The 70995-nt window shown below is 33.1% G+C and overlaps 8 protein-coding genes and 1 pseudogene across 10 annotated transcripts; 1 reads left to right on the top strand and 8 right to left on the bottom strand.

The window, feature by feature from the left end:
• Positions 1-1104: 1104 nt before the first annotated feature.
• On the bottom strand, positions 1105-2367 carry LOC117908121 (probable F-box protein At4g22030). The gene has a single exon (XM_034821791.1). It carries the CDS (start codon positions 2365-2367, stop codon positions 1105-1107), a length of 1263 nt encoding a protein of 420 aa, XP_034677682.1.
• An 11464-nt stretch (positions 2368-13831) lies between these two features.
• On the bottom strand, positions 13832-15097 carry LOC117908119 (probable F-box protein At4g22030). Its single transcript, XM_034821790.1, has one exon. It carries the CDS (start codon positions 15095-15097, stop codon positions 13832-13834), a length of 1266 nt encoding a protein of 421 aa, XP_034677681.1.
• Positions 15098-18426: 3329 nt separating this feature from the next.
• Positions 18427-22394, bottom strand: LOC117908384 (annotated as a pseudogene).
• Positions 22395-26493: 4099 nt separating this feature from the next.
• LOC117909328 (glycine-rich protein 5-like) lies at positions 26494-27136 on the bottom strand. The gene is made up of 2 exons (XM_034823327.1): positions 26915-27136; positions 26494-26768 (listed from the first exon to the last, which is right to left on the bottom strand). The coding sequence occupies exons 1-2, from the start codon at positions 27111-27113 to the stop codon at positions 26659-26661; spliced, it is 309 nt and encodes a 102-aa protein (XP_034679218.1). The 5' UTR covers positions 27114-27136; the 3' UTR covers positions 26494-26658.
• A 3264-nt stretch (positions 27137-30400) lies between these two features.
• On the bottom strand, positions 30401-30942 carry LOC117908118 (glycine-rich protein 23-like). The gene has a single exon (XM_034821789.1). It carries the CDS (start codon positions 30878-30880, stop codon positions 30401-30403), a length of 480 nt encoding a protein of 159 aa, XP_034677680.1. The 5' UTR covers positions 30881-30942.
• A 12981-nt stretch (positions 30943-43923) lies between these two features.
• Positions 43924-44661, bottom strand: LOC117909323 (glycine-rich protein 5-like). The gene has a single exon (XM_034823319.1). The coding sequence runs from the start codon at positions 44605-44607 to the stop codon at positions 44089-44091; it is 519 nt and encodes a 172-aa protein (XP_034679210.1). The 5' UTR covers positions 44608-44661; the 3' UTR covers positions 43924-44088.
• Positions 44662-49672: 5011 nt separating this feature from the next.
• LOC117908117 (glycine-rich protein 5-like) lies at positions 49673-50143 on the bottom strand. Its single transcript, XM_034821788.1, has one exon. The coding sequence runs from the start codon at positions 50141-50143 to the stop codon at positions 49673-49675; it is 471 nt and encodes a 156-aa protein (XP_034677679.1).
• A 3375-nt stretch (positions 50144-53518) lies between these two features.
• On the top strand, positions 53519-54316 carry LOC117909055. The gene is made up of 2 exons (XM_034822961.1): positions 53519-53854; positions 53950-54316. Exons 1-2 carry the CDS (start codon positions 53595-53597, stop codon positions 54083-54085), a joined length of 396 nt encoding a protein of 131 aa, XP_034678852.1. The 5' UTR covers positions 53519-53594; the 3' UTR covers positions 54086-54316.
• Positions 54253-67922, bottom strand: LOC117909054. Of its 3 annotated transcripts, none has more exons than XM_034822958.1 (14): positions 67686-67922; positions 67430-67500; positions 65287-65487; positions 64850-64947; positions 64217-64404; positions 63911-64092; positions 59706-60050; positions 59545-59609; positions 58112-58202; positions 57820-57976; positions 56959-57043; positions 56794-56863; positions 55658-55798; positions 54253-54715 (listed from the first exon to the last, which is right to left on the bottom strand). In XM_034822958.1, the coding sequence occupies exons 1-14, from the start codon at positions 67792-67794 to the stop codon at positions 54392-54394; spliced, it is 2127 nt and encodes a 708-aa protein (XP_034678849.1). In that variant the 5' UTR covers positions 67795-67922; the 3' UTR covers positions 54253-54391. The 3 variants fall into 3 exon arrangements, with proteins under 3 accessions (XP_034678849.1, XP_034678851.1, XP_034678850.1); XM_034822960.1 differs by having other exon boundaries at positions 58112-58160; XM_034822959.1 differs by having other exon boundaries at positions 67436-67500.
• Between the last annotated feature and the right edge of the window lie 3073 nt (positions 67923-70995).

Genomic DNA, 70995 nt, shown 5'->3' with positions numbered 1-70995 from the left:
TCCACATTGTAAAACATAATTCTCTCTTAAGGAGAGAAAAAAAAAAAATATTATCAATCAACCAAGATATCGTCACTAAATCTTTTATTGACAAATTTTAAACTATTAACAATAATTTTATTCACGTTTAAAAGCCTAAATTTTTGTAGTGATCAATTTTAAGTCATTTTTCGAGCTCTTTAGTGTTTAAAAGTACTTTCAACCAATTGTAATCTTAAGAAGCATAGTTGATGAGTTTGCAAAGCTAAATTTTATCATACACATTTTTATCAAATTTTATTTTTTAAAAAGCATTATTAAAAAAAATAATTGATCAAAATAGATGAAATAATTTTCAAATTTGTGAATCTAATTTTTCTCATGTTTTTACTTAAAAAACAACATATTTTGGATATAAATATACTTTATCATTCCAAATATTTACATAAAGATTTTTTTTTTTTTTAAAAAAAGTTTATTTTGAATGATTTTTATCAAAATAAAACCAAAAAAGATAAAGGATTAAATATCAAAATTTGAGTTTTCAATAATCCTTTTAATATTAAAGCCGAAGTGGCCTTTTAATCTTGAAAACGAAGGGTCCTTTCATTTATGTTACATTGTTTCCTCCTTTATTTCCACCAAATGGGATGCTTCCCTTTATCTTATAATGTTTCCTCCTTTATCCCCACCAAATGGTTGGTAACAATTAAATCAATTTCTCAAATATGTTGGCGTATTAGTGTGGACCGTACATCATCTCAATGTTCCTCTAGCGTGTGGACCTACCTTATCTTGCCCACCGTTCAAAATTAAGTTCAGCTACAGTATGATTCTAATTCAATAATATGTGTATAGTATAATGATCATGGCACGTTCTTGACTGGGAAAGCATATCATCTACACAGAAACTGATACTCTTCCGCTAATCATAGGGAACAATATTAATTATCACGTTTTTGTTGAAACATAATATTTGGTTAAAAAATTCTTTGCTATGAGTTGGATACAAACTGATCTACAGAGAACCCATTTATGAATTCTGATCAGTATTTTTTGTTAATTAATATACTGACAGTATACAAAAATTAATAAGACTATAACCTAGGTACAGAAGAATCAAAATCAGAAGAGCTTGCTTGCAAATTCATTGGAAGGGGAAGGAGGATGAGTGGTGGCTAGGTTTTGAAGCCCAGGAAGGCTCCTTCCAAGCTGAAGAGCCACTTTCACTTCAAATAATTCTCCATTTTCCCTTTCCCCTACTTCTTTCTCCTTCAAAGTTGATTCTATGGTCTCTTCCATGAGTTGAAAGTACCCGGCAGTGCTTCTATACATCTCAAACACCATACCCATCTGCCCACCATGCTCCAGTGTGTTTACCACTGTGGCCAGAGCTCCAAACACCACACCCAACACCACAGCCCACGACCAATTCCAAGGTGAGGATCCCACCATCGCCGATCCCATGGCGGCGATGCCAGTGAAAAGAGGGCCACATATGGCTAGAATTTTGTTTACTTTCAATACTAGTTTGCTTAGCCTCACATACTCTGCAGCATCCTTCCTCTTCAGCACCCCAACAACCTCCCTCATCTCCTCCTCAAGCTTCTCACTCCACCCATTTCTCTCCACCCCCCCACTCACCTTCTCATGTTGAGACCCCACTTCTCTTGGCCACCACACTGCAGGCTCCACAGTTTTTGGGAACTTCTCGAGCATCGTCCCTAGCAAGGGAAGGGGATAGGCCTTGTCCAGCGCCAGCACCTTCTCCATTGCAGCGTTCACATCATTCAAACTGGGGCTTCCAACTGCAACAACAGTCTTGATTTGCTGGTGAAGGTTCTTAAACAGTCTAGCTGCATTCCTTTGCTCTTCTGCAAGCTGAGATGGCTGAATCTTGTTCATCACCATCAAAATCCCAGTAGCTGCTGTGTAGAGTATGGTGGAAGAGAGCTTCAAGGCCAAAAGTGTTGCACCCCCACCACTCAGAGATGCAAGTCCAGCCATTGTTGCAGCTGTGACTGTCATCCCATTTACAGAGTTGAGGAGAAGACGGTTCCAATTATCGCGCTGCACGCCAATATTTTTGTGCATTTCTGATCTGTCCGCAACAGCTTCCATTATAGCGTAAAGCTCCTCAACCACCTTTGAGTTGCAGTTTGCTTCATCATTTCTCATATTAGTCCTAATAAGAGGCTTCATTTCTCCAGAATTTATGGTTTGGAAGCAATTTTTCCTGCTCGGTTCATGAACCAAGTTTCCAGAAGGAAGTTTCAAAACTGAAAGATGGCTTGCCCGGGATTTTGAGGCAGCTGCTCTGATGTCTCTGGGAATATCTGAAGCAGAAAAAGAAGAAAAAAGAAGAGATGATGATTGAATGGTTGCCATAATCACTGGCTGTGTGATGTTGCCTCGGTGGTACTGGTTATGGTGCTGTGAGTACAGGATTTCGAGGCTTTGAAGGACTAATTACGGGTTGAAGAGTAGAGAGACAGGTGATGGAGATACACATATATAAGGTAAATTCAAGTATGAAATGAACGAGCGTGTAACCATTTTCCTACGCTTTGAATGAAGTTCATGGCTTTGACTGAATTATTGTCCTTTCCATGATCATCATCCTGCTTTGATGTCATGAATTTGACTTGGAATCAGTAAATCACCAATAAGGAAACAAAATGACTTATAAATTGAAGGGAAATTATGTTTTGTAACCACGTGTTAAACGTTTGGTTGATATAACTTATATAATCGAAGAAAATGATATAAGATATCAAATTATCAAAATGTTAATTGATCTTTCGCATAAGCTTTTTTAGTCTTTATTACACCACTATTTATGCAACCATAATAATTCTATTTTAACCATTTAGATTTTTTTATTGTTTTTAAATTTCTTTTATAATAATTGAAAATCAACATTATTTTCTATTTTGAATTATAAATAAAAAAAATTACGTTCAAAATCTATTTTAAAAAATACTTTATAAAAAAAATGATAATATGATTTATATTTTTTATATTTTTTTAAAAAAACTTTTAATTAAAAAATGAAAAACTATTTTTAAAAATAAAAATTGAAAATCTCATTTAATACTATTTTTTATATGAAAATAATAAAAAGAAATAAATTTCATTCATTGATTACCCATTAAATTTTATCTGAAAATTTTTTATCTTTGTTTATAATAAGAGTAAAAAAATTCAATATTTAAAAAAAAAATTTAGAAATGAGTAATACTTAATTAGAAATAGAAAAAAAAAACATAAAAATAAAAAAAAAAAAATTTTGAAATTTACTCTCACTATATACCTATGTAGAGGTTAAGGACATTTTAGAAATTAATGAAAGATAATATCTTTCAACTTAAATTTTATATTTTATTTGAGTCTTGAACTTAAATGTGCATGATATATGAATCTTTGGTCAATTTTTGGGTTCAACGAACTCAAAACACAATTCTCTCAAAATTGAAAGGATTAGGGCGTTGGGACGCGTTCATCTCAACAAGAGAAGGGGTTTTCTAGGAGAAATGGTTACCCTCAAGGACTAAGGAGTAGGTAACGACTGACGCACCTGATGGCCAAAGAAAACACAAGACCTGACCTACTGTTCAATGTAAACAATGTATATGCAATATTCAAAAGTTTTTTTCTATTGTCTTTTTCTATACGCGTGAATAGGGGTGTAATTTGACTGGGTTCAAGCCAACCCAACCCTAACTTCATCCCAAGAAGAGTGGAGGCAAGACTATTAATTTCCATCTTGTGTTTTCTTTGTATATGGTCAATATGGACTCAGCCCTCTGGAAAAACAATGTCACAATGCCTGACTGTTTTATTTCATTTAACCTTTTTATTTATATATATTTCGAACTCTTTGTTAGGGAATTGGGTTCCTTAGATCTCGTCAGGGATCTAGGATACTCCCTTTGGTTTGAAGCTGATCTCCACGGCTCAAAGTCAATTTGAAAATTTAATTTGGATAAAAGTGATCAATTGATTCTTGTGGGAGAGGTCCCTAATGTTAAGGAGCTTGGCTCTTTGTTAGGTTGTAAAATGGGGAAGCTTTCAATTGCTTATTTAGGCTTATCTTTTGGTACTCAATTTGATATGGTGGAGGAGAGGCTTCATAAAAGGTTAGCCTTTTTTAAAAGATAATATCACTCAAAGGATGGTAGCTAGGTTTACTTTGTTTAAAAGTACTCTACACTAATTACCTATTTATTTTATATCTCTTCTTATCATTTCTAAAGTGGTGGCTTTAAGATTGAAAAAATTCAATGAGACTTCTTGTGGGGAGAGGAACTCTTGAGAAAAAAACCTCACCTACTCAATTGATATTCTAGTTGTAAAGAGAAGAAATTGGGAGGGTCACGAATAAGGTTTTTCTCCTCAACTAATGAAGCCTTACTTGGAAAAATGGTGTTGGAGATTTACTTTGGAGAAGGAGTTACTTAGGAGAGGGATTATAGTAGGAAAGTTCGGGGAAGAACTTGGAGGATGGTCCTCTCTTATTGGAAAAGAGGGGCATGGTGTCGCCTTGTGGAAGGTGATAAGAAGAGGTTGAGAAGCTTTTAAGGCTAGAACAATATTTTTTGTTGGTAGTGAAAGAAGAATAAAATTTTGGCATAATGTTTGGTGGGGGTGGGGGTATTCTTCCAACTAAAAATTAGGTGGCAAATTCATGAAAGGTCATAAGTGGGTAGGTTGTTTGAAGCCCAGGTTTCATAAGACAGTTTTAAGACTAGGAGTTATGTAGCATTGAAAAGTTATTTAGAAGGCTTTAAATGCTTAGAAAGTGCAGTGAAGATGAAATTAAGCTGATTTGAAAGGCTAGCAAGAGTGGAAACTTCTTGGTGAAATCATTATATTCCTCCTTAGAGTTTGATAGAGGAGTGTCTTTTCCCTTGAAAGTATTGTAGGGCTCTTGGGTACCTTTAAAACCAGGTTTTACATGGAAGGTTGTATGAGAAAGGTTCTTAACCCTAGATCAGTACAAGAAAAGAAGATGGTTGTGGGCTAATCATTGTTAATTGCTGTTTATATATGAGTTCAAAAGAGTTAGTTAAACTACATATAGTAATTCATTGTAGAAAGACAAGAGATCTTTAACATTTTTTGTTTTCTTTGTCTTTGCTTGGGTCTTCCAATATTTTTCCGTGAAAGATTTGTTAAAAAGGATGACACAAGTTTTATAAGAAAAAAAATAGAAGGAAATTTTGGAGGACAACCCCTTTTTACTTGTTCTAAGATTCTTTGGCAAGAAAAAGAACTGAAGGTAAGAAAACCCTTCTAAGGAAGGTAAAAGACCACGAAGAAAATTTCATCCAATTCAATAAAAATGAGGATACGTATAAATCCTCACTAGCTTCTTGATCTTTCTAACTAGTGAAAACATATATCAATGCTTAAGGTGGGAATCCATCATCCCATAAAACAATGAACAAGAAGAAAAATCATACTATAAGAGCTTTCTCAAAAGGTTGATGAAAGAATTTGTACCTTCACCTTTAAGTCCTAGAATAATGCCCAAAAAATAACCTTATTTTCTTCTTCTTTTTTCTCTCTACCACTTTTCACTAACATCCTAAAGTCCTAATGTTATTTATATTTGAGCTTAGAGAATACCCAATAAAAATAACCCAATACATAGGCCTATGAAACTTTTCATGGGTTGGATAAACTTAGCCCAACAACTTTCCTCTCTAGTATATGAGGAAGAAATGTCAATCTACAACTCCATCACATAGAGTTCAAACACACCATATCAACGCACAAGTGAAACATCTACTTAGGAACAACCTTTGTCAACATGTCTGAGGCATTCTTGTTTGTGTGAATCTTATTCAACTTACAAATCAATTTAGTATTTTGCCCAACAATAAGAATCTAGTCAACATATGATAATAACATCACAAAACTATCAACAAAATATTTCTTAAAGTAGATGCAAAGACGTGATTTGGTTCTTAGAAAACCGTGACTCCTCATAAATGAGCTAAACTTTTTGGATCACTATCTTGGAGCTTATTTCAACCCATAAAGCCTTTTCTTCAATTTGGATACCAAGTGTTCTTTCCCCTTTACTGTGAAACCCTCTAGTTTTTCCATGTGGATTTCTTCCTCAAAATTACCATGAAGAAAAATTTGTTTTCACATATATATGCTCAAGCTCAAGGTCCATCTTATCTTGCATAGCTCTCAACCCGTTGCTACTATCCACAGAAGACTTAGTTTCTTGAAAACTCTATGGCTCCCTCTCATAAGTAACTAACAGATACTCAAATGAGGGATATTTGGTAAAACGATAATGCTCTCTAGTCAACCTTGTAGCCTAAGGTACCAAAACCTCCTGATGAAGTGACTACTCCTCCTACTCTTCTTGGTCAACTAGCTCATGTTCAAAAGTGGTACTTATACCACTATCTCTTAGTAACTCTTCAATTTCCTCCTATTCATTTTTTAGTTACTTTAATATAAGAGAGGAATAAGTGTCAACTCAATGAAGTTATCACTTGTACAAATTAGAGTACTACTTAGCTTTGTCAAAATCTCATAAGGTTTGATCCTCTTAGAAGACCACATTTCTACTTTTCACCAATTTCTTCTTGGTTGAATTCCACAACCTAAATCCAAACTCTTCATTACCATTCCCAACAAAGACATATGAGACCACCTTATCATCAAGTTTGATCTATATTCCTTGGGAATATGCACAAAAGTTTTATACTTCAAAATCCTCAAGTGGGAATAGTAAACAACTTTTCTTGTCCACGCCTTCTCTAAAACCTCAAAGTTCAATAGACCTAATGGGGATCTATTTATCAAGTAGTAGGTAGGATGAGAAATTTCACCTTAAAAAACTATAAACAACTTTGCAATCTTCAACATATACTTAACCCTCTAAATGATGGTGTCATTCATCTTTTCAATCACACCATTATGCCAGTAGAGTGTTAAGGATTGTTTTCTCATGCCTTATACCATACTTAATGCAGTAAATTTCAAACTCCCTTGATGTGCACTCACCTCCATTATCATATTGAAGACACTTTAAATTATTTCCAATCTCTCTCTTAACCATAGCATTAACATGTAGAAAATACTGAAAGACTATATCCTTTCACCCGAGCAAATAAATGTATATCTTCCTAGTAACATCATCAATAAAAGTAACAAAGTATATGTTTCGTCTAAGAGTTTTCACATCAATTGGGTCAAACATTAGAGTACACTAACTCCAACTTCTCTAACTTCTTAGATCTACTACTGAAGGAAACTCTATGTCGTTTTCCTACCAAACAATGATCACAAGAAGACAAAGATTCATTTTGGCTAAGGGAATTAAGCACTTCCTTGTTAAAGTTACAATCCTTTCTCACTTATATGACTTAACTTTTTATGCCACAACTTTAAGAAAGTACTCTCTATAGCATATAACTCATTATTTACAAACTTTCTCTTGGGTTTTATACAAAGTGCAACATGCTTTTCCTTTTGCAACAACCAATGAGCTCTTGGTAAGCTTCCATTTGCTTTTGCCAAACTAACTTTCATAATCTTGTTTATCTAAATCAAAACCTGACATTAGATAAATCCATAAATTCAAAACATTCCTTACATTTTTCAATGTCAACTTACAACTCACATTGATTTCAAAGCAAACATCATTTATCCCTACAATCTTTGAGTGACTAAAATCTCTCATCTTAACTATGCCAAAGTTTCCAACTCTGTAATAAACAGACAAGTCCAGGTGAGGAGTAGCACGGTAGGAGGCTACAGTGTCTACAATTTACTCAACTCTTTGTTTATCTACATGCAAGCACTCATATGAGAGCATAAAAAAATCATCACTATTGGATATAAAGTGAAAATAAATCTCACATATGGATATATAAAACCTAGAGAGGAAGGGGGAGAGGTGAATAGGTGTTTTTTAAAACAATTAGAGATGGTATCTCACAAATGCCCACAATTCCCTTGTTTTTCATTTATGAATTGATATTTTAACCTAACGAATAAACACACAAATCACAAGCAACAATGAATGCACCAATACTCCTAAACAAATTACTCAATGCAAGTCACATGCAAATGAGACAACAATCTCCAAACATGATATATAAGACATTGCATCAACATAAAAACTTTTTTTCACATGCCCTTTGTCATCAATCAACAAAAACTAAAATACATCTTGTTCTTTCAAAGATTAAATAGTTATATTTCAGCCCATGCTCCAATTAAGTTAATTAACATAATGCAATGAAAAATACCATAAGCTTATGAAATATTAATCAAAAGATAAGATAAAAAGCAGTGACAATGACACCAATTTTTTTAACATGGAAAACCTTTGAAAAGATAATAATAATAAATAAATTAAAAACAAAAACAAAAACACCATGGGCCTTGAGCAATCAAATAACCCACTATGAAAATAAAATTAGTTGAGTACAAGGTTTTACCTAGCCAAGTCTTTCATCCTCTCCCGAACCACTTGCTTAGAACCTTCAAGCTTCAACTACCATTTTTCTTCTTCAAGAAAACACTTGGAACCCACTCTAAGCTTTAATCTTGGTCTCTTCTTAAGTCTACATAAGAAGAATCTTGATCAGTTTTACCTCAATAAGTTGAATATGAGAGCAATATAAGAGCTAAGATGAAGAACATAGTGAATCAACCAATTTGGAATAAAGAATTTTCACTTAAAAACTAATTTTCAATTCAAACCCATTAATTTTCTCAAAAACAAACACTCCCCAATATAGTAAGAGAAACATGAAACTCAAAACCTAAGGTTTTCACTCTCACAACAACCCTCACCACATATGGAATGAGAGCTTAAATATCAGGGTTTTGAAACCCATCCTATAGTTAAGAGTGATTTGGAAAAAGATGAAGGAATGTAGACATGATTGAAGTTTGATCAATCAGACAAGAATAAAAATGACCTAGGTATAGAAGATATTGTTACCCTCAAGTTCAATCGATCAAAAATTAATCCAAATGACTTAAAACATTATGTTTTACACTCCTTCAACAACAGTCAAATTTTCAATAAAATGATAAGAGTTTAAAAATAAGGTTGATCATTGTTTGCCATCATTCAACATCTCAAAAGCACTTATCATCTCCTTTAACCATCTTCAAACACGAACAACTTGGAAAAGGCAAGTGTCCAATGGAGAATTTTAAGAATATGAGTTCAGAGACATAATGGGAATTTTGACCCAAAATTGTCAATACACAAAATACGTTTATATAAAGGTTATAATATTCTTTTATTTTATTTTATTTTATGATTCTACCTATTCAATTCTTTTTTCCATATGCGATGATTCCTTTTCATATGCTCCTTTTTTCTACAATGGGAACATTTGATTTTATCATTGGATTGGGACCTTCCTTCAGACTTGTAATAGTCTTTCTGTCTTTTATTCCTACTTCTTCCTCTACTTTCTATGACGAGGATATGTGCATTTTCTGTGTGATAAGTCTTCCTTCTTGACTTTTCATTGTACAAATTTCCCTTTACAAACTCCATAAAGAATGCACCATTCATAACAAAGTTACAAATAGTCACAACAAAAGTTTCCCAACTTTCTAACAGTGAACATAGCAACAATGAGGCTTGCAACTAATTTAACATACTCTGAAAAGCATTCAAGTGATTTATCATTAAAGCTCTTTAATCCTTGTAGTTTTTTGTTCAAACACTGACTTTAATTTCTTCCAAAGATCATAAGCATTTGTTTCATTTGCCACATGATGGTGTGAGGATGTATCAATCAATTGCCTAATGAAAGCAATTGTCTTTTTGTTCATCTTCTACCATTCTAAGTAAAAAAATATCCTTGGGCCTAACTCCTTAACCCTCAAGAGCATTTGACAAATCTTTGATGTTGAGAAAATCTTCCATCATAGTCTAATTTGAATTGTTAAGTTTTATCATGGGGGTTGCATTCCCTTCTATTTCCATCCCTTTATATTGCTACAACTAGGTTGTGAAATCACTTGTCAGGAATTTAAAGGGAATTATAGTGTATTCACCCACAAGTTAAAAAAATCCTCCACAATAATAACAACATTTCAACAATAATAACAACCTAACAAAAAATAATAATAATAATATAAAAATATTCAACCAAAATAACACCAAATATAATGTGGAAAAACCCTCCTAAGGGAGGTAAAAAATCACGAAGAAGATTTCCACTTCAATAAAAATAGGGATATAAATAAATCATCACTAGTTTCTTCACCTTGATAACTAGTAGAACCATACATCAATGCTTGAAGTGGATTTCATCACTTCATAAAACAATGAACAAAAGAAAAATTATACCACAAAAATTTTCTCGAAAGGTTGATGAAAGAACATGTACCTTCACCCTTAAGCCCTAAAAGAGTGGCTAAAAAATAACCAAAAACAAAAAGAAGTGTTTGAATTATGATTTTAATCGAGTATCTAAGTTTTTTTTGTACCTCTATAGTGCTTTTAAAATGCTTTCAATTAAATCTAATTGTAAGAAGCATAACAAATGAGCTTGCAAAGCTAAATTTTATTAGACTCCTTTTTACTTGCTCAATCTTTGATTACATAGTACTTATATATGACTTACCTTCAATTCTTTTTACAAAATTATTTAGGTTGCCTTTGGTTTAGGAAAAAATTAAGAAAAAGAAAATATAAAATAAAAATAAAAATAAATAAATGATAAAAATAAATAAATTATATTAAATTTAAAGCCAATAAATTATTTTTTTTATATTACCCCAAACTCATTTCACTTATTTTAACTTTCCAATATAAAGATAAAAGAATTTGAAAAAATATATAAAAAAATTAATTAATTTAATTATATGTCATTTTTTAAAATATTTTTCATACTATAATTTTATTATGAGAAAATCATGTTTTTTTAATATTTTTTTCTCCGTGCTCTTGAGGAACTACGTATAAACTTACGATATGTTTCGTTCTATCCTTTGTTTGTCAATGACAGAGTACGATGAACGGAAGCTTTCATGTCTGGAAGATGAATGCCATGGCAAGTGCAGTAGCAGCATAAGCGCAAGGTTTTCGATCGGGTGTTGATTATTTGCTTTGAGAGCATTTTGAATACGAATACATACTTGAAGCTTCACGTGTTCATTCATTCATCACAGTGAATAAAAAAAAGTAGCCATCTTTATCATGCGTAGGTTGAGAAGGAAGGATCCTCGGAATTCCATAATCCCTCCTTTTATCTTACATTGTTTTCCAGGAACAGCAGTCAGATTTTACGGCCACATGGCTGGCCTCCATTTTTAACTTCCTTGTTCTGCTCCATTTGACTTGGCTTTTTCTCTTGTTCGTGCAAAATATCAAAAGCTTCCGTGGAATTTTCCCAAAATTCAACATCTCGATCATCTCGTACGTGGATCATAAAATGCTAGTGTTTTAAATGTGATACTGTGTTGAAACGCCCACGTACCGACCTCTTTGTCCAACTTGGACCATATGCACATTCAGAAACCATCAAATGATCAATTTCTAATCCACATATTCTTCTCTCATTCAAAGCCTATCTATGCATTCTCCAGTACTGAAAGCTCCATGCACATTTGATTATGTTGCACGTTGTTCACACCCTTCTGTCACATGGGTCATGGAGGTTGACCTCACTACGTTGGATACTATCAATCCATTTATTTTGGAGAACTTTTTTATGCTTTAAACAAATACAGAATTAATTATAATGCTATTCATTTATGAAAAGATCACATGGGATATGTCTCAAATCAGCTGCAGCTTTGTGTTGCTTTCATTGTTTTTATGACCCATCATGCATCTTGAATCTTTTTCAGATATGCACTGAGCTGATTCCTTTGAAAATGAAGGCTCAACAAATCGTTCCAAGTCAATTTGAGTTGAGTTGATGTTCAAATATCAATTAAATTATGATAAAGTTTCGACACCGGCCAGAAAATAATCGATGGTCAACAAATCGATTTCTTAAATGTATTGGCACATTTGTGAATAGGCATTGGTGGAATTTAGGGGCCATGGTATGTAATTCTTCTACGAGCTCATCACACTTTTTCTTTTTAAATTCTATATTTGATTTGGAGAAGATAAAAGAGAGTCAACCGTACAGCATCTGGACATTCCTCAAGCGTGTGGACCTACACAATCTTGCCGACCGTACAAAATTAAGTTCAGCCACAATTTGATTGTAATTAAATAATATGTGTACAGTATAATAATCATGGCGCTTGCTTGACTAGGAAAATATACCATGTATGTAAGTATGTTTTGTATATCGACAATTTCAGCGCAAAATTCTCGTTGTGTTTTGTAACTTTTACTCCTCAAATCCTCCCTTGAACACTTATCTGTATGTACTTGAAGATGATAAGTGCTTTTAAAGTATTGGATAATGATAAACATTGATCAATTATGTTGTAAACTTTTATCATTTTATTGAAAAATGAAGTTTTAAGGAGTACAAAACATGATATTTAAATATTTTCGATCAATTTTCAATTGATCGAATTTAATTAAGGATAATAGTCTCTGTTGTATCTTGTTCTTTTATTCCTCTCTAATCGATCAAATTTCAATTTATCTGCACTCTTTCATTTTTTTTCAAATCCTTTTTAACTATTAGATGACTTTCAAAACCTTAATACTTAAACCCTCTTTCTAAAAGTGATGAGGACAACTTTGAGAATAAAAACTCTATTTTTGAGCTTCTTACCAAATTAAATAGTGTTTGCCTTGAGAGAAAATCACGTGGGTTGAAGTTCAAAATCAATTTTTGAGTGAAATTTTTTTGTTTTAAATGGGTTGATTCATTGTGTTATTCATATCTAACATATTTGGGGTAAAAACCAAGTTTCTTCTAATGTAAACTTAAGAAGAGGTCAAGATCCAAGTTTGGAGTGGATTCCAAGTATTTTCCAGAAAAAAAAAAAAAAAAAAGGGTAGTGGTTGAAGCTTTAAGGTTTTAGGCAAGTAGTCAAAGAGATGATGGAAGGCTTGGGTTAGGTAAATCTTTATACTTAACTAATTTTTCTTCATAGTGGATTATTTGATTGCTTAAAGTTTGTGATTTTTTATCTCCTTAGAAGTTTTCCACATTAAAAAAAAATTAGTGTAATTGTCTCTTTATTCTATCTTTTTATTTATTTATTAATATTTCATTAGTTGATGATATATTTATATTAAGTTATGTTGTTTATTTAATTGGAGCATGAGCTGAAATTTGGCTATTGGAGCTTTGAAAGAATAAGATATATCTTTCTTATTGTTAATTGATGTTGAGGGACATGTGAAAATGAGTGGTTATGTTGATGCAATTGTTTTATATATCATGTTTGAGGAGTGTTGTTTCATTTGCATGTGATTTGCATTGAATAATTTGTTTGAAAAAGTGTCGGTACTTGTGAGTTGCTTGTTCATACTTAGATAAAAAAATAAAAAAATAATAAAAATTCATTGGAGAAAAGTAGGAGAATTGTGAGTATTTGTAAGACACATTTTCTAAATGTTGCAAGAACACTTATTCCCATCATCTAGGTGTTATCCACAGGTAAGATTTATCTTTAATGTACACAGAAATTGATGCCCTTCCGCTAAACAAACGGACTATTAAACACAATTCTAGACAAAGTGAATAACATTAATTATCAGGTTTTTGTTGAAACATAATATTAGCTTAAAATTCTATGCTATGAGTTGGATACAAACTGATCTACCGAGAACCCATTTATGAACTCTGATAAAATATAAAAAAAAAAAAGTTGTTGATTAATAAACTGACAGTATTAAAAAATTAAAGGTACAGAAGAATCAAAATCAGAAGAGCTTGCTTGCAAATTCAGTGGCAGAGGAAGGGGAAGGAGTGGTGGCTAGGTTTTGAAGCCCATGAAGGCTCCTTCCAAGCTGAAGAGCCACTTTCACTTCAAATAATTCTCCATTTTCTCTTTCCCCTACTTCTTTCTCCTTCAAAGTTGATTCTATGGTCTCTTCCATGAGCTGAAAGGACCCGGCAGTGCTTCTATACATCTCAAACACCATACCCACCTGCCCACCATGCTCCAATGTGTTTACCACTGTGGCCAGAGCTCCAAACACCACACCCAACACCACAGCCCACGACCCATTCCAGGGCGATCCCACCAACGCCGATCCAATGGCTGCGATGCCAGTGAAAAGAGGGCCACAAATGGCTAGAATTTTGTTCACTTTCAATACTAGTTTGCTTAGCCTCACATATTCTGCAGCATCCTTCCTCTTCAGCACCCCAACAACCTCCCTCATCTCCTCCTCAAGCTTCTCACTCCACCCATTTCTCTCCATCCCCCCACCAACCTTCTCATGTGGAGACCTCTGTTCTCTCGGCCACCACACTGCAGGCTCCACAGTCTTTGGGAACTTCTCGAGCATCGTCCCTAGCAAGGGAAGGGGATAGGCCTTGTCCAGCGCCAACACCCTCTCCATTGCAGCGTTCACATTATTCAAACAGGGGCTTCCAACCGCAACAACAGTCTTGATTTGCTGGTGAAGGTGCTTAAACAGTCTAGCTGCATTCCTTTGCTCTTCTGCCAGCTGAGACGGCTGAATCTTGTTCATCACCATCAAAATCCCAGTAGCTGCTGTGTAGAGTAGAGTAGAGGAGAGCTTCAAGGCCAAGTGTGGTGCACCCCGACCACTCACAGATGCAAGTCCAGCCATTATTGCAGCTGTGACTGTCATCCCGTTTACAGAGTTGAGGAGAAGACGGTTCCAATTATCACGCTGCACACCAATATTTTTGTGCATTTCTGATCTGTCCGCAACAGCTTCCATTATAGCGTAAAGCTCCTCAACCACCTTTGAGTTACAGTGTGCTTCATCATTTCTCATATTAGTACTAACAAGAGGCTTCATTTCTACAGAATTGATGGTTCGTAAGCCATTTTCTCTGTTCAGTTCCTGAACCAAGTTTCCACTAGGAAGCTTCAGAATTGAAAGATGGCTTGCCTGGGGCTTTGAGGCAGCTGCTCTAATGTTTCTGGGAAAAGCTGAACCAAAAGATGAAGAAGAAGAAGAAGAAAGAGATGATGCTTGAATGGTTGCCATGGTCACTGGTGATGGTGTGAGTATAGGTTTTCGAGGTTTTGAAGGATTGATTATGGGTTGAAGAGTAGGGAGACAGGTGATGGAGATATATATAAAGAAAATTTAAGTATGAAATGAAGGAGCGTGTAACCATTTTCCTACTCTTTGAATGAAGTTCCACGGCTTTGACTGAACTTTTTCCTTTCCATAATCATCTTCTGCTTTGATGTCATGAATTTGACTTGGAATCCGTAAACCACTAATAAGGAAACTAAATGGCATAAACCTGATTAGCAGGTTAGGTTGGGACTCATTTTTCTCAACAAGTAGGGTTTTTGCTAAGAGAAATTTTTACCCTAATGATTAAGGAGTAGATACGCACCTGATGACCAAAGAAAACAAGGACCAGTGAACCATGTATACGCAAGACACAGTCCTTTTTCTATATATAAGCCTGAATAGGGGTGCGCCTTGGGCAGCTTCAACTCAACCCAATCTGAACCGAAGCTGGTTTTAGGTCGGTTTCGTCGGTCTCATTCACAATTTGAGTTGGACTCAGGAAATAAAAAGGTAACATGAATCGAAGTCGGATTGGATTTAGGTTGGGACGTCAGGCAAAACGTATGAAATCCAATTGAGTATTTAATAATTTTAATTAAATAACTATACTATATGTATATAATATCATATATAATTAAATTTTATAGTATATTATTTAAATTAGTGATATTTAAACTTTAATTAACTTCTAATCTTCACAAGCGAATACCCTTTTTCATTTTGTTGATAACCTTCAAATGATAAAGGACCTCTAACTTCTAAATAAGGAATGCAATGAATGTGAACCTAGAACCCATCTAGGAACACTAGGACATACTTTTTCATTACCATACTTTCTATCCTCACAGGACCCATAAGTACATGTGTAGTAAAACTAGTGACCTAAAAGGGGAGATTTCATCTAGCTTCTTATGTGACATTTTAATGTTTCCTTAAGACGCCACAAATTTGGTGTTGGGCTCACTAAATTTAGAGGCTTCTCTAATTAACTTATTTTTGTCAAACCTAATGAAATCGCTATAGTTGATGTGTCATAACCTCTTGTGCCACAATTCAATATACACGCCAAAGACTAATTAGTGTTAGGATTGATTAATGCATATATAACAGTTGTCAATAGTCCAAAATCCTAATAGGATACACTTTCTTTTCTTATCAAAACTTCACGCCTATCTTAGAACACTTAACCGATTGTTACATATTTAACTAATACTAATCAAATTTGCTTTTAGTCTTTCAACATTAAAACATCCTTATGCAAATGAAAACTAGGTAAGATAATGGATCTCTTATCTTTCACACAACCCATACTCCCATCTTCAAAGGTAGCATTAGCCCCATTGAAATACTCAAAGATGGTGAAGAATGGTTTATCTCATGTCATGTACTAAAAGCACCCACTATCAAAATATCAATCATTAAGAACTCTAATTGTAAGTGTAATGAAAGCTACCCTCCAGGTAAGATCATTCTTTCTAACTTGGACTCAACCCTTGGGGCAATGCTACATCGAATCTTCCTAGATTTAGAGTGAGACTTCCTACTTTTTAAATAATTAAGATTCGATTCCTAAGAGAGTTGGATACACTAACGAAAATATTCACATAATCTTGGAATATGTCAAATAGCTTGTTATAGCACTCACAATCATTGCTTCTAAACCTATGGCATAAGACACATGTAAGAGAGGTCTTTGAAGGAGTCTTCTCATTGGCTTAACAAAAGTATTCTTATCACTACTAGGATGATAGATTTATTGATATAGCCAATACCTTTCTTACCAGTAGTTGATTTCCTCTTAGAAAGTTGATCATCTAGCTTTCTAGTACTAGGGTGAATAGGTAATTCTCAAAAATTTATGCCCAAATGGTATATAGATATCTTGGATTATTAGTACACAAATCAATTCTCATATAACTAATCTAAAAGGCATAATTGAATCTCATTAGTCAATTTGAGATAGGCCTAGAGTTATTAATTTAAGATATTCCATTTGGGCATAAACTTTTAAGGATTACTTATTCACCCTACATGGATTGCCTCAAACCTTTATCAATACAAAATCCATGGATCTTACAATTTGTGACAAAAATTCACTAAATTTGAATAATCATACACAATTTTAATTGATTCAATGCTTCTTCCTACAAGTCTTATACCAACCAATACATAGACATATTCTTCATGTTTATGAGGCAACACACTTTTGTGCTCCTTAATGGATCCACAAAACCATATTGAAGCTCAATAGCTCAAATACTTGATCTCTATCTTCTTCTTTGCAAGGGCTTTCAAAATTTTCTCATCAAAACCTTGATTTTGAGAGTTTAGCATCAATGATGAATTAATGACAAAATATTCTCTTTCTCTTAGTGTGTCCCTTTAATAGGGTTATGAAAAATAGTTTTCTTTTTATAAATACAAAAACCCGATTAGAATAAAATGAAGAGTCTAATAAAGTTGAAAAAAAACCTATAAGAAAACAATATTTTAAATTCCTTAAGTCTTTTAGACATTTTTATACATATATAATATTAATTTCACTATTATTTAACCAAAATTCAAAACTATATATGCACCTTAGTTTCAATTTTTGTCTTCAACTTAAAAATGTAGTATAACACTCCATGATAATGAAGTAGCTTCAAATCAATAATTTTTTAAACAAAAATTACCAATTTAAACTAATACACTAACAGTCTATATTAAAAATATACATCAAGTTTAAAAGATTTTGCAAATTAAGAACAGTATAAGCAGAAATTTTAAAAGGGCAAGCATGAAAAAAATGGTTGAGAAAGAAACGAGACAGATATAACTTGGTTTTAGGAATGACTTGGATTTTTGTCTTAACATTTTCCTATGATCTTATTTTCATTCAGGTGGTTTAATTCAAGTGAAAATTAATCTCATTTTTATCCACATGATTTAATTCGAGTAAATATTATACCAAGTAGACAAATGAATCAAGTCCCCAAGATATGATTCATATTTGTGAATTAAATTTCACAAAACCAAGCTATCTGCATAATATTTTTAACTGGACCAGGCCAAAAACAACTGGAGATAGTATATAAATGTGGTGATTTCAGGGCAAGATCACAATAAGATAGCATTCACAGTAAAGAAATCAACCGCAAAAAGAATAGAAATATCTATGCTAACAAGGTTCTCCCATTTCAACTATGACATCCCGCAATAGGAAAACTCAGTAAAGGGTGAGTCTGAGAAATGAAAACCTGCAAAACTTCTCCTTCCTTTTATTTTGATTGGATGAGTGGAGTCTGTCTTCATATGTCAAGAAGCAGACAGCAAGGGTCCTCCATGACTTCTTTGATGCGGTGCAAGAAGAACACTGCCTCTCTTCCATCAATTAGCCGATGGTCGTATGTCAAAGCAATGTACATCATTGGCGTTGCAACTATGTTGCCTCCAACGACCATGGGACATTTCACTATAGAGTGCATACCCAGGATTGCCGACTGTCAAAGATGTTAGAATGTGTGAGGTTTTCTGTTTAATTACCAAAGGAATCTACTGATAGGGATAACCAGAGGGTTTTATGACAATTTATCATCAGGGCATGAAGGAAAAAGTATGTTTTCTAGATTATTAAAAGAGAATCACCAAAATTTCAACTTAATGCATCAGTAAAGCCTTGAACCTGAGGGGGATTGATGATGGGAGTACTCAAAAGGCTTCCATACACACCATCATTGGATATTGTGAATCAACCTCCGGCCATCTCATCAATTGATATGGTTCCATCATTTGCCTTCTTGGCCAGTGTGTTGATCTCCTTCTCTATCTCAGCAAAATTCATCCTACCAGCATCACGAATAACTGGAACTACGAGGCCCTGTTGGGAAATAGGATTATGAGGGGACAAAAAAAATCTCAGGGCCACATGCATGAGCAAGGACCTCAGTGTGATAAGCCACAGGTCGGCGCTGACAAAGCTTTGGAGTTCCAACAGCTATGCTGATATCTATATAATCTCTATATATGATATCATCCCCGTCAATGACCGCATTGATGATAGGCTGATTCTGAAGCCCACTTACACCAGCCTGCAATATAATACAAAAACATATATATCCTTAAATTAAACTACAAACACTGGGCAAATTTCAACATTTAGGACATGCTGTTTACCTTAACAAACCCTGACATAAATCCTAACTTCACGCCATGCTTTTCAAAAAATGCATCTTTATAATCAGAACAAAGCTTCATCAAATTGGTCCTGCGATAAGCAGCAAGCACAGCAAAAAACAGACAAAAATCACCAGAAGTGCTTGATAGCATGCTAAAATGTGTCAGGCAATTTCAATATATGTTGATATAGAATCACGTCAAGTCATGACGCAAATTTGTTTAGTACAACCTGTAAGCAAACCAGAGACCATTCTCAGCTCAGTTTTATTTGGCTCTTCAAGCACTCTGGTCCTAGATTGTTAACATGTGAACTAGGTCTATCCAATTTCGGTTGATGACTTGGGTAAACCAGTTGAAGCTCAAAACAAACCCTAACATATTTTATACAGTCAGATAAGTTACAAAATAAGATCAACCTTACACTGATATGCATTTATAAAGCATCCACATTTCACTTAATAGTGTAGGTCATTAACATTGCATGCAAATAAAGAAAAAATGAAATTTTTCAATAAGTTGGGCCAAGTCCCAGTGAAACAAGATGCAAACTAAATTCACTTGGCCTTAACTTTGACTGATTACTTCTATGGTTCAGTCCAGACTTCTTCATGCTTCAGTTAGGTTTTGGACTAAAAACTAAGAGATAGGGACCAGCTTTGGTCAGTACAATTCAGAGTGGAGTTTAACCAAAAACAATTCCAAGCGGAGTTCAACTTTATCTGAGCAAATTGACATGGACTCCTAATATTATAAATTGGTTGAATAAATAACATACATATCAACTTCATTGAATGTTGTCAACAGTGCAAAAGTGTTTTGAGAATCTTTCAAATGCATTGCAACCCGTTTCCAAAGCCTTGTCATGGGAACCTGTAATCAAAATAGGTTCTAAAAATATTGAATCTAGATGACGAAGACTTCTTTACTAAAACATTTGTTTAGCCATGAAAGACATAACATTAAGGAATTTCAGTTTGTGTTTGAGCAAAAATGACAAGACTTACGCATCTTTCCCTTTCCTTAGGAGGAAGCATGGGTTCTGAGGCAGACTGTTTAGGAGGTGGTGATGAGGGTACTTTCAGCTTCCCCATAACAGGAGCTATTTCAGCTTTGGATTTTTTATTCTCATTTTTAATTTCAGCAGCAGGAGGTGGCTTGGGAGCAGCTTCATCCAATTTCTTCTTGGATGAAGCAACATGGGTTACACTCTCACCAGATTTTGAAATGACAGCAATCTTAGTACCTGGTTCTACAACATCTCCTTCCTTTGCAACAAACTACCAACAATTAAATACCAAAGCCAAAGTTAAAAATCAGCATTCTAATCTTTTATAAAGGTAAAAAAATACATAAATAAATAAATAAAATGGTAATGAACTTAAAAGTAAAGGGTATATAGCAGAAATCCAAATCTATAGATATTTTACCTTCTGGATTACACCCACCTTGAGACTAGCAACATCAATTGTTACCTGATGAAAAATAAGAAATTCAAGAACCAAAGGTAATAATTTCCCTACACAACCTAGAAACCTCCAATTACAACACTTAAATACCACTTCAGAATTTGCACCTTATCTGTCTCAATTTGAGCAATAGGCTCATCAACTTGCACACTGTCACCAGCATCTGCTCCCATGACATCAGAAGTGCATAATCACTCATTCAACATTATAAAGAATGAATAACCTTATTAACGAAACAATTGGGATAGGTACTGGGAAAAACATACTCTTCAAGAATTTTGCCAGAATGCCGTCGCTAATAGATTCACCCATAAAAGGGACAACAGCATCAACCAAATCACCTTCATTGCATGTATATAGAAGAAATAAAAGCACACAGATTTTAGACTAAATACAACTCAATTGATACATGTGTGTGTCTGCATGTGCATGACTAAGTATGATGATGCTGAGAGGCAAATGGAACATATTCGGGTTTATGCATTAGCTTGAAGAACATTTGAATTTTTGACACCATCTTTTCAGACAGGGTAATCCAGATCTTAATTGCTCCAAGACTAGATCAAGCCAGTCATTATCCATGTATTTTGATAACCAAATCAACATCATGGCATTTTACTTTACACTTAAGTGGGCAGCATAGTTTCCAAATGCCAGTGCGATATCCCAAGAAATCATGTGCACACTACCCTAGATGGATGCACTATACGCATCTCTATGATGGATGTCAAATATAGTACTGTGTTATTTAAGTCGATCACATGTATGTTCCTCCAAAAATTTTTGTTTGGACACAAGATGTGAAGAGAGCTTCACTGAAAGAAAACTACAGCTAACAAATTTGATGCCACCTCAACTCAATCATATTAAGAACAATTACATTTAAGTACTTTCTGCCTACATATAACACGGACACACGTAATTTAATAGGAATTCACCAAGAGAGACATGCAAATATCAAACCATTGTCTGAAGAAAAATGCCTGCTCTGCATTTGCATGGTAGCCTCTGGATGAAGGAAGGCAGCAACTTCCCTGCATAAAAAAATAAAATAAAATAAAAAATAAACAAAAAAAAAAAAGAGAAAAGTGCTAAGAAGTAGCAGGTCAGGAATACCAATAGCCCCATTTTTAATGAATTTCTGCCTTATTTAGCCTTCTTCATTTTACATTGCTTTTAATGAACTGGGATGGATTGATATCTCTATTTAACCTGTGTTTGAAGTAAGGAATGGACCATTCCACAGAGGGAAAATCATGGTGCAAATTAATTCTATAATCTATCCCATCTGTTCCTACCATACAAATCAGGGATCACCACAATCTGGGATTGTAGCAGGTTTGGTTTTTTAAACATCTTCCACTAGTCGAATGCTAGTTCTTAGTAGCTTTTAGCATTGCTATTCCTAATTGTGGTGCTCAAGAAACCACTAAGCATGAGGCCCACTAAACTGATGAGTATGATGATAAGTTGGCGTCACTGACCTTATTGGCCTTAGATTAACTGAGCAGCCTGTAACAAAGAGAAACTCTTTAAGGAATTAATCACCAGGATAATGAATACTGCCACATGTATATAGCAGCATTTGAAGATTACCAGGTAAAATGAGGTGACGGAAGTTCTGAACATGTCCAGGCCCTTTTGATGAAGTAATACCTGTTCAAGTGCTTAAAAAATAATAACTTATAAGAAAATTTTCCGATAAACAACTGGAAAGCCAACCCCAATTTCTAAAACTTTAACCTCGAGATACTAGAAATCACAAACATCCAATAATTATGAAACTAATTATACTTCACTATTAATAACAATAAGTATCAATGAAGACAAATGGAACCTCGGAGATTTTGTAATTTCTCACAAAATTTTCCAAGATTCACATTCCATTGAAACAAACAGAGACAACACAACCAAACATAATGATAATGGAATTATACCAATAACGACATATTACTACCAATTTACAATGCTGTCAACCACATTATCCAATAGAAACAAGGTCAGCAACTGAATCTATTTATACCTCCTTTCCAGAAGTTGAACATATTCTATGCGCTGATACCGAGGGCCTAGTTATCTTCAAAATCTGGTACAAAATCAAATGGGCTTCAAAACAGTGAAATTGGATGATCAAATTACAACACCTAATAGCATGCTTCAATGTCTAATAAAAAATGAACTATTTCATTTTCATTTCATCATCATAAATGCGGTCATTACAAGTCATTACAAGAAATGCAGCCACAGCACAATCTATATGTGATATTCCACATTGAATAGAGGGAAAAAAATTATTGACACTAAACATCTATGAGTTTTCTTAAACATTTAGATATGTTTTAAAGTTACGAGGGTTCATTAAGCCCAAAGCAAATAATATCCACACAACTGGGGACAAGTCATCCCCAACCCCAATGTGAGTCCTTGTTTATTCGACCATGCAAAGGGTGTCCGTCTATTTAGCCTCATAATCTCATGGAACACAATGAAAACGTCATGTCTATGCAAGGGGTGATTGCAATATCTCATATCGGATATGGAAAAAAATGTTTTGGGTCCTATATATGTATAAACTCTTCTTAATCATGTAAATGCGTTTAGAATTAACAATATCTATACGATTAGATGAGAGTCATTACAGAATGACATCAAAGTTGATCCCGACCCAATGTGGGCTTTCATTTAGTTGCCCCCAATGGGTGTCTAGCTGTTTCTCCTCCCAAGGCCCTTAACACAAAAAGGGTACAATATATACGCACTTGGAGCGGGTTGTTACACCATAGCAATTATTCCAAATGGTATCCAAAAAATCCTAATTTTGATCCATTACCATATGTGGTGAAAACGCTCACAACTTTCATAAACCGCCCAATAACAAATAGATTTGAAGCTTAAACAGGTATGTATACATACAAGCTAATCGTTTAATTTTCATAGGTAAACTAAATAGTGGTTAACTAACATCACACAGCTACAAACCCATGAGAAAATCAAATCAATGGTACAAAAGATAGGGTTCTAACCGAAGCAGACGAGCCTCGAGAAGCGACGCTTCGCCTTACAACACCAAACATCATTCGTCTGATCCCACAAAACGGCCTTCAGTTGCCACCGTGTAGTTACCGAGAACCAGTGTGTAGTTACCGAGAAAAAAATAATGACAAAGACAAAATAAAAGTTCCAAACTTGGATTATGAAAAAAAAAAAAAAAAAAAAAAACCAACACGAAAAATAAGATCGGAAGTTTTTTGTTCTTTGTTCTTTTGTTTTCCAGATTTTTTCTGGAGAACCAAACAGAGGTGGAGAAAAATGAGAGAGAGAGAGGTGCGACCTGATTGGAGAGATTAAGGAGGATCTCGGCGATGTTTGATTTTCGCTGAAGAGAAACGAGCTCACGTTAGCTCCAGAGGCGCGCCAAGCTTACGTTATAGCTTTTGATGCCCTCTCTCTCTCTCTCTCTCTACAAATTATTTTTTTATAAAAATAAAAATATATTTTTATCAGATTTTTAAAATATTTTTTTAAGAATATAAGATAAATTTGTAAATTTAATGTAAAAGTTATTATATTATTTATAGAAGTTATTAGTTTTTTTCTCCTTTAAAAATACAAAGCCGTGAATATATCTAAGCACTTTTTATTATTTAAAACTAGCTTTTAAAAATAAAATGAAATAGAAAATAATTTTTTGAAAACAAAAATAAAGTTTAACTTTTTTTTAAATGAAAGAAAACTAAAAATTAAAATTAAAAATTAAAACCATAGAAGGCAAGTAAAATAGAACAAGATTATTATTCTTTTCCAATTTCTTTAAATTTCCTTTAATTTTTTTTAATTTTCTAGTTGAGAAAACATATGGATTTCAAATCAAGTAAGACATAATATATAATTTTTTTTTTAAACAATTTAAAATTAAAAAATCAATCCAATCAATAAAAAAATTTCATAGACCAAATCTTAAATTTTTTACATAAATGTTTATTTTTCTAGATTTTGTTATTAGAAAAATGAATTTCAAAACTAGTGACACTTAATGCATATAATTCAATTATAAGCCTAATAATATTTAAAAATAATTTAAAACTTAAATATCAACTTAATTAATAAAAAGAATTCATGAGAAAAATTTGGTTCAAAATGTCCTAAAGAAAAACAAAAAAAAAATCTCTAAATTGAGTGAGACATGGTGTTTTTGATTTATTAAAAGAGTTATTGATTTTTAAAAATAACTTAGAACTCATAAATAAAATCTTATAGGATCATAAATCCATAGATTAAAATTGGTCCAAATTAATTTTCTTGCTACTCCTATGTACATAACCATAGTTTTAATAGATTTTCCTATTGAGTAAATAGTGAAAAGTGCATTGAAATTTTTTTTTAATGAGTGTAGTAACTTTAAAAAATTAATTTAGAACTCAAAAATTAGATCAAATAAATAAAAATAAAAATAAAAATAAAAAAGGTCAATAGATGAAACTAGTCTAGAATGAGCATTTCTTTGTTACGTATAATTATATTTTTCAAATTTTTTTAATAGGTAAAATAATTTTAAATCAAATAAGACTTAAAGTTTCGTTTGATAGTGATTCTAAAATTGTTTTTATTATTTTTAATACTTGAAAATTTTTATCATTCAAATATTAGAAATATTATAAATTAAAATCACTCTCAAAAGCACTTTTAGAGTGCGTTTTGTAATAATTTTAAAAAGTATTTTTAATATTTTTAATATTTAAAAAATAAAAATTTTTCAAGTATTAGAAAAATTAAAAACACTTCCTAATCTTTATCAAACGCACTTTTAGTGTGTTTTGTAGTAATTCTAAAAAACATTTCTAGTCATTTTAACACTTGAATGATAAAAATTTTTAAGTGTTAAAAAGATTGGAAGAGCTTTCTAAAATCATTATCAAATCAACTCTAGAATGTTTTTAGGAATTTTTTATCAAATATCCTTACTTGATAAAATAATTAAAAGGGTCTGTCATTCTTAAAATCTTTATAGCCATAACATGAAGATGGGATATTTAAAGGCCAGTAGTTGTTTTAAGACGTAATTACATAATTAAAAGGAGCTTTATATCCTATAAGATCAAGAGGTCAAACTCAAAAATATCATCACAACTTTAAAACACGTCTCTATAGTTACAAAAAAATCGTACATATATAACATCATAAATTGATTTTTTTTCAAGATATATTCATAGAATTAAAACTAATACCCAAATTTTCAAAATTTTCTTTTTAATTTTTAATATTCAAATTATCCTTTTTCAACATGATATTCTTCTAGTTAATTAATAGCATATTCACCATATCATATAAAATTAAAGTGATGATTGAATACAATGAGAGAAAGACTTGATATTTGGGATGATGTGAGTAGTGAAAACTAGAATGCATGGCAATTGAGGTTAATTATATGCTTTGATAGGATGGAAATCCACGTGGAAATTGATAAAAGGAGCATTGTTCATGTCAAATTTTAAAAAATATATATATATGATTTTATAGAAGAAAAAAAATATAGAAATGGGCCATTAAATTTCTTCCAAAAAAGGTCATTGAAATAAAAATAAAAATAAAAATATAAAATATAAAATATAAAATAAAAAATAAAATAAAAAATTGAAAAAAAGGAACGAAAGTTTTCTTTATGAATTTCTTTACATGGTTTAGCATCTTATTTTAATTATTTTTGAAATATTAATTAAAGAAATCAATCAAACATATATATGGAAAGAGCTTATTCTTCATTAAGATTTGAACTCAACATCATACAAATAATAATGCGAACATGCCATGAAGTAAAATTACATCACAAATTAATACATTTGAACATTTAAGATCCATGCAATAACCATGCATGAGAACATTTATTTCTTCTGCATGAACTTAGGGCAATCCACCTCCAAGTCCACCACCAGCACCCCCACCAAATCCACCACCAGCTCCACCGCCTAGTCCGCCACCACCGCCACCGCCACCGCCACCACCGAAGCCTCCTCCGGCCCCCCACCCAGCCCAGCCCCAGATCCAAAACCGCTACCAGCTCCACCTCCGAACCAAGACCCACCACCAAGCCCTCCACCGCCACCGCCACCGAACCCTCCGCCACCACTTCCTCCAAGCCCACCCCCTGCTCCGCCACCAAAGCCAGCTCCACCGCCTCCACCCAAGCCGCCACCACCACCACCACCCCCACCACCTAGCCCTCCACCATATGTAGGATGATTAAAGAAAGTCTTCTCATCCTCCAAATAATCCTTTTGGCTCACAAGCTTCCTAGCAAAACCAGTGGTGCAAACAACAGCGCCAAGAAGCAGAAGCAGAAGCAGCTTAGAAGCCATTTTTTCAGGGAATGATACTTAAAGAGTAGTTGTGATGAGAATAATGAAAAAGCTCCAAAGAGAGAATATATAGATAGTAACAGTGAAGAGGACAGTTGAGGTGGTGTAAATGTGTTCATCCTCTCATCTACAAAACCGTGTCGAGACAGTTAATGCACACAACACTGACTGTTGAAAAGCAGACTCCAACAGCTCAAACCCACCGCTTATAACATGATCATCCCCAACTGGATTATCACTTTAGGGTTCTTCTTGCTATGTTTGGTTCTATAAAATTTGAGGAAAAATGCAAGGGAAAGAAAATAAAAAGGAAAAGTAGAAGGAAAGAAAAAATAAAGGAAAATAAAAAATAGATTAAAAGTCATTAAATTATTATTTTTTTTTAATTTAAACTCATTTTATTTATTTTAACTTATTAATATAAAATTTAAATAATTTAAAAATATATAAGTTTTTAATTAATTTTAATTATATTTTATTTTATTTTATATTTTTCATAAGATAACCAAACATGAAAAAAATCATTTTCCTTTGTATTGTTTTTCTTTCCATAGTATTTTTTGGAACCAAATATAACCTTAGGGTTTATTGCAGGAAATATGGTGGTTGAGCCTCAGGCCTGGCCTGCATGCTTGCATGTATGCAGAGAAGTTCATTATGTACATCCATCTGGTTGTGGATGAAATTTTGTGCTTCAATAAATTAATTCTTCTGAAATTGAACAAGAAGATCTCTTTCACAACAACATTGGAATAGTAAATGCTATCCTCTTCAGAAGTTGCAGTCCGAACTCAATGTGGGTAACAGGCAGACATATAGACATGTGATGAAAATTATTGGTGATCCTGTACAGAAAAATTACTGGGGGTATCATCATCCCTTGCTGGGATTAATTCAAAGGTTCATAAAAGGATGTGCCTTAAGTCTTTCTTACCAAAGTGTTATTTAATGCATGTTCTGACAGGAGTAGTTGATCTAAAGTCTTGGCAAATAATTGAAACTCAATCAAACACTGAGTCAACCCAGAAATAAATTCACATTAAATTTAAATTTTGAAGAAGAGTAACAAATTAATATCCACCACAAAACCAGAATTATATATCTTCCATGACTTGTCTTGCAGTTGACTTGTCTTCCATACACGCAGTATTTCAAGAGAAATAATGGCTGAAAATTATTTTGAACAGACGTGAAAATTAAAAATTAATCCTGATTTCATACAGAGTATATGATATCAGGAGAATTGAATCAGAAAAAACTGAGGGGAGTAAGTTATATATATACCCAACCAAACACGGTATTTAACTTTTTGTTTGGTGGTCAGGAAAATTTGGGAAAAAATAAATAAATGAGCCGGCTTCATCAATGCTGGCATGATAAGTATGGTAGATCCCTTTATTCTAAGGACATAGTTAGGTTGCATATGAATGCATTTGATTGGAATCTGTCGTGTCCTCAGAAGTAAGTACTTTCATGGCGATTGAAGGAAATTAAGCAGAGAAAAGCATTGTTTAAACCATTGCTAACAAGCCAGAAATGTTAATGTAGAACCACACTACAGAATTGCACTAGAAGCATGATAAAATCAACTTGATATGCAAATTGAAAGTTTAGAGCATATATGAAGTGTTAATGGTAACTTAAGCATCAATTTTCTCGAGATAATTGCTTCATTTTTCAAGCTTAAGTGACAATTAAGCTTTGTGATTCTGGAAAACTATAGAAGGTAAGACTTAGCTAATGTCACCGACACTTGTTTGATCAACAAAGAACTTGGTGAAGGTGGCTGTTGGACTTAATATGGAACAATAAATTTTCAATGTACTATAAGGTCTAACAAAGCACCACCTGTTTTATCCGAAATAATGGTACCTACCTTTTAGTAATGTAATTTTCTGAGTGGATGCCCTTGCAGCAGAGATTTCTGGACAAAGAAGTTCTTGAAGGGTTCTAGAGAGTGGACTTGATGAGGTAAAGGGTGTTTTGGAGTCTTTCTTTTTTGTTATGTTTGGTTCTAGGGAGTTTGGAAGTAAAGAAAGAAAAATGTTGGGAAAATAATTTCTCAAAAGAAAATTAAATATAATTAAAATTAATAAAAAGCTTATATATTTTTATATAAATAAATTATAATAAGTAAAATGAGTTTAAAGTGATATATAAAAATAATTTATTAAATTTTAAAGTGGTATGTAAAAATAATTTACCAATTGTTAATATATTTTTTTACTTGTTTTTATTTTTCATGAACCTAGCCTCAAAGGCTAGAATCATTTTCTAAATGTTTGAAAACAATTCTCTTATAAAAATTAATCATTTAGCGAAGTTTTTAAAAATTCTAGGGAATCACTTGGAATGATTTTCAAACTAAAATTTGATACATCTATCTATATTTATCTTTTGTTGTCTTTAATAGTCCAAAACACTTTTAAAATACTTTTTTTTCATATTTATATCAAACACTTTAGATAGCGTTTTTATTTAAAGTGTTCTAAGTTAAGGTTTTTTTTATAGAAATGTTTTTAGAAGAATCATCTGTCAAGTATTTCTCCAAAAAACACTATAAGTTATTTTTCAGATTTTTAAGAGTATTTTCTAAAATTTATCAAACAATTATTTTTAAAAAAAAACACTTTTCAAATTAAAATCATTTTCTAAAATAATTATCAAATGGAATTTAAAAGTATATTTAATAATGATTATAAGAAGTATTTCTAATATTTCTTTTAAGTGTTGGAAAGAAGAGGAACGCTGGGCACACTCACTAACAATTAGGCTTTAAGTAGTGTTTTGTGGTAGACACTTTTACGGTAGAAGTGTTGCAAATAGAAATATTGTAGGTTAAAGGATGAACCCTTGATCCGGAGATCCAGTGAAATAGCATGGGTGTGTCGAGTCTGCCGACTGTAAAGTTACTTGGTAGTTGAACGTATTCTGAGGGGAGAAAAATGCAATGATGGATTGGATTGTTTAGTTGGGAAAGTGATGCAGAATCATGGCCATATATATATATATATATATATATATATGCCCAGCAAAAGCTCTCAAGGTATATTCTATATATGAGTAATGTGGGATTCTGCTAACCTCCACCAAAAAGGAAAATACGAGAAAAGGATTTTCACTTAAAAGAGCTTATTAATGTCTTCATCAAGGTTTGGACAAGGATCTTTAACATACAAACAATTCATACTGAAGAGATAGCAACACATAACACATACATGTCTAGATTCTTAACATAAAGCCTAGAAGATCGAGGTAGCATTTATTGGACACACATTTGTTGTCCTTCAAGGAAATCCACCTCCAAGTCCACCACCAGCTCCTCCACCGAAGCCGGCACCAGCTCCTCCACCAAGTCCGCCTCCTCCACCACCACCACCGAAGCCTCCACCGCCACCTCCTCCGGCTCCCCCACCAACCCCAGTCCCACCTCCAAAACCAGCCCCAGCCCCACCACCGAACCCAGACCCACCACCTAGTCCTCCACCACCACCGCCGCCGAACCCTCCACCGCCACCTCCACCAAGCCCACCTCCTGCTCCAAATCCAGAACCTCCACCAAAGCCGGCCCCCCCATCCAACCCACCACCACCTCCTCCTCCAAAGCCGCCGCCACCTCCACCACCTAGCCCTCCATCATACCCGGGGTCAAAAAAGAACGTTTTCTCATCCTCAGAAGAACCCTTCTGGCTCACAAGCCTCCTAGCAGCAGTGGCGGTGCAAACAAGAGCACTAAAAAGCATAAGAAGAAGAAACTTAGAAGCCATCTTTGCAAGTTAGTATAACTGAGATGACCTCAATTTGATGAGAAGTGGGGGGCTAAAAGAAAGAATATATAGAGATGAGAAGAGGATGATAGTTGAGGAGGGCTTAAATGAGGTTATTTTCTCGTCTACAAACAGTGTTGGGAGAGTTAATGACCCCAACTATCCCTTTTGAAATACAAGTCTATCATCGCCCCACGTCTGACCTCTCCATGTGGGCGATCATTTTCTCTCATAGAAAAATTTCGACCACCCTGAGTTACATCTTTAGGGTTTAATGATCTTTAAATCTTTCTCAGTAAATGTATCCCCCTCTGAGATGGACGACTATTAGTTATGAGAAGAAGTTCACGGCTGTCCATTATTGCATAAAAACAAAATATTTAAACCACAAAACATGTACGTATAAATCTTGATCAAAGGCATAATGAAAATTTACAATATATCCTTTTATTAATTTATCTCAAAGAAGGCCAGGAATATTTATAGAAAGGTGATGGAAGAAGGTATCTCTGTTTACATCATTTACCCAAGTCTTCTTCTAGCTTTCAAAGAAAATCTCATTTTACAAGTACAATGGCTTCTATAGGCAACAACCCAGCAGCCATGCTTAATGACTTTAGCACTTTCTGTACTGTTTTTCTTCATATTGATAGCGTATATGCTACTACCTTTGACATTATATTTATCTTACTTTCTGATTCTTTCAATGTGGCTACCTATATGGAAACTATTTTTTTCTTAGCATATATCCCTTATCAACTGTCAGAGATGAGTCTGGATGCAATGATCTTTGACTACTGCAAAAAAATTATATCTATTATATACATACTCATCCACTGTGTTAAAAAGTGGGGTTATAGAATGGGGCTGCTAAATGAAAAATTACTAGTTGCAAGCTCGACTTAATTGAAAGTTTGTTTGACTTTTTCACTAACCTACTAAAACTAAACAAGCTCAAGCTTGACTTTCATTCATTTAATTTGTTTAATTCACAAGCAAATCAATATTAATTCTTAAATCACTACGTACTATCATGTTGCAGTACCTACGTATGTAGCATTAATGCCCATACAGTGTGTTGCATCTAGTGTTGTGATTTCAGTTTGCATTATGAAGCTGGTGTGAGCCCTACAATTATGGCATCCAATGTTTTGGCATTATCATTCTGGTTATTTTTCCTAGTTTGAGTTCACTTTTTCTGGTAAAAGAAAAGGCTTTGAGAAAGGAAAGTTACCTGCTAGAAAGTATTGGAATTTTTATGTGTGGACTTACATAATCAATGTGATAATATCATAAATCAATGTTATTTTATTTTTTACATTGTGGTCCATAATGGGGTTGGACACATTATTGTTTGATTTTGATGGGTTCACCCTAATTCACTTAACTGACTCATTAAGTCAAGTGATCCAAATTGTGTGTGTGTAACATGTGGTATATATGAATTATTTATATATATATATATATACACACACACATAAGGGAAAATGGCAGGGCTTCTGTTTTGTTCTGTTCTGTTTTCTCTTGAAGGCTGAAAAGAGTACATACTGCACGAACTCTTCAGAGCACACATAGGGACTAAATTTAGGTATAGAAAGAGAAAAGCTCATTGAACCCGGATTTTCACACCATCACGCACTGAGCGTATCCTTGAACACCAATGGAGCACAAGAATCGCTTTCCATGGGATTAATCAAGGTAAGCATTTCATAATTCCCAAATTTTACTGCATGCTTTAATGTCTACATGAGATCCTATGTGATTTAAGATTTTTCATCAATTGGTATCAGAGCCTCCATGGATGACATTTAAGCTGTAATATTTGGGTTATTTAGGGTTTCCCGTTTTCTGATTTGGAAGCCAATTTTTTTGGGGCTTTCGTTTGGTGTTAATTCTCCGTTTTGAAGCCCGATTGATGTTGGAGACTTGTAGAAAACATTGTTTGGAGCAAAACCCATCTTTTTTTTTTTTTTTGGAGATCATTTGATGGGATTTGGAAAATTAGGATTTGTTTTGGATCTTCTTTTTATGCGTTTTTGTGCAATTTTTTGTCAAGATTGAAGGTTTGATGTTTGAGGATGGACACCCAATTGTTTTTGTCGAAAATTGCACAATTTTATTTATTTTTTTTTTTTTTTTTTTTTTTTTTGCCCAAAAAAAAATTCTTCTCCAGCAAAACCAAGTCGTGTTCAGCCTGGTGGAGAAGACGATGATGTCATCATGACATCATTAAAATAATAATAATAAATATAAATAAATAAATAAATAATTTTTTTTGTTATCTTGGTATTCTTGGAATGATTATGCATTTTTTGAATTTGGTCTTATTGGGACTTTTTTATTATTATTATTGTTCTTTATGGTATAATTTTTATCTTATACAAATAATGTTGTCCTAGGCCATTTTTGTTAAATATTTCAATTTATTATGACATTAAAAAAAACACTTGTGTGATTGCCTATCGCAATTCCAAGTGTGTCAAGTTGTGCAAATTGAATATTTAAATTTATCATGGCAATAGTGAACATATATGTGGTTGTCTATCGTGATCCTATATGTGTCGAATTGTCTTTGTTGAGATATTTTATCTCCCACTTTTGGTTGTTTTATTATTGTGATTACTAAGGTCCATATGGGTATTGTAATTGTCCTATCGATGATTATAATACTTGGTAGGATGCTTAGATTGGTGAAGGAAATTAATTATATATTATGAACCGTAATAATTTTCTTTGCCCTTTCAGTAATAAAATTAGTGCATTTTGATTATGATATTTAATTAGTTGTCTTTACCGCTATAGAATTTCAAATTCCAAGCTATCGCTAAATTTAGAAATTTTAAAAACTAGCAAATAGTATGATATTGTAGTAACATGCATATTGTTTAATTTTGCTATTTTCCAGCTACTAGCAATCCTGGAATTACTCTGCAATTATTAGTCATCAAGCCTCTTACTAGAAATAATTTTGAGGAATGGTATGAGTCTTTCAATGTGCATATGACTCTGCACAATTTGGACTTGGCTTTGAGAGTGGATGAGCCAAGTAAGCCCACTAATGTGAGCTCTACTGATGAAAGATCCTTTTATGATAAATGAGAGCACTCCAATAGGAGTTGTTTGATGGTGATGAAGTATACTATAAATAAGTCTATTAAAGAATGTGTGCCAAAGACGGAAATGACCAAAGATTTTTTGGAATATGTGAAGGTCAATTATACTAAGATTGATAGGGCAGAAATGACAACTTATTTGAAACTTCTCACAACCACTATGTATGATGGAGTAGGTGGGGTTAAAGATCACATCATCAAGCTAAAACACTACTTCAACAAGGTAAATGAGATGAAAGTGGAGTTGAGTGAGAAATTCTTGAAATGGTTGATACTTGAGTTTCTTCCTACTTCCTTTGATTTAGTGAAGTTGACTCATACTGCTCTTGTTACTAACCAAGTGAGCAGTATGAAGAAAAAACCTCCGCACAAGAATTTTGGAGGCTCTAAGCAATTCAAAAAGAAAGTGAATTCGAGTCAAGGAGCCTTTAATGCATCTGCTTCTTCTAATGCTATAAAGAATAAGAAATTCAAGGGAAAATGCAACTTTTGCCACAAGATTGGGCACAAGCAGGCTGATTGCTTCAAGTTTAAAAATTGGCTAGAGAAGAAGAATAAAGGTAAAATTGTGGTTGTGGTTAATTTGAATGCAAACATGATTGAGACTAATGTTGTTGATGTTCATGTCAATTTTTGGTGGTTAGATACTGGTGCTACTATTCATGTTACTAATTCTTTGCAAAAGATGACAAACAAAATGAGGTCGTCAAAGCATGAAGAATATGTGTATATGGGTGATGGAAGCAAAGTGAAAGTAGATTTTTTTGGCATGATAAAGTTAAGATTGACCACAGAAAGTTTTTTATTGTTACACAATGTTGCTTACATACCCTCACTTAGAAGGAATTTGATTTCTGTATCTGTTTTGGATAGACAAGGTTACTCTTTCCACTTTGAAGAAGGAAAAGTAGATATTTTAAGCAACTCAATTCTAATTGGCAATGTTGTTTTGTTTGGCAATATTTATAGTCTCAGTTTGCATCATGGTCCTTTATGTGATTCATCTTCTGTTAATTCTATTGTTGGTTGCAAGCGTGCTATAATGAATTTGAGTTCTTCCATGTTGTGGCACAAACGCCTAGGTCATATTTCTAGGCAAAGATTAAAGAGATTGGTTAGAGATGATGTATTTTCTAATCTTGATTTCTCAGACTTTGAGACTTGTGTTGTTTGCTTAAAGGTGAAGATGACAGCTAAGACCAGAAATGAGAAAATTGATAGGTGTGAAAGCACTTTAGACTTGATCCACATAGATATATGTGGTCCTTTGACACCAACTACTTTAGGGGGTTATAAATATTTCATCACTTTTATTGATGATTTCTCTATATATGGTTATGTTGAGCTAATCCATGAGAAATCTGACTTCCTAAATGTGTTTAAGGCCTTTAAGGCTAAGGTGGAGTTGTAATTGGGAAAACCCATTAAAGTTGTGAAGTCTGATACAAGTGGTGAGTATTATGGGAGATATGATGAGACTAGACGGAATCTTGGACCATTCGCTAAGTTTATGTTGGAATGCAGCATTGATGCTAGATCTACAATTCCAAGCACTCCTCAACAGAATGGGGTTGTAGAAAGGAGGAATCGCACATTGTTGGATATGGTAAGGTGCATGTTGTCTAATTCCTCTTTACCAGAATTTCTGTGGGGTGAAGCCTTAAAGACTATGACATATATTTTAAATCAAGTGCCCAGTAAGTCTGTGCCTAAGACACCTTATGAGCTATGGTCAGGGAAAAAATCAAGCTTTCACAATTTCCATGTTTGGGGATGTAAGGCTGAGGTTAGACCATATAACCCACAGTCAAAGAAACTTGATCCTAAAACCATTAGTGTTGATTATTGCATTGGATCAAAGGGTTCCAGATTTTATTGTCCATCTCATACCACTAGGATCATTGAGTCAGATAGGGTTGTATACTTTGAAAATGAAGTTAATATTGATCCCAATTTTGTGCCTCGTGAGATACCTTTTGGAGATGAGCATGTTATAATTCATTTTCTTACATCTCATGTTCCAAATGTGGATGTTCCTATTGTCCCACAGCCGTCCACTAATCAAGGAAAGCATGGTGATCAAGTGGAACCTGACATTCCTGTTGATGATACCATTGTTGATGGGATTCCTTTGAGAAAATCATAAAGGGTTCGTAAGCTGGCTATTTCAGATGACTACATGATTTATTTGTAGGAGCATGAGTATGATGGTTATGATGCTTCTGATCCAGTCACTTATCAAGAAGCAATTCACTGTCCTCAATTCACTTCTTAGAAAGAAACCATGAATGATGAAATGAACTCTACGTATGAATGGTGTTTGGGATTTAGTCGAATTGCCACATGGTTATAAACCAGTTGGGTGCAATTGGGTTTTTAAGACTAAACGTGTTTCTAGCGGGCAAATAGAGAGATATAAAGCTAGACTTGTGGTTAAAGGTTATAGTCAAAGAAAAGGAATTGATTTTAAAGAAACCTTCTCACCTGTATTGACCAAGGACTCTTTTAGAGTGATTATGACCATAGTAGCTCATTTTGATTTGGAGCTACATCATATGGATGTCAAGACAGCTTTCTTGAATGGTGATCTGGATGAGGACGTGTATATGGAGCAGCCTACTAGTTTTGCAGAAGTTGGAAAGGAAGATTTAGTTTGCAAGCTCAATAAGTCAATTTATGGTTGTAGACCCTCCATTTTGTCTTTTAATACATGTCTTTAAGTTCACTTCCAATATTCCACAGTGATTCTTTGATGGCCTATTACTACTCATGTAACTTACCTTCTCTGAGCTACTTTGGAGACTTTGGTTGAGGGGTTTACCCAGCTCCACATTATGACCTTCGCTGCCCTTTAAGTTTAGATTAGGCTTCACTTAAGTGCACTTCAGGTTAGACTTAGTTAGGCTCACCTAGTCTCACCCTAGGCCCACTTAGGTATACCTAGCCCACTTAGGTCTACCTTGACCCACTTAGGTACACCTAGCCCACTTAGATTCACCTAAGCTCACTTAGGTCCACTTTAGCCCACTTAGACTCACCTAAGCTCATTTAGGCACATCTAGACCCACTTTGGTTTGTTAGGTCCACTTAGGCATCCTGACCCACCTATGTTACCTTTTAGATAATTCCTGTATGACTTGCATAGTTCGTATGATTTGTATTTCTTAACACTTGCATAAGCTTGATTTCTTATTCATTTATCTATTTATTTATTTAGTTATTTATTTATTATATTTGTTTAGCTATTTGTTTACTTTTATCTATTTATTTGTTTTTACAAAATTGCATGTGATCAATTATCTTATCTCTTTTTATGATTACTATTATTATTACTATTAAATGTTTTTTACTAATATGTACGTTAATAAATTTTTTAGTAAGTTATTTTGTATTTTTTTTATTATTTGGTTATTTTCTTAAAGTGCTTTTAATATATTTTTTGGTAAGTTAAGTTTTTTAATATAAAAGTTAGAATACCACTTTCCAATTAAAACATCACTTTCCGTTACAAAAGAAAAGAATTTTCTATATAAAAATCAAAATACAAGCCTCCAAAAGGGAAAAAGATAAGAAATAACACAGCACATTTTTTTAATCAAAGAAACACCCCAGTTTTTTTTTTATCTCTTTAAGGAGTAGCAGTCCACACTTTTTTTTATCAAGAAAACAGCCCAGATTTTTATCTCTTTGGGGAGTAGCAGTCCACATTTTTTTTAATCAAGAAAACAGCCCAGATTTTGATCTCTTTGGGGAGTAACAGTCCACTTTTTTTAATCAAGGAAAAGCAGCATGCACTACTAAGGACCATTAGCACGCAAGCTGCCATCAACTCCATTGAAGAATCAATACATTCCATTGAAGAAATACATGCGGTCATGTTGGAAAAATGCCCAAACATCCGCAAGGACACACCAAACACTTTCCAACACTGGACACACCAAAAAAGGAATGGAGAATCACACGATACTAATGGGGGACTTTTCCACATTTTTAAAAAAGGAAAGGCACAGTCTACTTTCCCTAATCCGAGACGCGAGCTGCATCTTTGAGAGAGTCTCCAATGTGAGCCACATGTATGCACTTTCCATATATCCACGTACATATCCCAAAAGGAAATAAAATATTCCATAAAGGTGGGTTGTCATATATAGAGAATAGCAGATCGAGACGTGGGAGACTTTTCTTTTGGGAGGGCAGAGAGCATACGAGAGCAACTCTTTTGAGATGATGCGCAAAGAACTTTGAGGAACCGACACATGACCATAAAAAAGAGAGGAGCAGCCCATAAAATCTCCACAAATAACGGTTTATAGGTAAGTGTACGCTTTCAAATTGTTTGTGATTTTAATTCGTTAGTTTAATTGTTCCTATTAGAAAAGTTTTTATTTTTAATTTCAATTTAGTTCAATTTTAATATATCCCATATGTCTGTGATATTAATTTGTTAGTTTAATTATTTCTATTAGAAAAGTTTTTTGTTTTTAATTTTGATTTAGTTCACTGTTAATCTACCTTTTATGTTTAGTGTTTGTTGTTTTAATTCGTTTGTTTAATTATTTCTATTAGAAAAATTCTTATTTTTAATTTCAATTTAGTTCAATTTTAATCTATCACATATGTTTGTGATATTAATTCGTTAGTTTAATTATTCCTATTAGAAAAGTTCTTATTTTTAATTTCAATTTAGTTCGATTTTAATCTATCTTATATGTTTTTGTGATTTTAATTCGTTAGTTTAATTGTTCCTATTAGAAAAGTTCTTATTTTTAATTTCAATTTAGTTCAATTTTAATCTATCCCATATAGCTGTGATATTAATTCGTTAGTTTAATTATTTCTATTAGAAAAATTTTTGTTTTTAATTTTGATTTAGTTCACTGTTAATCTACCTTTTATGTTCAGTGTTTGTTGTTTTAATTCATTAGTTTAATTGTTCTTATTAGAAAAGTTTTTATTTTTAATTTCAATTTAGTTCAATTTTAATCTATCCAATATGTTTGTGATTTTAATTCGTTGTTTAATTGTTCCTATTAGAAAAGTTCTTATTTTTAATTTCAATTTGGTTCAATTTTAATCTATCTCATATGTTTGTGATTTTAATTCGTTAGTTTAATTATTCCTATTAGAAAAGTTCTTATTTTTAATTTCAATTTGGTTCGAATTTAATATATCCTATATGTTTTGTAATTTTAATTCGTTAGTTTAATTATTCATATTAGAAAAGTTCTTATTTTTAATTTCAATTTAGTTCAATTTTAATATATTCTATATGTTTAGATGTGTTTGAGATGTTAATTCATTAGTTTAAGTATTCCTGATAGATAAAGTTCATATTTTTAAAATCCCAAATTAGTTTAATTTTAATTTAGCTATTACTTTAAATATGTTTGTGATTTTAATTCCTTAGTTTAAATAATTTGTGAGATAAAGTTTACTTTTTTAATTTCGGATTAACTTATATTTAATTTATGATTTAATTTGAATGTGTTAGTGATCCTAATTAGTTTGATTTTAATTCGTTTCTAGTTTAAATAATCACGCTAAATAAAGTTTGTGTTTTTAATTTCAATTACTTTAATTTTAATTCGTTTTTAACTTAAAGGCATTCGTGGATCTTAATTCTTTAGTTTAAATTATTGTATCAAATAAAGTTTGAGTTTTTAATATTCCAATAATTTTATTAAGTAGAATTTAATTTCAATTTAGTTTAATTTTAATTTATTTTATAATCTGAATACATTCATGATTTTAATTCAATTGTTTGATTAACCCTCTTAGACGAATTCCATTTTTTTAATTTTGATCTTAGTTTAATTTTATTTTGTTAATTTATTTATTTGCTTTAGTTTAAATATATTTGTGATTTCAATTTGATAGTTTAGTCAATCTTATTAGATGATGATGATGTCCTTAATTTAATATAGTATTAATTATTTTTAGTATTGAATGTGTTTGTGTGTTTTTTATTTCATTAACTTTGAATTTAATCCGTTTATATCCAATTTTTCAATTGATTATAATTTTGTTTAATTAATTTAGTCAATCACATGTAATTATTTTCATTTTTTAAGTATGGTAATTTTGGCTTTGATCTATTGACATTTAGTATGAGCTTTAGGAATTTTAGATAATTAATCCAGTTAATTGCATGTCATTGGTTTCATACCTTCAAGATTGTTGAACTTTGGTCTTTGATTTATCATATTTTGTTAAAATGCTAATTTACCTTAATTGATTCCATATTATTATCTCCATATGCTAAGTTTGTTGGCTTTAATCTTTGATTGGTTATTTTTATTTTAATTCATGTGTTTCTTGAAATCTAAATGTTAGTCTTGGGTAATATTTTGTTAGTTTGTTATGTTTTATTATTTTAAAAATTAATTCCTTTTATTTTAAAATCAAAACCTTTTTCTCTGAAGACCCCTTTAAGAAATTCTTTTTTTAAAAAAAAAAATCATTTAGAGTCCTTAGAATCAAAAAACCCCATTTTCTTAAAATAATATGAAACCATTTTTTGATCGATTTGCATCTTTCTCGGTTTTTTTTTTTAATGAAAATTTTGGTTTAAAATCAGACACGAATCCAAGCTTATGGTCCCACATAAATGGGATAATTCCAGGTTAGATTTGTGTATATCAATTGGGGAATTTGTGAAACCCCTACATAAAAAATATATATATATTTTCAAAACTTATTTTTGCTACCGCCTTTGTTGGTTGTTACAATCATATCTATTTTTTTTGGAATTGTACATAAGATGTGTGTAATAATTGATGATTTCATATTCTTTGATCTTTTTTGTTATGCCAATTAATTAAGCATGTTAGGGTTTCTTATTTTACTATTTATTATCTAACCCTCTTATCCTACGGAAGCACGCTATGAGTTATATATGCTATCCAGGTACGTTCCCTAATACCCACTTTCTAAACCCCGTGAACATGATTGTCATTGCGTACTATGCCCATGCTTGCTATCCTATTTGATTGCCTTGATATATATTTGATGCTTGTTTGATTATCTTTGACAAAAACACATGTTGTGATATATTTCTATACTAACTTTTATGTTTCATGATAGCGCTTGAGAAGCCGTTCAGGTACGCACTTTGATTCTCTCTTATGATTAGAGTTTCTTATTTGGCATACTATTTTTTGAAATCACCTAGCCTACCTAGGTATTCATGATCAACCATTTAATTGTCACCTTTCTCTCAACTTAGTCAGTAGAGACCTCTTTAGGGTTTAGAGGGGTGCCACCTCCTAAAGGTACCTTCCCAGTAAGTAACCTGATCCCCGAACCTAGACTCGGGTTTTTCAAAGACATGTTTTTTCCAAAAATTATGGAGTCACATTTTAGGGTTTTTATTTCTTGTTTTATTTTCCCTTTAAAATAAAAATAAAATAAGTGGCGACTCCGACTTTTTCCAAAATTAATTTTTCACAAATAGAAAAGCGAGTCTCGCCGATCGAGTGGGGGCGCACGTGAAAAATGCGGGTCCACAATGGTCTTAAACAGGCTTTGAGGCAGTGGTATCTGAAGTTTGATAGAATTATCATCCAAAATGGTTTTAAAGAGAATACAGTTGACAGATGCATATATTTGAGGGTTAGTGGGAGTAGTTACATATACTTCTCGCATCAAATGATTCTGACTTGTTGATTAAGACAAAGCACATGTTGTCAACCCATTTTGACATGAAGGATCTTGGTGAGACTTCTTATGTTTTAGGCATAAAGATTCTTCGTGATAAAGCTAATGGGGTGCTTAAATTGTCTCAAAGAACCTATATTGAGAAGATATTGAAGAGGTTCAATATGCACAATTGTAGTTCTACTAGAGCGCCAATTGTGAAGGGTGATAAGTTTTCAAAGGCTCGGTGTCCTCAAAATGATTATGAGAGAGAGGAAATGAGAACCATTCCTTATTCATCTTTGGTTGGCAGCTTTATGTATGCTCAAGTATGTACACGCCCTGATATTACGTTTGTTGTGGGCATGTTGGGAAGGTACTTGAGCAATCCTGGGAGTTAACGTTGAAAAGCTGCTAAGAAGGTCCTTAGGTATTTGTAAGGAACTAAGGACTTAATGTTGACATATCGACGCACCAACATACTTGATGTAGTTAGGTTTTGTGATGCTGATTTTGCTGGTTGTATAGATGATAAGAAATCCACTACAAGCTATATTTATATGATGGCAGGAGGAGCTGTATCTTGGAAAAGTGTCAAGCAAACACTTACAACATCCTCAACTATGAAGGCAAAGTATGTGGCATGTTATGAGGCTTATTGTCATGCTATATGGATGCGGAATTTTATTTCAACTTTGGGACTTGTTGACTCCATTTCTAGACCGTTGAAATTATTTTGTGATAATTCTGCAGCTATTGCTTTCTCTAAGAATACTAGGAGTATTTTTCGCTCCAAACATATTGATGTAAAGTTCTATTTTGTTAAGAAGAAAGTGGCAAAGTCTCTTATTGATATTCAGCACATGTCCACAAAAGGTATGTTGGCAGATCCACTAACAAAAGGCTTACCCATAGTTGTGTTTTAGGAACATGTATCTCAAATGGGGTTGTTGGGAGCCTAGGTTGCATTAAGTTAGTGGGAGCCATTTTTGGTATTGTAATATTATGCTATTGTTGGAAGGATTGTCCCTATGAATCAAGCAATGACGCATGTATGATTGCTATTGATTATTTGTTTTGATGAGATTCTATGGGACATTGATTTATGATTATGTATATGTTGTGATGTTTGATTATGTAGTCCAAGTGGGAGAATTGTTGGAATTTTTATGTGTGGACTTACATAATCAATGTGATAATGTCATAAATCAATGTTATTTTATTTTTTGCATTGTGGTCCATAATGGGGCTGGACACATTATTGCTTGATACTTATAGGTTCACCCTAATTCACTTGACTAGCTCATTAAGTCAAGTGGTCCAAATTGTGTGTGTATAATATGTGGTATATATGAATTATTTATTTATATATTTATATACACATAAAGGAAAATGGCAAGGCTTCTGTTTTGTTCTGTTATGTTTTCTCTTAAGGGTTGAAAAGAGCAAGTACTGCACGAACTCTTCAGAGCACACACAAGGACTGAATTTGGGTGTAGAAAGGGAAGAGCTCATTGAACCTGGATTTTCACACCATCACGCAGACACGCACTAAGCGTATCTTTGAACACCAATGAAGCACAGGAATCGCTTTCCATGGGATTAATCAAGGTAAACATTTCATAATTCCCAATTTTTACTGCATGCTTTAATGTCTACATGAGATCCTATGTGGTTTAAGATTTTTCATCAAAAAGTTGTCGTTGGTTGGTGGCCTAGAGTCTAGTTTGTAAGAAAAATATATAGGAAATTTTGGAATTTGCCACGTGATTCTATTTTGTTGTCTTCTGAAGGGAAGAAATGGAACGATCATTAATGAATCAAGTTTTCATCTGTTAGACTCAAAAACCTTTGGCTGACATTTAGTTTCCATTGGGCTACTACAAAGGAAGTTTCATATGTGGTTGGTCTTGTAGATCATTCATTTAGAGATATCATAATTTTCTGTCCTTTGATCATCGAGCATTCTTCTTAATTTACAGGTATTTTTCCAAATTACCTCTTCGCGCACTAGGGCTTCCCCTCCTATATCTTTGATGATTTTACTATTAGCATCATTTTTCGTGTCAAAGAAAAGGTCTAGGCATGTATGTGAATATTAGTTGAATTGACATATAAGAATGTTGGGCTAGGTTAACTTATGCAAGATGAGTCTTATGAACAAGATGAGTTTGATCGAGCTGTGGCTTGCTTGAATCCGGCAAGTTTTGGTGGAAGGAAGCTTTATCCGGATCCCAAAGAGACAGGGTAATAGCATCCATTTCTAGGAGGAATTAGGCATGATCACTTAAAATGTAAATAATAGCTTATGAGAAGTCATTCTTTCATTAATATTTGAAATAGAGGATTGAAACAAAATAAAGACAATGAAAACATCTCACAACCAAGAAACATATTGCAAACACATCTCGAAAAAGAGCCATGGAATATGGAAACACACACATAGATATCTTCTATTCTTTAAGGCAATCCACCGCCAACACCACCACCTGCTCCTCCACCGAAACCTGCACCAGCTCCACCACCAACTCCTCCACCTCCACCACCACCGAAGCCTCCACCGCCCCCTCCTCCAGCTCCCCCACCTAGGCCACCTCCAGCTCCAGCTCCACCTCCACCTCCAAACCCACCACCGGCTCCACCACCTAGTCCTCCTCCACCACCTAGTCCTCCTCCACCACCTCCACCAAACCCTCCACCAGCACCTGCCCCAAGCCCGCCACCTCCTCCAACTCCAGCACCCCCACCAAAGCCAGCCCCACCCCCAGCGCCAGCACCTCCACCCAAGCCACCACCGCCACCACCTCCAAAACCACCACCACCCCCACCACCTAGTCCTCCTCCATATCCAGGATGATGATGATGAAAGAAGTTTTTCTCATCCTCAAAAGAACCCTTTTGGCTCAGAAGCTTCCTGGCAGCACTCGTGGTACAAACAAGAGCACCAAAAAGCACAAGAAGAAGAAACTTAGAAGCCATCTTTGCAAGTAGAGTAGTAACAGCTGCGATGACTTCTGATGAGAAAAGAGGGCTCGAAAGAGAGAATATATAGAGGTGGTCAAAAGCACACAACTGGGATGGAGACGAGTAGATGACAGCTGAGAAGGCTTTAAATGCGATCATCTTCCCATCTGCAAACCGTGTTGAGACAGTTAATGACCCCAACTATCACTTTTGAAAAACAAGTCCAACCTTGCCCCACATCTGACCTCTCCATGTGAGTGATAAATCTTTTCATTGTATGGGATCCTGGCTTCAGAATTACACGGGTTTTTTCCTGCAACTTTAGGGGCTTGATTATCTTTAATATCTTCAATCCTGCGATCCTTCTCAAACTCTCTCGGATATGTGGCTCGTATAAGCTATGAGAAATAATTAATGGCACAACACATAATCCTTTTCTTCTATTGAGGACAGTATTAGCTGCATGGACGTACAATCCCAAAGAATATACAAAGGAGATTGAAGAAGTAAGCTCTTTTTACATTTTAAAACCCTAGTTTTTTGCCCCTCTCAAGGAGACTCCTATGTTAATGCAATGTCAGGTCGGCCAACAACTTAACAGCAATGCTTTCTCAAGATGTTGGACCTTCACTGTTTTCTTTTATATTGCCAGTTATACTTCTGCCAATCAGATAATAGTCGTCTATGTCCTGATTCCTTCATTTTATTGACCCGGATCAATGTGAAATTTTATTTTTTCTCAGATCTCCTATCAACAGTACTTAGAGATGAGTGCATATTGCAGATGCATGTGTAACTGCATTGTCAAGCAGATAGGTACCGTATTTGGTCCACTAGGCAGGAATGAGCTTACAGTCATGATTTGGGTTACCATCCATTGGAAAGTCTCTCAAATTCTTGGTCCCTATAAGATACTCCGATATTGATGTGACATGGTGATATGAAATTTCCTTTATATAGGATAAGGAAAGTTATTAGAAATAACTTTATAGATATTTAATTCATAAATTCGATAATATTGTAAGATGGAAATGAAATTACAAAGAGTATAAGTAGTAGATAAAGATGGATAGACCATACTCATAACCTAAAAATTAATTGTATTTGTTTTTATCCTGTATAAAATTCTTTATAATATAACGAATAATCTCTCTCATTTATCGATGTAAGAATGATTGGTCAAATCACGTTATATGAGTTGTTTTATCTTTGCATGTGCTCTTACTTACACTCTTACGATAACATTAAAGATTTCATATCTACATAATTATCAACTTACTACCTGATTGTAAAATCCACAATGTTATGTTTAATACTCAGAGGATTCTTTAAAAATTACATCCATCTTAATTATAGTGAGCATTGTGTTAAAAAGGTGGTGATGTACACTTTAAGACATGTAAAGGAAGACTTGCAGGTGTAGGGATTGGGCTTGACTTGTTTGGAAGTTTATCGACTGTTTGCCCCAATGATTAAAAACAATTTTCTATTTTTAAAAATAGAAAATTGTTTTCAAAAATTTATTATCCTGTTTAACTGTTGTTTTTTGTTTCAGTTTTTAAAAACAAGTTGAAATTGAAATTGAAATTAGTTTTTAAAAAATAAGTAAAAATTGTTTTCACCAGTTATTAAAACCAAAAGAAAAACATTGAGAAATTTTAAAAAAAAAAACTATAAAAAGTAAATAAATTTGAACATAATGTCATTTTTTTCCTCTCTTCACCATCCAATAATAATATAAAAAATCTTTAGATATGTTCGTCCTTCAAATTACATATGTTTTTTTTATCTTTTAATTTCTTTAAAATTTTTCATCAAGCAAATAAATTCAAAATCAAACCATATTGGATACATAAAATTTATTAATTTTTAAAAATGATTTGAAACTTAAAGATTAATTTAATTAGTATTAGAAAGTCATGGAATTTAATAACATTAAAAAGTTATAAACCAAAAAATTTTTTGAATAACTTTGCATATATATCATATTTTTGCAATTTTTTTCACTAGGTAAATAAATTTCAAATCAAGTAAGACTTAATGCATTGGATTCATTAAACAAGTCTACTAATTTTTAAAAATAATTTAAAACTGACATAATGATATAATTAATATAAAAAATTTATAGACAAAAACTGGTTTAAAACGATTCTATTGTTTCTCTTCTATATAGAATTATAGTTTTTTTATTTTTTTTCACTAGACAAAATTCCAAATTAAATGAAACTTAATATATTGAATTCTTTAACTTAAAAATAATAATTTAGAATTCAAAAAATAAATATAATCACTTCAAAAAATAATAGATCAAAACTGATATATTATGAATCATGACTTCATTGTTTCTCCTATAAACAAAACTATATTTTCTAAAAAATTTCATTAGATAAATAAATTTTAAATTAAGTGAGACAATGATTAATAACTTAAATTAATATATATATATATATATATATATATATATATATATATATATATATTAATTTTTAAGAATAATTTAGAATTCAAAAATTGATTCTTAATTAAGTATTAAATATTTACATATAATAAAAATAAAAAATAAAAACTTTGTTCATTTATATGTTAAAAAAGTTCAAATTTATTTGTTATCCATTTTAAATGAAATATTATTAACAATTATTATTTTTAAATTATTATTATTCATTTTTAACAAAAGGAATTAATTATGCTTTTAAAAACATGTTAACATCCCTATTTTACTAACATATACTAAAATAGCATATTTTTTTAAGAAAAAATTAATTTATTATTTATTATAATATTACTATTCATGTTTACTAAAAACTAATTAAACTATTTTTATTTTTAATAAGAATTGAATTAAATTTAATTAATATTACATAAATTGAATTTAAAATATTTTTACAAAATAAAAAGAAAAATTTTATTTTTAAAAACAACTTATTCAAACAATTTTTTTGTTTTATATTTTTAAAACAATTTATCAAACACCCTTGTTCTTTGATTTAAAAATAATTTTTAAAAAATAAACATCAAAAAACATATTGTTTTTTATTAAGATATATTGCTAGTTAAACAAAACAAGATAGAAGTCAATGTTTTCTTGACCGAATCAGTTATTGAACCAAAAAATTACTAATTTACAGTTCAATGGTTGGACAAGTGGTCGAATTGCGGTCAAACCGATGATGTCATAAATATATTATTAATATATTATATAAAAAAATATAAGAAATATATATAATAGAAAATTTTAGTAATATTTACTTTTATAAAAAATTTGATATTTCAAATTAGATGATAAGGATAAATATAAATTTATTAATATTTAAAATTTTATTAAATAAAACATATAGAATATTTAAGTATCAATATATATTTAAAATGATAGGAAACTTATAATATTTAATTTTATCATGTATTTTATTATTTTAAAATTTTAGAAAATTATCATATTGAATAATTTATATTATTTTCATAGTATCATTAAATAATTAATATAACATTAGGAGTTCATATTTATTATATTTATTCAATGGTTTTATATGGTGGAAATAGCAAAAAAAAAAATCAAAGTTTATATTATTATTTAATTAATTGTACTGTAAAAAAAATAACCAAGTGATCGGGTGGCCTAGTGGTTCGTTCTCTCCTTTGTATAACATGCGGTCTGTGGCTAAAGTCCTCTTGGGTGCAAAAAAATTATTTTCTTCATCTTCTCATCAGTCCCACATCGAGATAGAATTTAAGTGCTCCTTAAATACCTTGAAACAAGAAATTAATCGACATGTGCTTAGGCAGTAGGTTTCTTTTTATCAAAGGAAAGTTCATTTGGGCTTTGGGCGTTAGGCGTGCGACGACCCAGTGGAGTTTCGGGTCAGCTAGCCTAATCCGGCTGTTGAACGGGTTAAAAGGGGGCTAATTCAATGGAACTTAGGTTCAAAGTCTAAACAGTTTGATTCATCGCTATTTCAGCCATTATGATTCAGCATTAATCTTGTGTAAGCCTCAGAATAATAGTAGCAAAGCAATCTGATTTTAGTACTTTTCCAAATTTGATCAAACTTGCATGTAAAAAAGTTGAGTTGCACGTAACAAAAAAGCTTTGACAAAAGTTGAAATATGTAAGTATAAGTGAACTGGTTTGTATGAACATTCCTATCCTTTAATTTCCTCTCCCAATTATATAATTATTTCTCATACCCGTCTTAAACCCGGAATAATTTTGTTTCCATCCTACCTCGCCAACTATATCTCCGACGTACCTCTAACTCCCATTGGTCATGTTCCTTCTCCAAGGTCATGAGTTCCTATAGCTAGCCCTTGTACTAGCCTTGACATCAAACTCACCACTGCCACCAGCCCCCTCACCAACATTGCTTGCATTAGCGTCACATCTAAAATTGTTGTCTCCCGCTAGTCCAACCTTGTCTTCGATTTCACCATCTCTGACATCTAAAGTTCCAACATCGATGAAGACATTTAAGATATATTTTGCATTTGGGCATTCACCTTAATAGCCTCCAACACCTTAAAAGTCACCATTGCTGTCGTCTCTAGCATTGTGTAAGTCTTCGACACCATGGAATTTTTTCCATCTCCAACATCATACAAGAAGAGGAAAAGAGTTATGTGCAAAAAGAGTATAGGAGCAACTCTTAATAATGGTTAGGGCAAACGTTTAATAATGGGGTAGGAGCAACTCGTCCTCAACCTTGATTAGAGTATGAAAATTTTTCCCAAACCCACCCCATCCCCAATCATCACCTTCCCATACCCGTCACTCTAGGGACGGGGCGGGCTACCCGGATTACCCATGAAATTGTCATAAGTTTATGAAAAAGCACGTGCTTTGTCTATTCAAGCACATGGAATTTGCACAAAGTTATCTCCTGCACCAAGATGTTTAATTTTGCGATGTAAATAATAACAGAGATTTTATTCCTTTATTATGATTTAGAACGAACTTTAGACCAAGCGAACAAGGAAATGGTTTCATAACACATAAAAACACTTCATAACTCAGACAAATACATTTTGGTAAAGAGCCATGGACTGTGGATATCGCAACTTATGGAAACACGTATCTTTCTTAATTTCAAGGAAATCCACCTCCAGCTCCTCCACCAAATCCTCCGCCAGCTCCACCGCCAAGTCCTCCTCCTCCACCTCTACCTCCACCTCCTCCGGCTCCCCCGCCTAGGCCAGCCCCACCTCCAAAGCCACCACCAGCTCCACCACCAAACCCAGACCCACCACCTAGTCCACCCCCACCACCAAATCCTCCACCGCCACCTCCACCAAGCCCGCCAACTCCTAGACCAGCACCCCCACCAAAGCCAGCTCCACCGCCACCTCCACCAAGCCCGCCAACTCCTAGACCAGCACCCCCACCAAAGCCAACTCCACCACCACCTCCACCACCTAGTCCACCACCAAATCCAGGACGACCAAAGAACGTTTTCTCATCCTGAAAAGAGCCCTCTTGGCTCATAAGCTTCCTGGCAGCACTAGTAGTGGCACAAACGAGGGCACCAAGAAGCACAAGAATAAGAAACTTGGAACCCATCTTTGCAAGTAGCTATAATTCTTTGATGAGAAGCAGGACCTCAGAATCAGAAAATATATAGCGCTGAGCTTGATACGGTGCAGATGACAGTTGAGAAGCTTTTAAATTTGCTTATCTTCTCATCCAAAAAATGGCGTTGCAACAGTTAATGCACCCATCTTATACTTTTGAAAAAGAGATCCCACCTCCGTCTCCGCATCTGACCTTGATCTCCAACTTGCTGATCACTTTAGCTTCATGGCAGGCTTTTGATCCTGCATTGCATGCGTTTGGCTAGGGTTGGGCGGGCTTTACAGGGATTACAATGATCGGGAGCCATGAATCTCTCTTAACTTGAATAAACTACAATAAAGGAAATTTTATTCCTTGGGTTAAATGCCTCCCCATCTTATTTGCACAAGGATATATACAGAAACATCTTAAGATCTCTCTTTCCTATCTTCAAGTATTTTCTATGTATTCAGTGGATGAAGTGAATGTTTGTACGATAATCTAGTCCCATTTATTCATAGAAATTTGAAGAATGAAATATTTGTCACATGGCCGGTTACAATATATTGATAATAAATATATAGGAATACTATTAATAACACGATTGTTTGACATCTCCTATCGTAAGAAGAGGCTGCAAGATGTGAGGTGAAATGTCGTATCAAGGGGAACATCAAGATAGATTACATGACTCCCCGGCCGAGTGGAGTGGAGTGGAGAAGAGTAGAGTAGATCTAACATCTATTGCACTCTCCCAAACAAATCCTCCAATGAATGATACATCCTGAACAACCATGTTTGTTATCTTCCCGGTTGGGAAAAGGGCAGTGGTATGAGCATCCACATGCATTGGATGCATCTTAGATGGTTGTCACTGAATAATATCAACTGCAAACTATGGTTTTTGTGCATAAATATGCATGGGAGACCATAGCTAATATACCACTGCATGTAGTTTGGGACCCAATCCCAAGGATGGCTAATCGGAACACCATCCATTGCTAGCTGCTCGTGAAAGATGGCTTTCACCAATCTAAGAGACCGATAATAATTAAGAGGAAAAAAATTCTTTAGTGAAGATTGGGGAGGAGCTAGGTGAAAGATCCATCCCTCCTTCAGTTGATTTGGTATTTATAATGTTGTGGATGTTAAAGGTGTCATTTAGACTATGGCACCAATTTCACAATTTATTTCTAGTTTGTGTTTTCGAGTTATGTTTGTAACCCGACCTGTTACATGTCACTTTTTGCTTGACCTGCCATATGCTATTCTTGGTTTTGCCTTTTCAAGTGGTGTTTTCCTGCTTGACCCACTATATACCATTCCTAGCTTTGCCTATTTGGGTGTCATCAACTTTTCCTTTGACAAGATGTTTTTAAATTTGTCATTGGTTTGTTGGAAAATACTAAATTACCATACCCGTGCTTAAGAATTAACAAATTAGATTAAGATACAAGAATACAAACAAATGAAATTATGATATAAATAAATAAAATTAAAGTATAAATCATGAGACTTGAAAATATATATATAGTATCACTTCATTATCGTTCGGTGCTTTTATATTACCTATCAAAAAAAGTATCTTTCAATACTTTGGATAGACCTTAAATTGTTCTGTCTTTTTGTTGTTGTTTGCTAGGTACCTATCAAAAAAAACATCTTTCAATACTATGGATAGACCCAAGTTATTCTATCTTTTTGTTGTTGTTTGCTAGTATCTTCAAGTTAAGGCTCCCTTTGACCTAGTCATAATTAATGTTAGTGTACTAAACCGGTTAGTTTAACTTAACAATTTTATTTCAAGCTTTCTTGAATTCAATTCTTCATACTTCTTAGGTTTTATGTTAGCTTTGAAGGCATGAGATTGTTACTCATTTATTCACAAGGTTGTTCAAATAAGTAGGATTGAGTTTTTTCATAATATAATATAATGACATACAAAGGCATAATGTAAGCTTAGATGCAAAATGTGTTTGAAGGTGAATTTAAAAAATTTTAATAAAAAAAAAAGAAAGCAATTAAACAATCCTATACCTTAAGCATGCACCATTATTCGAGAGCGTGCAAGCACTTTTGCTAAATTTTGTGCAAATTTCCTATATTTGTCAACTTCCCAAATTTCTTTTTAGTTAATTTAAATGCTGTTCTTAGTAATAAGTACACCTATTAGGTGTGCTTTCTAATAATCAAGTACCTTATAGTATATTTATCTTTACAAATTCCAACACTCTTATAGCTCATACATTGTTCAAGTTTGCTCATGATATCACATCCTTTTAAATCATTGAGATGTTCACTACAAAGTATGTGAACACTATATCGTGTAACATTAAGCATTCAGACTTTCAAAGTAAGTGAATTTGTTTTGAGGTCGATCAAGCTATGGTTTTTATATTTACAAGGTTTTCAAAACTTCGTAGATGATTTTTCATGTACATTATGTGTCAATTATGGGATTTTTTTTTACTTTATTTATTGATTACATAAATTGACCAAAAAAGTAATAAAATCTAAAAATTGATCAGATTTTGGGCTATAAGAATAGAATACCTATTCAAACCCACCCCCCTTCCTTTTCTCTCTCTAGGTAGTTTCATGAACCAAGATCCGCACCTTCAATTGGTACCAAAGCAAGTTAAATTTTAAAAAATTAAAATTTTTTTTATTCCAACTTGATCTTGATTCTTGGAATAGCAAAAGATGGGGTCATCACGTAATAATCCTACATACTTTGATGGAAACAATTATTCATATTAGGAAATTTTTTAAAAAAAATGCAAGGAAAATGAGTTCAGAATACTTTTAGCTACATACTCATCAACTTTCTAGACATTTGACAATTGGAAAGAGACATCTGATAGGTTTGAAGAAATTTCACAAGCTCAACGACTTTCATGGAGTCGATAACCTTGCCGTTATTAACCCATGACTTTTTACACCTAAAAAAATTAATAAATATATATTTATTCTTATCATTCATTTTGGTAATATAATAAAATATTATTATTTTTTAATCTTATTTTTATAAATAATTTTAATTTATATTAAATGTAAAATAAATGTTTGTCATGTTGTGGTCCACCACGGTTCAATTAGTTCCGAACCAATAACGGTTTTTTTTAATGACCAGTGGGATTTTGAAAAGAGTAGTGCCCCTCGTGAGGGGTAAGAGAAGAGTCCCACGGTGCAAGTTGGGTACAGTGGACACCAGCAGCTCATAATTTTAGAATAAGGCGCGTGTCACCACTCACTCTAGAAGCACGTGAGGGTGTCAATTCATCTCATTTCCCTCTGCCCAAACACGTCCTAGGCTCTTAAACGTTATCCTATCCGCCACATACACATGGATGGAAGATCAAATATGTATGCTGTAGCCTGTACCCACCAAAAAAATTTATCAGAAATTGAGAAGAAGAAATTAAAGAACGCATCCTTCGAACTGCTAATATAATTCAGAATGAGATGCATCTACTGTCAATCTCTACGCCTTCCATCACTCCCACACCTCAAATACAAACACCAACTCAGAACACCTAGACAGCTTTGGCTCTCCAGCTTCCAACCCGCCAATCTTATACGGAGCCAACACGTTTCTCGGCCATTTCCTTTGGCAACCAGGCCTATTACCACAGTGCCTCTCGCTCTTGGTTTCAATTCCGGTCTTGGTTTCGATTCTCCAGCCAACACCGGTGACTTGTCGGTCTTGATCCAGACCAGGTTAGCTCTTAAACACTTCTAACTAGTAAGTAGAAAATTTTATCAAATGCCCAACAGATTTCACGCTAAACATTTATGCTTTTCGACAATTACAGTGCGCTACTTTTCTTTGCGTACTGGCTGGCAAACTTTGTCGTGCCAGATATAATCTCCAGGCATCTCGGATTGGATAAGAGAGGCGAATCCGAGGAGCCTGATGGTAATAATCCCTTTGATGACGAGAAGAGGTAAGGCTAATAGCTAATAGCTAGTAGCTAGTAGCCCCACCATGCAGAGAGATGCCATTGTTTTGGTGATATGATTTTGGTCATGATTTGCCCATTTTTCTCTACAATATGTAAAGCAGACATACTTGACTACTGATTTCTGCAGCAACTTGAGATCAATATTGTAGACAGTAGACACCAAAAGCTTTTTATATTTCTTCATTCCTTTGGAAATCAAACAAGAAAATTATTACAATTTTTTTTGCTAATGGAAATCTCATTAGCTGGTTGTTTCAAAATATATTACAATTATCAACAAAATCATGTATGTTCACACAATCGTCCAATCGTTTTCTTCTAGAGGAGGTTTGTCAGCAGTAATTGTGCTGTCAGGTTTAGGAGGCTTCTTCGAAAATAAAGATGACCTGCCATCAAACATATTAGAGAATGGTTGCCGGATAGGGTTCTCTTCAGAGACATTTTGGTCTTTTGATGCTGGTTTTCTTGCTGGTCTATCTTTACCACCAAAGATCTGAGCAAGCCTCCTAAACCTACGCTTTGGTTCATCTGCATTGGCAACCGCCTCTTCTGGTTGCTTCATGATCTTTAATATTTCCTCTGGATGGAGCAGCATCATCTCCACGGTTTCATACACCTATATCAGGATTATTTCATAATTTTAGTGGCTAAGTCATCACAATCATAGCAATGTTTTCAAGAACATGTCTTCAAAATAAAACAAACCCAATAGCATTTGAAGGCTAGCCTAGCTGCTTCTGTTGAGTTTTGCCTCATGTTGTCAATATCACTCACAACACCCCAAATCAAGAGAGTTTGTGCTGCAGATTGCAATTACTTCAAAACAGCTTTTAATCCATTTGGTGTTGTTTTTAAAAAACACTTCGAATATATAAAAACGTTTTTTGTACAAAAATCAAACATTTGAAAAAATTTAGGAAACACTTTTAAAAAGTTAAGAAATTACTTGTAGTACTTACTGAAGAAGCACTTGATAAACGATCCTCCTAAAAACACTTCTAAAGAAAATACTTAAACAAAAAACACTTTAAATAGAAATGCACCCAAACACACTCTTAATATGAGTACAAAGTTAATTGTCTAGGTGATCTCAAAGAGTACCCCTGGAAGGGTGTCCCCCCAACCATGGGCTTAAGAGCTTGACAATTAATAATGAAGCAAGGAGACTATTTTCTTTGAAAATAAGATCATTCCCATTCTCTTTAGGTAGATTGAACCTTCAAATGCTATGGAAAAATAAAATAACAATTTCATTCTCATGGGACGTTTGAAACTAACCCATTTGCTCCATTGGACTATCAAAAATGTGATGACTTCTGATACTTGGAGCTTTAATGGATAGGCATCCTATTTGATAAGGCTTTCATTCTAGGCATGTCAGGGAAGCACGGATAAAATTGACAGTATATATGAAAGAAAACAAAAACCATTTGGTGTGTATATTGTCGTCAAGTGTGTACTAATGCTTTTCTGGGTCCAGGAGCTATGCATCAGAGACCAGCATAAAGTAATTCCCAACCAAATAAATTGATAGAATCAAGTCACTTCTATAACCTACCTGGCAAAGATCATCAATTTTGTCAATCCAGGTGCCTCTTTGACAAGTAGCAATAGTGTAGTCTTTGCACTCATGAAAAAGCTTTGACAAATTACTATTTGTGGAGAGTGTGGCCTCGGCAATTACAAATCCCAAACCAAGCTGAAAATCTCAGAATATAAGACACCATTAGCAATGTAAGAAAGTGGTTCTCAAGTTCAGAATTTGCTGCTGAAGCACAAGCTACCAACATTCTGTCAAGTTTCAGAAGATGGGAATAATATCAATGATTCTATCCAATGGCTATAGAAAATTGCAGCATCATAAATCAGCTCAAAATAGTCCAGGCTGCCTAAGCAATTTCATGGAAGAATGACTTATATGGGCACCAAACTTCTAAAATCTAAGGTCTTTCCCTTTAACGGGGGAAAGATTACAGTTGAAACTGAAGTGTTTAAAACATGGTCCCTACGGATTTCCCCAAATGGCAGATGTACTAGTATTTTTAGCAATAACTTATAGTGGAAAAATTGCTAGGTCAGAAAAACTGTCTAGAAACTTGATAAATGTGCAAGTAGAAATAGCAAAGAAGCATCTATCCAAAAAATGAAAAAAGAAATTAGCTAGGATAATACCCGGTCGAATGGGCACAAACAAAGCAACAGGTTTATACTTAATTTGGCAAATTTCACTAAAAATATTAAATAAATAAATAAATAACTTTGGAATATTTAAGCACAAGGCAGCACAAGTACTTCACACTCTTGGGTTTTCTAAATAAAAAGTTGCATTTTTTCAGAGGAAACTTGGAATATCTATACTTCATTTTTTTCAATAATTTAAGAGTTGCTAGTGTACATTATTGAAGAATTTAAGAGTTGCTACTGCAGATGGTTGAAGATAATTAAGCCTTAAGGCTTCACGGAATCATGATTCATGACATATCACTTCACTCTCAAAGTCACATGAAAGACAAACACATTAAAACCCAATATGATTTAGTGTTTCCACAAAATTATAGTTAATGATACTTCTTGGCTTTTAGATATTGATTCACAAGTAACGTACCATAGTAAATTATCCTTATGTTATCAGCATAAAACGTAGTGAGAGTGAAATAAGACAGTGAATTTAGTAAGATTGGCTGAAGAACTTACTAAAGAAACAAACAGTTGTTTAAAAAGATCAGAAGGTGGGATGTCGTCTAGGAAATGTAGAATACCTTCCCTGCAGAAACAATGCAACATAATTCTAGTCAGAAGGCTCTGTTGCTTTGGAAAAAATTTAAAACAGTAACATCAATAGTACATCTTCCAACTCACACGGCCAAATCCTCATCAAAGAGGGGTGCTTGTTTAACAGCTGGCAATGGTTTGGCTGTCTTCCACAGTTCACACCACAAATTACCTAAATATCAATGAGTAGTCATTTTATCAGAGCAATCTGTTAATGTGATTCCAGATAAGTTCAGCAAGTCTACTTATAGATGCCTCTAAGCATAACATATAACCATTTTATTATAAAAAAAAAGGGTCATCAATATATATAGAATTTAGGAGGTGTTTGCTAAACACTCCTCACATGATGCACCAACACGAAAAATTAGGGCCGCCAAGAAATCAACTCAAACCAACAACATTGCCATAACATCAATAGAGACAAATTAGCATTAGTATTGGCCACCAAAAAAATCTGCATCAGCTTCAGATAGATTCTGTTAGAATTACTCCAAAAATGTTATCTCATATGCCATCAGCAACCAAAGAACCGGAAGACTTTGTTTTTATCATTTTATTCCCATTCAATAAATTTTTTTCTAGAAAATACTGCATATCTGCAGTTTATCTGCTAATTTTCATTATCCCAATAAGCAAAATTTTTAATCTGTGATTTGAATAGCCAAACTGTGCACACCTGGAACACTGAAAGAGTGCCAACCACCTAGCCACACAATCATCCAGCCTTAAAAGACTGCTGTACCAGAATTTGGGAACACTAAGTACCTAGGTGGAATGAAAACCAAAGGTAAAGAACTATGTACATGGCCTGGAGAAAGAGCACTAGCAGTTTAAGATATTAACAATCATTTCTTATAAATTTGTAAATAGAAGTGTTATATTGATATTTTTTATTCTCCTTCCACTGACTTACAGCATTGACTGAAATATAGTACAGTAATATACCTTCCTTGCGCATTCTACTACTGAGTTGACCTCTTGCAGACAATGAATCACCTCCATCAAAGGTATCTTTACACTCATCACTAGGCTCAGTATCAGTCCAATCAGGGGGTGAATGCCATCTCACAAAATCTTCTAAAATAGATCCAGGATTTGCAGCCTAAGACATGATAATTAATAGAAGTCAGTCAGATTGATCCTTGCACATGTTTTTTTCTTCATATATCAAGGCAAAAAATCAGCATCTAGAGGATCAAGAAATATGAATAATGTTTTCTTCACAGTAAAACTTCACCTTGAAAGCCTGCATGTCAGAAAGTAGTTGAGAACATCCAGCACCAACACTGAGCATAGGGGAAAAAATGAGACAAATTGTCAAAGAATGCCTAGATTAAAGGAACAACAAAAAGAATATTTATCTTTAGTAGAGGAAACACTTGCTTCTTCTAATTTTAGAAGGGAAGAGCATTATGGAGAAATGAAAAGAAATATCACAACCCCTTATAATCTTATATACATGTTTATCAATAAATACAAACATATGATTGTGAATACATGAAAGGATAATTCTCTGATATGCCACATTCATTTTATGATTATACTGTTCACATGTTTAGTTACAACAGATTGAAAAATTCATTAAAATTAAAAACAAAATTAACAAAAAACATTAATGACTCTAGACCATAGGTTAACTTAGAACACGATAATCAGCACCAGAAATAACTCAGAAAGAAAACAAACTAGATATAGACAGATAATTAAAGGGAACCAAAGAAAGGGGGGAAGTTTTTCGTTATCATCCTTGCATCAGAAAAATAATCTACCATACAAACCCATTTCAGGGAACAAAGTTCCTGTCATTTGCTGGTTTTGAAATGAAGGACATAGGATCTGAGGTCTTTCCAAATGAAAAATCATTGTTCCCATTTGTGTTAGATGTCATGAACTTGCAGAAAGCCACTCTGCCAATAAAAACCATAAAACCTACTCCATTCTCTGTTTCTGATACTTCAACCCATTTTACAATCCCTACTTCATTCTCTCAAACTAACTGATAAGTAACCTAAATCTTATGATTTACCAATCCTTTTAACCGCATATGATAATCAGTATATCAACTGTCATAGTGTCATCCACTAAACTGCACCACACTGAGTTTTGGCCATAACTTGCCCACAGAATCCAAGGCTCATCAGAATCCAGATAAGCTCTTTCCAAGATCGCCAACACCATCAAGACATTATTCCATAATCTCACTGTCGACCTTCTCTAACCATTGCACTTAGCACGTTGACACACACTCATGTTCCCTTCTGAATCCCAGCTAACAGCAATTTTAAGAGACAGTGAACCCTTTACTCAAGATTACCATCTTTTACTGAAGAACTACAGTGATAGGTAGTTCAAATACTTTTATAAGCAATAAGATGGTTAAATACTCGATGCTTCTTTGCAAATATTTGGTACATCATTGATTGTAACCGATTGTTAACCAAGAGCACATTTCAAAAGTCCTCAAATTCAGTAGTAATATTCATATTCCAATAGGGCCATTTAGAACATGTTGAAACACCCAAAAGAACATAAATTTAAAAGTATTTTCTAGAAACTACATGGTTAAAGGTCGAAGAAGGAATCTTTGGGCCAAAAAAATACAAAGACATAAATGGCTATGGATCTGAAAATAGATGACCAGGTTAACCAGCATTTACTTAATACACTAACCTCCCTGTTCGTAGAACAAACTCCTCTGTTTCTTTTATAAGATCTTCTGTAAGCAAAGGTCCTTCCTACAATTGTACAGATGCACATAGATCAAAACTGGGTAACCGGAGGCAATTTTCTAGAAAAGGAAATTGCTGTTTAGCATGATGTATTAACCAAACCTGGGTAACAGGGACATAGATTGGTTCACCAGTTTCCAACATCATTAAATTGTCAGATGGGCGACCAGCTCCCAATCGAAGGACAAGTTCCCCAGTGCTAATTCTAGCATATAAAATAGATTTTTCATCAACCAGACCTTTGGAAACAAAAGGCTCTTCGATGTTTGAACCAGCTTCTCTTATTACAGAGTCTAATGATTCAGTGGCAATAACATGGCGCCTTTTCCTGGAAATACAACAATTAATAACCTGCAACTGCTGATATAAAAGACAACAATTTAGATCTGGAATCTCATCCAGGGGGATGCCAGGTACATATTGCTCCTCAGACCAAAGTTTTCTCAGCTGCAAGTGTGAAAAGGTTCAAAATGCTTTGTCAGCAGAAGATTAATGATAAAGTAGGATTTATGCATCTTATATAAAAATGTGTCAATTTGATAAGTTTGAAATATACTTCATATTAAAAGAAAATGCAGACTAGGAAATATCACATGCAGGAGAACATGCACTGGTTGAGATGGGTTAAAGAGATCATCAAGGAATTCTCCACAGGAAAATATAAAAATAAAATGCAAAGGTTTTTAACCTTACCAGCATAAACTAAAGTTGTCAGTCAGGACAACTTTTTCAAGCAAGGTATGAATCTTCAGAAACATGATGGCCATAAAATTTAAGGACATTTTTTTATTTAATCTTCATTATGGATGTACAAATTCACAATATCATACAAAGGCAACCACAAAAGACACTAATAGTTGAATTACTTAAGGCCCCAGTTGAACAATAAGATAGTTCAAAGGAGATGACCAATAGGACCAAGCCTACAAATTCTTTATTCATACAAGAAACTTAATATTGTATGTAAAGGAAAAGAATTGGTTCTTTGTTTGTGAATGCTATATACCTTATTTGGTCAAGGCATTAGCTTTGTTAAACAGGCCCTTCTAGGAAGATAGATCCTGTGATATGGGTAAGAATAAGAAAATCTTTGGAAAATGGTTATTAAAGTAAGATTTGGCAAATTCTACCCAGTTAATGCATTCAAAATGAACTCATTGCATGGTTATGGAGTTGGGAACAAGCATTTTGATGATTTACCATCACTTTGGAACAAAGTCCACTTTAAATTGGGTCATAGGAATCATATTCCTCCAGCAACAAGGTCTACAATATCAATATCCAGACCTCTTCATAATTGCAATGAAGAGAGAAGCTACCATTACAGAGCATATCTAGAACATCAAGATTGGCAATGCATGTTACAGCTTTCAGAAGTAGCATTAAGGAAGGAGAGCATGATACTATGACTAACTAACTGAAAAGATTCTTTGAACAATGGATATATTCTGTAAGGTCATTCTTTGAATATTTGAGAGGCTATGAGACACCCTGCTCCCTTGTAAAGAGACCAGGATGTTCACAGTTTTTTTTTTTTTTTCTTTTGATAGGTAAATGAAGATTGTATTAAAGGAAAAAGAAAGTATACACAATGTATACAAAGCAACCAAAGGCCCAAAAAAGTGCGAAGACAAACCAGCAACCGTCCTTTACAAAGAGCTGAACTAGTCCACAAAGTCTACTAACAACAAACAACCATTCTCAATATACATTCTAACCCAATCCCAAAAAAGATACAAAAAAGAACTTTTCACTGTTTGATCCAAGCTTTCACAATTATCAAAAGCCCTCCTATTTCTCTCTCTCATTATCAAAAAACAGGCACAACGGAGCAACCTTCTAAGCCTTTTTTCTCTTCTTTTTTTCCCCAAAAAAGGAGTTGCGTCAACTCAAGAGCAACCTTCTTACTAAAAAGTGCATCACCTACTGTACACCAAATAAACCAAAAATCAACTGCCAAAAGATACTTGCTTTCATACAATGAAGGAGAATATGATCACCACCTGTCTCTTCTTCTTCTAAGCTGATTTTGGCTCAAAATCCTAACACAAGTTGCTTCCTAAGCAAAGAAACTAGCTCTTATAGGAACCCAAGAATTCCGAATTGTACCGTAAAGAAACAACTCCGCACTCCTGCTTGCTAGGGAAGAGTAAAATGACTTAACTAAAAAGTTGTTGCCCTTTATCTCCAACCACACCATAATATCATCAGTGCCCAAACAAATGGAGTGATCAAACAACCTCCCAAAAAAAACATCTACCTCCTCCGACTTCCATTCATATAGTTGTCTAACAAACCTAGAGCCCCCGCTACCACCATCTTAGACATCAAGCAACCCAGCATCTTTTAAAGAGGCTATAGAATAAAGATCCAAAAATGAATTCCTAAAAGCCATGTCCCCACACAACTTGTCCTTCTAGAACTTCACTCTGTTCCCAAAACCAACTTTAAAGTTCGTTTTATCTTTGAACGCTTCCTAATCACTTTTTATCGCTTTCTATACCCCCACTCTATACCCTTCTCTCACTTCTTTAGTGCACTACCCCCCTTCTTCTAACCTGTACTTACCTATGATTTTCCATTTCCAAAAATGATTCATTTCACTCACAAATCTCCAAGACCATTTTCCTAAAAGAGCCTTGTTAAAGGTGGAAAAGTTTTTGAAACCCAAGCCTTCTTTCTATTTTTCCAAACAAAACAATAGACCAATTCACCAGATATGACTTATTGACTAAAGCCCCCCCTTAAAAACAAAAGTCTCTTTGAATCTTTTTTAATCTAACAGCTACCTCTTAGGGTTGACAAAAAGGGACATGCAATCAATCAATAAGCTGGATAAGGTACTTTCTATCAATGTCTGACATCTAATTTTTTGAGATGTTGTCTCTTCTACAAAGCAAGCCTTTTCTAGAAACATTCTTCAACCCCTTCCCAAACCCTAGAGGACCTGTAAGGGGCTCCCAGAGGGAGACCTAAATAGGTGGTTGGGAGAGCACCCACCTTGCAACCTAAAACCTCAGCATGCTCCTCCATATTTGAGACATCCCCAACTACAATCAACTCATTTTTCTCCATATTAATCTTTAGCCTTGAAATTGCCTCAAACCACATGAAGACCCAACGCAGGTACACTCTAACTTCTCCTTACTAGCATCACAAAGAATAAGGATATTGTCTACAAATAACAAATAGGAGACCTCCACCCCCACATCATCTCTTCCTTTGACTAAGAAGTCATCAATAAAACCCTATTCATTTGCCCTAATAAGAATACGGGAAAGAGTCTCCATCGCCTAGGTGAACAAACAAGGAAACAAAGGATTTCTTTGTCTCAAACCCTTGGAGCTTTGAAAGAAGCTTGAAGGGGATCCATTTACCAAGATAGAAAAACATATTATAGAGATACACCATATGATCCACTTAACCACTTGGAGCCTACCCCCATTTTTTGCAAACTACTGGGACAAAACTCCAATTTACATGGTCATAAGTCTTTTCAATGTCAAACTTGCAAATGATTCCTCTCAAATTGTCTTTAAGTCACAAATCAATGGCCTCACTTGCTATCAAAACAACATCCAAACTTTGTCCCCCTGCCATTTCTTTTGCGCTCAATCTTGGATAACATTGTAATGGTTTACCAGTTAATTTCTAGAAATTGAGCCATTCCAAACCTGCACCTATGATGTCAGTATCAGTCAATAATTATTAGCTTTATTATTTCTTTTTTTTCCTAACTTACTTGATCAAGGTTAATTTGTAAATTTTAGGGTACAATTGATAATTTAACTTTCATCTTTGATTGGGAACCATTGCAGTCAAAAGTTTTATTGATGTGGAAGCCACTACATGGCCCATGGGTACATATGGAAAGAACAAAATCATCTTCTTCTTAGGGTAGGGAAGAATTGTCAGTGTTCAGGATTCTCATTTCTGCTCTCTTGTTACTATTTTGGCGTTTAATTTTAGAGGCACTTGGGGCAAATAAAAGTTCCTGTCATATTTATCCCTGTTATCGCTGTTATGATGTATCAATTTTATACCCAATGGAATACATAATATTCTTTATTAGAAAAGACAACTTTGAATTTCATGAAACACAGAATTCTCCATCATGCACAGAATTACATGTTCTTACGAGAAGTTATTCATAAAAATAAGCCAGGTGACTTGAATTGTTAAAAAAAATTCAATTAAAATAAAATGTAGAACCAGCAACAAGAAATGCGAATAATTGAATTTTTTGTCTTTTGTTTTCAGCAAGTCATGCGAGTTCAAGTAATTTGGATTCAATAAAATCAACTTACTTCAGCGACAACCCCACACCAAAATATTGCCATTTTTCGCAGAGTCTTGAAGTTTCCAATGACTTCAGAAAGCTTAACGACCAAGCTTTCAGGAGGAGCAGCATGAATTTCTCTAGGCAAAGATGTTTTGGTAGCAAGTGTCTCCGCATCAGAGCCAAACTTCCTTCTGAGAAAATCTCCCTCTGCGAATATCTTGCAGATATTACAATGGAAGTGAAAGATCACCAAGGGATAAAGCAAAAACTAAATATGGAAAATTCATCCTAGGGGAAAATCCTTTGATCAGTTCATCAAATATGCATCTACCTGCATCAAGCAGCAAATGGATCAAAGAGAGAACTTTCTCATTATCACCAAACTCAGATGTAGGCTTTTCCTCACGAAGCACTAATGACTTCACTGCAGAAAGACTCAAGCCTGCTCTCTCTCTGACTGGTGAAGAATCTCTTGATGACACCATAAGATCTTTCATTGACTTAAACTTCTTCCCGGTCCTGAAAAAAGGGTTCCCAAAAAAGGAGAAAAAAGATTGACAAAGAAAGGTTATATAAACAGCATCACATCCATGGTGCAAAATTTTTGGGATCAATATTACTTTACATAAAAAAGCAACTCTGTTGTGATCAGTAACTCAAATATATTATGAAAAGAAATACAAGAAGATTATGACAGGATCAAAAGCAAGAGCATTAAAGATGGTAATCACAATTGAATCTAAAAATCACCTGGATATGTTATTAATGAGTCAAAGAATGGGAAAAAGACTATAAGAATAATTTTGACCAAGCATTTGAAACTTTTATACAGAACACAAAAACAAGTACTACACCCTTCATCTATGAGTGTAGCATGTCCATTATGAAGTTTTGACAAATTCTATCCAATTTATAAGCAAAACAGCTAAGGAAAAAAGGTTGCCAAATGGCAATAAGAACTTACTCAACGGCTACAGCTAATTGTTTAATGACAGATGATGGAGGAATGTTATTCACGTCGATGGCATTAGAAACTTCTGCAAATGAAAACACATCCGAACCCTGAAAGAAACAAGTCCCATCCATCAGAAATTTTTATGTTCTTTTGAGCTAAAATCCAGAAAAGGTCAAGAAACATTTTAACTGATCCACAAATAATAACCGCTCTAACTGTTGATCATAGATAATGACTAAGAACATTGTAGATTAGTTTATCTACCTCGCATAAAAGTTAATCACGATTGCTAGGAATTAAATTCAGATTAACTTTAAGTTAACCATGTGATATTGTTGATATTCAATACATTATGTAAAATTTGTTGGAACCCACAGTTGAATTACTAATTTCAACAAAAGTATATGATTACATATGCATCACATCTCATGTACAATGTTTCTAACCTTTGCTTCAGAAGTACTTTTTGGGCTCTTTGGGTACAAATTTTCATCAAAAATATGAAAGGACATTGTTGAATTATCAGATTTCTCAGTGTTGTCAACACCTTTCTTCCCTATTCTGATATTCTTCAATCTGTCATGCCAATCTTGCTTAGTCACTTTTTGTGGAGATCTCCACCTTGTATGCTTCCGTTCATGATTGGTCTGAGGAAAAAAAAATCAGAGAACAAGTATATGATGCTTGCCTTGTGATTTCAAATGAATCTATGTTTCATCCCAAGGTATATACATTGGATGCAATAACAATTTGCACACTATAACCACCTAGAAATCATCAACAATGAATTCAAGGTCTGACAATTTGTACAATTTGCACACTGTATACAAATCAAACCTCAATGTTCTGTCTGGTTACTGAGAAAACTAGAAATCTTCCACATAATTAATGCAACACATTATAATGACAAATTAAGGTATTAAACAATAAAATTTTAAATTTCTCTCATGTGCTGCGCTGCTAGGTTGGTGACAAAATAAGAAAAAGAATATTTAAATTTGACACAAACTGCTTTTTGCTTAATCAGAAGAACCTTGAATTCCTTATACTAGACAAAGATTGAAAGTTCCCTTATCCACTGTTCGGTTGTTGAGGAAACGTGGTAAAAGTGAAGAACAGCTGAAAAAATGGACAAGAAAAAGATTAAAATTCAAAACAAAGTAGTATTTGCTTCATCAGAAGAAACTTGCATTCTCCAATGCTCTGCCAGGTTGCTGCCAAGAAGTACAAAAAGCAAACAAATTCAAAGAAAATGGAGAAAAAAGAATTGAAACAAAGTAATTTCTGCTTAATCAAAATGAACTTGCACTTCTTCATACTTGTGATATCTCACATAGGATAAGAAAAAAAATTCCTACTGCTATATATGTATGAACTTCTCTTGACCTTATAAATGCGTTTTAAAGTCATTAAGGCCTTTTTGGATTCAAAACGGACAATATCTATACAATTGGGTGAGAGTCGTTACAAATGGTATCAGATTTGATCTCAGACCCTGATGTGGGTCTCTATATGATCAGCCCCTTAGAGGTGTTTGTCTATTTAACCCCGCAATCTCGTGGGACATAACGAGGATGTTGTGTCTGCATTGAGGTTAGGGGGTTGATTGTGATATCCCTCATTGAATAAGGGAAAAGTTCTTAGAGTTATATATGTACACATTTTAAAACCATGAGAGCCCCTTTGGGCCAGAGTGGATAATTTCTAAACAGTTAGGTGTAGGTCATTACAATACTAAAGTGAAAAAATATTCTCATAACATCAGTTTAGTCCTTGAAAAATACAAAAACCAGAGGGCTGATGACTATGGACAAAAAAAGTTAGAATTTGAGTTTAAAAAAACAGTGCTTAATCAGAAGAACCTTGCATTCCCATATCTTAGACAAAGATTAAAATTCTCTCAACCTCATGGTTGCCGAAACAATGACAGAGAAGAACATAATTTTTAAGGAGGACTAAAAAACAAAATCTGAACCAAGTAATGAGTGCTTAACCAGTAGATCATTGTATTCCCCGTTAGACAAAGATTAAAAATTCTCTTATCTCCTGAGGTTGTTGAGAAAATGCAAGCAAAGAATTGCTAAGAAAATGGGAAAAAAAATTAGAAAATTGAACTAAGTAATATGTGCGTAATCAGAAGAGCTTTATATTCCTGTCTGTTAGACAAAAAGAATCAAAATTATCCTTATCCCCTGTGGTTGCTGAGAAAATGCAAGAAATGCAAAGAATTCTTAAAAATGGAAAAAGTTAAAATTCGAACAGGTGATATGCGCTTAGTCATGAGGCCGTTGTATTCCTCTCTATTAGACAAATATTCAAAATTCTCTTATCCTTCGCCTCGTTGCTAAAAAAACCCCCACAAAAAGCAAAGAAACCAACACTTCGAATTCGGATTCCCATCACGTGGGACCCAAAAACCAACGACGCCGCCGAATTAACGCAACCTTTTCAATTTTCTTGAAAACAAACCAAAAACGACACAAAAGGAAAAACTCAACTTTTTCCCTCCGTTTCTCGCCAAACAAACAAGATCTTCCAACTTCGAGAAAGAAAAAATACATGTGAAAAAAATAAGAAAAACTTATCTACCTTTACCTCAGCATTCTTCTTCGACAATTCCGGTTCGGATATTTTTGAATTCGACGATTGCTTATCAGAATCTACCAAATTGAAACGAATAGAACCGTTCAATTTCCGATTCGACAAAAATAAAATAAAATAAAAAAGTAAAATAAAAAAAAAAAAGTAAAATAAAAAATAAAAAACAAAAAAAAAATGAAGGAAAAAAAAACGGAAAATTGAGTGCAATGAATAAATCAGAATTATGGAAAAAAAAAATGCGAACCTCGATCGCTTTTTAAATCGGATTTGATGTCTGTGAGGACTCGCTCCGCTTTCGCTGCCGCAGAATGGAGGGCCGTCCTCGCTTTGGAGACAAAGGAGGGCGCCTCCATTTTGTGCGCCGGGAGTGCGTAGGTTAATGGGAGGGGCGCCACAGACCCAGGGACGGAAATGTAGGCATATTTGGAGGGAGAGAGAGAGAGAGAGAGAAGGGAAGATGATGTTGGAGAGTTCTGTGTAATTTTTTCTTTTGTTCAATTTTAGACTTAGCTCCCAATAAGAAATTGATAGTATAAAAATCCTTGAAATAGTATAGTGTTTACGCCATATTGTATTTATTAAAAATAAAAATATTTAATATTTTTATTGTGGAAATGTATATATTTTACAAATAGTTTTAAATCGTTTTTAAAAAAATATATAATTAAAAGTTGAAATCTGAAAATTATTGTGAAAATATTTTTTAATTTTAGAAAAAAAATAAAAATACGTTTGAGAATAATTTTAGAAAACGCTTTCTAGTATTTTTAATACTTAAATAATATAAATTTTTAAGTATTAAAAATATTAAAAACGTCTTCCTAAAATTATTATCAAATGGGATCTAAGTTTTTCAACTTTTCCTAAGATAGTAAATGGGGCAAGTTTCAGATGCATCGCTTATATCCCAACCTCATTATTTTAAATAATTTTGATATTCGTATCATTAAAAAATGTAAATGGAATGGGGGTGGGTTTAACATTTTTTTTTAATATTTTAATTATATTAAAATAAATATATTTTATAAATAACTAAAATATTGTAATTTTGAATAATTTATTTTATTAAAATTTATTATTATTATTATTATTATTATTATTATTATTATTATTATTATTATATATTAAAAAAGGAAAATAAAAATTAAATTAAGTTAATTTTTAAAATTAATTTTATATATAATTTGTGTGAGGTAGGATGACACAAAGCAATGCTCGAATTCATCCTAATTTAAAAAAAAAAAAAAAAAAAGTCTCAAATTCACCCATAATCCATTTATTTAAATTTCAAATTCATTTCATTATGAATGGGCTTATTATCATTTCTATTATTTTTTCAAAGATAGATTTTTAAAAACATAAATAAAATTTTAAAATTATTAAAAATATATATAAAAATTAAAAACACGTACTATTTTTAAAGATATTTCCACCGTTATTCTCTTACTTTATTTTCAATCATTTATTTAAAAATGGAAAAGGAGAAATCTAGAAATCAAGCGGTGATAAATACAAAGCGCGTTGTAGGGTAGCTGGTTTGCATTTGCAGGAAACTATATTTTATACAAATGTGATAACTGATAAGTTGATATCAACTACAACTTGTGGTACAAGATTTGTATATATATTTTTTACTTGGTCAATACTTTGTGATACTTAACTTGATATATGATGAAACAAGATGTGGAATAGCATCTCAAATCTTTCAATTTGTAATCTTCTTATCCAAATTTTGAAGCAAAATTTAATTAAGATATTCATGGTAAAGTATTTGAAAAATGAAAATTATTATGTCACATAATATAATTTCTTGAATCTTAATGGAGTATTTGATTCTCATTAATACTTGTATGATTTCAACATAAATCCCGTTTAGATGGAATTTAAGAAATTCACGAGTTTTTTTATTAAAGAGGTTTTATACCTTTTTTATTAAGAGTGTATTTGATATTGATTCTAAAAAAATCATTCGAGTTTTTCTAAAATTTGAATAACAAAAATTTTTAAATATAAAAAAAGTTATTAAATATTTCATAAAATCACAGAATTTAAGAGTTTATTTTACATTATTTTTTATAAAACACTTTTAAGTTTTTAACTAAAACTATTAAGCAAAATTTAGAAAAATCGATAAAAAAAAATCCACAAGCATATACCTTTTTGAGTAAGAGCGTGTTTGACACTGGTTTTAAAAAACGTTTCTAATTTTTCTAAAATTTGAATGATAAAAATTTGTAAGTGTTAGAAAGGTTATAAATATTTTCTAAAATTATTGTTAAACTAACTTTAAGAATTCGTTTGATAGTATTTTTTAGAAAATACTATTAAGTTTTTATTAAGCAAAATTTAGAAAAGTCAATAAAAAATCTACATGTTTTTTTATTAAAGAAATGTTATACATCTTTGATTAAGAGTGTGTTTAATAATATTTTAAAAAATACTTCAAAGTTTTTAATCTAAAACTATTAAGCAACATTTAGAAAATATTTAAAAGAAAAAATCACTTATAGTGTTGAAAAATTATTTACAATATTTTTTAGAGATCGGTGATCTTCTTAAAAAGTTATGAAAAATGATTTTTAAAGGGAACAAAAAATAAATAAATAAATAATCCGAAATTAATTTATTTTTAAGGTTTATTTGATAATTATTTTTATAAATAATTATAAAAAATAGTTTTTAAAAATTATTCTCTAATTTTTATAAAACAAAAATCTATTTAGAAACCTAAAATATTTTTTAACATGTTTTTAATATTTTAAATATGTTTTAAAAATAAATTTTATATTTAGTGTTTATTTTTCATCATTTTACATGTTTGTATAATTAATTTTTAAAACAATTATAAAAAATTAAGTGAAAAGAATATAAAATAATTAAAATATATTATTTAAAAAATACTATTTTATATTTATAAAAAATTGAAAACAGAAAATAATTTTTGGTTGGTGAAGATATTTCTGTATTTTTTTTGTTACAAAAAACAAAAAAGTATTTTAAAAAAAAATAATGTTTTTTTCTTTATATTCCCGATCCACCTACTTTTTCATATCAACATCACTCTGGTCAACAATAATAATAATTATAATAATTGATTTAAGCAATATTATATTAAAATCGTCAATAATAGAAATTGATTAGAATTGATACTTTACATGATTCGTGATATGATACCTTTCACGTAGAAAAGAAAACAACTTGCACTTTAAGTAACAGTCATCATATCCATAATAGATTCAATCAATTGAATTGCCATTAAAATAATAAACCTTATAATACGTAATTAATTTTTTAATAATAAATTAATCCATCCAATGATTCAATCTCCTCGCAGCGTCATGCGACCAGTTTGCAACTACCCAGGGCTAAGCTTAGTTCTTCTTAGAAAAATTCAATGTACACCTACTACGTTTTCATTTTTAATTAAAATATATTAGAATAATTGTTTCTTAACTGCGATGGCAGGGTATATTTTTTGAAAAACATATTTTAATTATTTTTTGTAATTGTTTTGAAAAATAATTGTAAGAATATAGAAAGTGACATTATATATA

This window comes from Vitis riparia, chromosome 19 (assembly GCF_004353265.1).
Source record: "Vitis riparia cultivar Riparia Gloire de Montpellier isolate 1030 chromosome 19, EGFV_Vit.rip_1.0, whole genome shotgun sequence".
NCBI classification, from domain to species: Eukaryota; Viridiplantae; Streptophyta; class Magnoliopsida; order Vitales; family Vitaceae; genus Vitis; species Vitis riparia.
Note: the sequence above shows the minus strand (reverse complement) of the source record. Positions and strands in the feature narration are given on the sequence as shown.

Excerpts from the sequence above, each read along its gene's own strand:
- LOC117908121 (XM_034821791.1), bottom strand. The coding sequence starts at position 2,367 with ATGGCAACCATTCAATCATCATCTCTTCTTTTTTCTTCTTTTTCTGCT.
- LOC117908119 (XM_034821790.1), bottom strand. The coding sequence starts at position 15,097 with ATGGCAACCATTCAAGCATCATCTCTTTCTTCTTCTTCTTCTTCATCT.
- LOC117909328 (XM_034823327.1), bottom strand. The coding sequence starts at position 27,113 with ATGGCTTCTAAGCTGCTTCTGCTTCTGCTTCTTGGCGCTGTTGTTTGC. Across the intron at positions 26,769-26,914 it reads AGGCGGTGGAGCTGGCTTTG|GAGGCTTCGGTGGTGGCGGT; the intron begins GTGGCGGAGCAG and ends GGGGGGCCGGAG.
- LOC117908118 (XM_034821789.1), bottom strand. The coding sequence starts at position 30,880 with ATGGCTTCTAAGTTTCTTCTTCTTATGCTTTTTAGTGCTCTTGTTTGC.
- LOC117909323 (XM_034823319.1), bottom strand. The coding sequence starts at position 44,607 with ATGGCTTCTAAGTTTCTTCTTCTTGTGCTTTTTGGTGCTCTTGTTTGT.
- LOC117908117 (XM_034821788.1), bottom strand. The coding sequence starts at position 50,143 with ATGGGTTCCAAGTTTCTTATTCTTGTGCTTCTTGGTGCCCTCGTTTGT.
- LOC117909055 (XM_034822961.1), top strand. The coding sequence starts at position 53,595 with ATGAGATGCATCTACTGTCAATCTCTACGCCTTCCATCACTCCCACAC. Across the intron at positions 53,855-53,949 it reads TCGGTCTTGATCCAGACCAG|TGCGCTACTTTTCTTTGCGT; the intron begins GTTAGCTCTTAA and ends CGACAATTACAG.
- LOC117909054 (XM_034822958.1), bottom strand. The coding sequence starts at position 67,794 with ATGGAGGCGCCCTCCTTTGTCTCCAAAGCGAGGACGGCCCTCCATTCT. Across the intron at positions 60,051-63,910 it reads GGTGTGGGGTTGTCGCTGAA|CTGAGAAAACTTTGGTCTGA; the intron begins GTAAGTTGATTT and ends TCACACTTGCAG. Across the intron at positions 58,203-59,544 it reads TTTGTTCTACGAACAGGGAG|GCATTCTTTGACAATTTGTC; the intron begins GTTAGTGTATTA and ends CCTTTAATCTAG.